The following is a 57,674-nucleotide window of genomic DNA, read 5'->3' on the forward strand; positions in this document are numbered from 1 at the left end:
CTGGCTGCATTCCACTTTTGATAATACATTTCTCTGCAAGTATTTCCCTTCATACGGTCTAGTTTAGGAAAACGAGAAGTTGAGAATTATATGCGAAAATTTATGCATATACTGTATAAGTATAAAAGTAGTGTGTGTGCGTGTGTTTATGTGTGTGTGTGTGTATACAATTATATGGAACGTTTGTGGGTGCTGAAATATAACTTGCTGTACCGTACACATTTAATTTTACTTTGTAGGTCTAAAATTTGTTCTAAAACAAATTTTAGACATATTTTGTTGTTGATTTTAAGCATAATCCAAGATAGGCGATAAATAAAACGTCAAATTCGTATCTGTGCAGTATGAGAAGTATATTTTAACAAAGTCTAAAAAGGCTATGAATTAAACGTAAGATTCGTATCTGGGCAGCATAAGAAGTATAATGAAAAGCGTCAATTGGACGAAATGATTTGGTCTGACCATTCGACGCATCTCGATGACGTAATGAAACAGGAGCAGAGATAGTAGCTTCATGAGAGTTAAATGACCCGGTTTGGACGTTGGTGCAAGGGTTGGAGGAGGAGGAGGAGGAGGTGGAGGAGGAGGAGGAGGAGGAGGCGGCTTGGTAGTGGTTTGTTGGAGGGGAGGACCTATTGGAGGACGGGTGGAGGATTAGTGGGTTGGTTCAACAGAGAACCGCAGGAAAGGCTGAGGAGGAACCGCCGAGGGAGAGACGAGGAGACTTCTTGACTGACTCAGTGTTGTTGGTGGACGTGGAAGGTGCAGATCATATGTGTTCCATTCTCGTGAGTTGGATATTCGACCTTTTTACTGCCATTTTCGACTGACTGAGCGTTCAGTCTACAGGTGATTGGATTTGAAAGAGTAAACTGTGCCTCTGAATCTTTATCTTACCGATACACTCTTAGAAAAAGTATTACTTGAGAATTGAAGACGTTTTATTACAAGTGGAATAAAATCGAGTGGTTTTATTCTTTTTTTTTTTATTCTAAGGTCTCGAAAAGGAAATTGTTTTTATAATAATTCTGTGAATGATGCTGATTTGATACCTACTAATTTGATAGTGATATCATCAGACTTTTTCATTTTTTAGCAAAATTCATGTTTTCAGCTCCTAGACTGATGTCCTACAAATGCCTATCTATCTATCTATCTATCTATCTATCTATCTATCTATCTATCTATCTATATATATATATATATATATATATATATATATATATATATATATATATTCTCCATTGTGAAAATCGCTGAAATTAAGATATTCTGGTATTTAATCATAACAATCTTTTTTTAAATAAAATTCAACAAGTGTTTTTCATACCATTTCAGGTTTTATTTATTTCTTTAATTCATTTATTTTCATCCATTTTTATTTGCATTTTTGTTTTTTATTATTTTATTATTATTTATTTTCTTTATTTTTTCATTTTTAATTTATATTCGTTTATTTTCACTTAATTTTTTTCTTTTAGTAAGTTTTTCCTTGAAAAGAAAATTTAACAAAAGTGTTTTTTCAACACATTTAACCTCTGTTAACTTAATATTTCTTACAAATCTGTTTACTCCAAGGACTGAAGTCCTCTCTTTGGGCTGTTTATTTGAAAAGTAAACAGCAAGGAACAAACTCCTTGTCTCCAAGGAATCAAATAAACTATCTTCTTTCTCCTGGGATTCATTTTATCTTTTTATATTCTCTTATTTTTATGAAAGCAGGAAAATAAAAACTCTTTTTTTATCTTTTTATGAAAGCATAAAAAACTTACCCATGCTTCGAAAAATTATGGGAAATTGGGAAAAAAAATTAAAATTATTTACTGTTTTTGGTGTCGTAAATTGGCTTATAGTTTCTATTAGTGTAAAAAAGACCTCTCTTTTTATAAGTATTATAGGTATTTTACCTAGAGATACTTATGCACTTATAAGTAATGAAGGCAGCGGAGCCTGTGCAATGGATCTGTTGAAGTGGACAAAGGTATTGTTGAGCCAACTCCACTTTGTGAAGTGAAGTGCAGATTTTGATTATTGTGAATGTAGGGAAAAATTACTGAAACTGTTAAAGGTTGAATATACATAGAGAAATGTTAAAATGCTTAGAAAAATAGCAATAAATATAGGATAGGTGAATCAGAATGATTTGATTAGATGGTTCAGGATTGTGGAGAAAATGGGATATATATATAATTGGTTGGTGAAACCAGAAAACTCAATAATTATATATATATATATATATATATATATATATATATATATACAATATATATATATATATATATATATATATATATATATATATATGTATATATATTATCTTCAACAAAAACATAAACTTCCCCAAAGACCTTTCCGCACATATTGGATGTCAACGGTATTCTCTCTCTCTCTCTCTCTCTCTCTCTCTCTCTCTCTCTCTCTCTCTCTCTCACGGACGCGCAGTCTGAAGATATTAATTCCATTATAAGTTCTCTGAACCTTTTAATTCATTTCTCTCTCTCTCTCTCTCTCTCTCTCTCTCTCTCTCTCTCTCTCTCTCTCGTAGGTAAGTGATCGTGTGATCATCTTTCTATTAAACCCATCGAAGAAGCCACAGGAGAGAGAGAGAGAGAGAGAGAGAGAGAGAGAAAAGAGAGAGAGAGAGAGCAAGAGAGAGAGACTTAGCTTGATAAGAAGCATCTTAGCAGACGACTATTTTGGGTACGACCCGTCGTAAATATGCACAGAGAGAGAGAGAGAGAGAGAGAGAGAGAGAGAGAGAGAGAGGGAAAGAGGGTCGTATTTCGGGAGTGTGACCACGGAGCGTGCAGATGAGATGGTGCAATAGCTGACGCTGTTTCCTTGTAAAGGCTTTTGTTTGTCATATTACATTGTCACGTGTTTTGAGAGAGAGAGTGTGTGTGAGAGAGAGAGATGAACTGAACGGTTTATAGAGGGCTTATAATGGAGTTATTATTTTCAGATTGTGTGTGTGTGTGTGAGAGAGAGAGAGAGAGAGAGAGAGAGAGAGAGAGAGAGAGAGAGAGAGAGAGGTGAATTGAAAGGTTTATATAGAGCTTATAATGGAATTATTATTCTCAGATCGTGCGAGAGAGAGAGAGAGAGAGAGAGAGAGAGAGATGAATTAACATGTTTAGAGAGCTTTTAATCGAATATATGCTTTCAGACTGCTTGTGTGTGCGTGTGTAGGCTATGTGTGTGTGTGAGAGAGAGAGAGAGAGAGAGAGAGAGAGAGAGAGAGAGAGAGAGAGAGATGAATTTAGATTAACTTATTGATTTATCAAAATGACTTTTTTAAAAATGTATGATAACTTTCTAACCTCAAAACATCTTTCCCCCAATGGCGCCGAACAGACCTGTCGAGTGGTCGACTCCGCTTCCGGAGGGAGGAAGGATTCCCGGGGCCTTCCAAGTCTTGAGCGGATTCCTACGACGGCCTAAATTTGCCTAAACGCTTTGTTTATAAGTTCTATACTTTTGGTATATTAGCGCTGAAGGTTTTGGAAAAGAGCCTGTGCATCAGTCGCGTCCACTTTTTTGACAACCGTTGTTGGTCTAGCAGAGTGGAGCATCTTTTGCATAGTACTATTGCACCGGTGCGAAATATGTTGCGATTATTAAGAAAATTATTGAAAATAGACCGATTTCAAATGCATACATCTTGAATTTCATCTATTGCTACTGCCACGATGCGAAATATGTCTAGATTATTAAGAAAATGGTTAAAAGTAGACCGATTCCAAATGCATACATCTTAAATTACAGTTTTAATTTACTCTGCTATCGTTCATTTCTTCGTATTCAACAAAAAAAAAACTACATAAAGCCTAATAACCGGGGAGAGAGAGAGAGAGAGAGAGAGAGAGAGAGAGAGAGAGAGAGAGAGAATGGGATAACGAAATTCAACTAAGCCTATATCTCTGTAGATTGGCGCACCGGTTTCAGGAACTCATGGTGAGCTTTCGTAAAATAAATGAGGATCGAGTAGTAGCTACAAGTATATCGACGGTGTGGTACATTAAAGGTCTTGAATTATTCCTTTTTAAAGGCCAACGAAGCCCGTGGTCACCTCCAAACGAGGTCACAGTGGTCCATTACCGCAGGATTTACGATTTTAGAAGGACGGTAATGATGCATTTCAAATCTGCACAGTGGAGGAAAAACGGGTTCCCAGTGGCGGCAACGAGAGGTTCTCTCTCTCTCTCTCTCTCTTTCTCTCTCTCTCTCTCTCTCTCTCTCTCTCTCTCTCTCTCTCTCTCTCTCTCTCTCGCTGCTTAGACTATTATCATAGATTTATAATGATTTTTTTAAAGCCTAATTTCACTTCAAAAGGTGTAGCTGACTTTATTTTTTTTTTTTTATTCATAACTGACGCCCGTTCAGTGCTAGACTCATGTTTCCCCTCATAAGAACAACATAATATATAATTTCGTTTGTGTAATGTGTGTATATATATATATATATATATATATATATATATATATATATATATATATATATATATATATATATATATATATATATATATATATATATATATATATATATATATATATATATATATATATATATATATATATATATATATAAAACAAGAGATTTTTATCACGAAGCTTTTCAATGATTCTCTGTAAGCTCTTCTTCTCTCCCAACTGATGTAAGATATCTCTTTTTAGAAAAGGATGTTTCCTATCTTTATGGATATATGTTCAAGCATTTTTTTGTATTATTTATTTATTCAAGCTCTGTTTTCTTTACTGTAGAATCTGCACAGCATTGCTTTTTAAATATAAAAACTTGTTATCTCTTTTCATGCTTGTAATGGGTGATGGTCACTGTTGACTTTCAAATTCTATTTGTTTAACTTTTCAGGACTGGCGTTGCCTGCTGCCATCCTTTCCGAGTGAGGGAATATCGTATTTATTTTATATACATTGTCGTTAAACGTTCGTATCTTTTTCTGCTCGTCTCATCGAACGATCACTATGACGATCTAGTCGTTCTCCTTTTTAAAAGATTATAACCGCAAACGCCATGGAGTGACATCTAGACCTATGTAGTATGTGATTGCCATCTAGACCTATATATATGTCAGGCCAATATCCATACGTTCTTACAAGTTTGTGAGATCGATAGATCGGCTTTTATTTGTCTGCACGTGCTCATTATATTAGCCCATCTCGATATGTCCTCTCGACGTCGAGGCCTTTTCAGAAGGTCGAAGAAGCCGCCGAGCTGTCGCTCATCATGCTCCTCCCACTCGTGATAACCTAATCCGTACACATCGAAAGCGTCATTGAAAGACAAGAGTCTTTTATGCCCGCATGAAAGAGCTATTTGGGTTACCTGACGTTGAGGAAAAAAAAAAGAGTCGGAGAGAGAGAGAGAGAGAGAGAGAGAGAGAGAGAGAGAGAGAGAGAGAGAGAGAGTTTGTTTGTGTGTGCGTCTAGGTATTGGTGGGGGTAATATGGCGCGTGTTTACACCTTCCGCCTGGCGACGTGTTGAAAGGGTTGGAAGGGAAATGCGAAGTTTATACGACATTTAGACTGTGTATTTATTTGGTTTCAACTTTATCTATTTATTTTCTTTTTTGCGAAATACTGAGTTTAACGGATGTTTCTCTTGGCGAGGCCAAACAAGCGCTCAGAAATAGACTTATCAACGAGGTATGATTTTCATGTGCTTGAGACTTCCTTTTGTAAGCTGATCTGAAAGTGATTTTTTTTATTTGCTTGTTAACAATCCTTCGTCATTTGTACTTGTTACCTTTATATACTCTCTCTCTCTCTCTCTCTCTCTCTCTCTCTCTCTCTCTCTCAAGGTATAAATACAGTTTGAGAGTCATGACATGGAAATACGTGAGTGTTATCTGCCGTAACTGACACTCGGTGTCGAATTCGCCTCAGCGAATCACTCCTGATTCTACTTATTTCATTTAACGCTCAATTCTTTTAGTACGATTGGAATGCCCATTCTGATCTGTCGCCTATAAGCTGGTTTTGGGGGCTACGCAATCTACCGTAGACAGAAATTCAATTACGAAGCGTTAGTACCATGTCAAAAATTTACTTCGTGCACATAGAGAGCGAAGATAATGATGGATGTTTGAATATTTTTTGGAGAACAGGACAAGTCGAAGTTGTTCTTTTCTCCTATTATTGCCAGATCTTATGCCTTTGTCATGTCTCTCTCTCTCTCTCTCTCTCTCTCTCTCTCTCTCTCTCTCTCTCTCTCTCTCTCTCTCTCTCTCTCTCTCTCCTGGAAGCACGGAGGCTATAGACTGAAATGGCTATTTCATGTGTACTAAATGTTGCGTAGCTTACTGGAGTTCAGATTTCACAGCTGAACGTAGCTCGTGTCACTTTGACTGCCTTTCTCGTTTTAATATACGTCATTATTTAAACTATATAAGGTTTTATTTGATTTAAACTATAAGTTTTTTTCTAAAAAATTCATAGCTAAGCAAGCAACTGCCGCCATTCTGAGTCAGTCGAATGCATCCTTAGTCCCAACACTCTCTGGTTCAGCTGAGTACAGTGGCATCAAGCCCCTTGCAATTGAGCATCCGGATTCCATCCACTCAAGTCAGTGGGTTCGTCTTGTCTTCTGAGGGCCAAGGAGGGCGTCTCTCAGTGACAACCGAATGCAAAACTTCGAGTATATATGAATTCATTATTTAGCCCAGTCCTTCTTATTACTTTTATCCTCCTAGGAGCCTCTGTGACGAGGTTGTTGAACTGTAATTCGTATCTTTTTCTTGTTTTTATTCTCCCAGGAGCTTTTGTGACGAGGATATTGAACTGTAATTCGTATTTTGAGAGCAGGTGATTTTAGTACTAGGATGGACGAAATCTGGAAAGCAGAAACATATGCTTTGTGACTGTAAATGTAAATGAGGGGTGTTTAATGCAGAATACAGAATGTAAATTCGGCAATACTCGAATCATCACGTAGGAGAAGAATTTTCCCACTTACCCTGGCACTTCACGCCAGATTATACTCCACAAGAATTTCCTTAAACTGTAATAAGAACATTTCATCGACAGATTTTCAGAGCAAGCACAAGCACACACGCTTATACATTCATATACATACACACATGTTCGTTCGCTATGCGCTGTTCACGCACTTAATCGATAGGCCTTCATTTGTGATATGCACTGCTGACAGAGCCCTGTCCATGCAGTTAATCCTTAGGCCTACATTACTCCCCGGTACCAGCCTCTTGCAACACTGGCTTCTATAGGCCTATGGTATCCAGAGTGAAAACCCATGATCTGAGGGTCCAAATTTCGTGTCTCGACTTTGTTTTATGTTAGTGTCATTTTTGATAGCGTTGATTTATATATTTATATTTAGGTGTACTAGATAAAACTGAATTTACGAATAAAACATTCATATCAACTTGTTCTACCTGATTTGTTCATTTCGCTAATCAAAGTACGTATGTTTGTGTGTATATGTGTGTGTGTATGTGCGTACCTCCAGCCAACGGCACCTCCTTTAAGATTGGTTGAGTGACCTCGGTAAAAGCCTCTTAATAATATAGACCATTTTTAGGTCCCTAGACTAATGCGTCTTATAATATGGACCCTTTTTTTTCAAGGGGGGTGGGGAAGGGAGAGGGGTTCTTGACCACGTACAAACGCTCAATTTATCAAATGGCCTCAATGATATGTCGTCAAACCCACTTTTTTTTATTTTCAATGTATCAGGAATTAAAAGATCGAATGCATTGGGTACAAGGAAGAGAAAAAAATTCCCCAGCTGATTCCATATGAAAGGAAGGCTTATATAGACCAGTCCTGGTATTCGGGTGGAATTTTAAGTTTTTAAATTCCACACCTGATTAGGGCGTCTGCTCCTCATACTTACCCAGGAGGAACCAGGGGCATTTTGGGGTACGTACGACATCCGGATGCAGAGTAGCCAATGAGAGACGGGCTTTCATTATTAGTCTCTGATTACTGTGTCTTTACGAATGGGGCATTCCGTTAATTTTTGGCATTTTTAAGGGTTTAGTGGTTGTAAATATGTATGTATGCATATGTATATATATGTGTGTGCATGTATGTACACACACACACACACATATATATATATATATAAATATATATATATATATATATATATATATATATATATATATATACATATATATACGGGTATATATTTATATAAGAATTAAAACTTAAATGTTCACAATGATAGACAATGAAGAAGAATGTCAGTATCATTTAAAAATGAAATTAAAAAAAAAAAACTATATATCGCCAACGACCATTTGCGTCTAGCCATAGCAATTACAGCAATTATGAAGTCACTTGATTATGAAACACAGCAAAAGTTCGTTTTGCAAAGAACTTATGCACTTCAGAAGTCAGACGTCAGGAAATGATGTCAATTTCTTATGAAAATCAATAAAAACAAACCCTAAACTTAGATTCATAAGCTGTGTTTAAATTCAGCGTTGGTCTAATCGACAGATATCAACATTGTACAGTCTCCTAGACTCACACAGACTCGCCGCTACGTAATTTTGCTCCAGAAACCTACTTTTTTATTTAATTCCTCTCCAATTCCAAAGAACATCGTCTCTGTACTTCATGCATGATTGACTCGGATGTGCTATTCAATTATCTGAGGAAGGACGTGATATCGATTTATTTCGGAGATGCTTATCGTCCGTCAACTCAGGAAAGCCATTTTCATTCTAGACCAATGAGGAAAAGTTACCAAGGATGTTAGTTTGTTTATTCATTTTATATTCAAGGGAAAACTCGTCAGTTTTGTGTGCCAGGCATACAAAACCGTTTTATAGTGAAACTGCGTTGGCATCTCACATATGTTTTTTATGTTACGCGAATCTAAACACGCACTTTATCGCCTAAATATTCAGGGAGCGGGCACACTAAGCCTAGGCCTAGTTATGGACAGTTTTGACTGATGGCTTTAAATAATTACGATACTTAACCATCACTTGAGTGCCTAGGGTTTTTGGAATACAATTCATAAATTTCTTTCTAACTTCGGATCATAAATGGAGAAGAAAATGAGGAGAATGAAACGAATAAAATGACCCTTTTCAGAAGTCTTGTGTGCGTAGAACAGAGAAAGACTACAACTTACAAATTCTTTCTAATTTAAGATCATAAATGGAGAATGGAGTGTGGAACAAATGAATAAACTGACCATTTTCAGAAATCTTTTGTGCGTCGGTTAGAGATCTACCACAATTAACCTCTTGCTGAAAAGTGGCAGCAGCATATAGAGGCCACTTCCATTAGACCGAACTACAGTTTATAATTCTTATTAACTCCAAATCGTAAATGGAGAACAGAATGTGGAAAATGAAACGAACAAAACGGCCCTTTTGAGAGGTCTTTTGTACGTAGGGCAGAGACGAACCACAATTAACCTCTCGCTGAAAAGTGGCAGCATGCAGCGGTCTAGGGGCCGGTTTCATTAGACCGACCCACCCGGATGCACATTCCCGATCCGTCTCCTCTGAATGATTCCACCCAGTCGTAGACCGATGAAGCCCGACCCAAAAGGGCTTCCACAGAATCCTTCAGGGCACAACGACCTTTTGGCCTCTTTGGGCTCTTGAGACTCACGGAAGTTGGGGGAAAAAAGGGTTATGTGAGAGTTCCCGGGCGTTAATGCCCTGAATATCTGCCATATAAGTGTCCTATTCTTTCTTAATCATACTGGTCTGTGCGCAGGTAGGCTCAGATCTCTTAGAAGGAGAGAGGCCCATTTTTTAACAATCTTGTATTTTTCTTTTAGAAATTAGTTCAAAATTATCTTTGACAGTTAAGGAAAGTGGAATAAGGTCCTGTATCTATACCACTGCAGTCAGGAGAGAAAATTTCTGTATCTGAGTCACTGTTCACACGTCATAATTTTTTTTTCTTTGTTAACCACAATGCCCTCTTAACTTATCGATTTCTTCGCATTTTGGAAACTCCTTTCACTACTCGGCCTAGATCCAGATCGAGAAAGGAATGAGGATATTCCATTAAAATACACTGGAATAAATTATATGGACTGGTTTTTTATTTATTCTTCTGTGATTCAGTCAGTTGTTAGATAAATGAGGAGGTTCATTATATTTTTTTTTAGTCCAATTGATGCCATATATCATCTCTGGCATGATATATCCCAAATGACAGTCTAATTACTGTTAATTTAACGCCTATATATTACCTAGACTTACACCTAGTTAGATTTTGTCATTATAATCAAGCAGTGATAAATTAGCATCATTCTTTTGCCACATGTTGTCCAATAAATATATTTTAATCTTAAATTGCTTTCGAGGAATGTACTTTGATTTAGCTGCAAAACCAACTTGTTTCTCGAGTTACTGATTTATCACGCTTATTCCTATAGGATTCAGTGATAAGGAATTATACAGAAAATAAAAATTAAAAAGTACTTTACTACAGTACCAGGGTAACTGTATGCAGGATACATCTTCATTATGGAATATATATATATATATATATATATATATATATATATATATATATATATATATATATATATATATATATATATATATATGTATGTATATATATATACTGTATACATAAATGACTGTACGCATTGATCACCTCACCTCTTCAAGAGACTGGATTAACTTTTTTATTCGTCTTTTTTGTTTGATGCTGAATTATACGGCCAAGTCTCAGACGGGAGGCTGGTGTACACGGAACCGTATAAAGTGAGAGACTCATGAGGAGGTTAGTCACCATTATGTGAGCATTTCTGCCTTCTTTTGTTTCATTGTTGGAAATGGAATATAAAACTTGAGCCTAGGCCTAGTGCTGGGACCTTTGATGAGTTATTCAGTGCTGAAAGGAAAATTGAAAGTGAAAAGGCTTTATTAAAGGTGTAACAGGATGAAAAAAAACTCGCAATTACACTATGAAATAATACTTAGGAGAGGGTTGAGGAAATAAGATGGAAGAAAGAGAATGTGAATGGAGGTGCAATCAAAGGAGTGAAAGGGGTTGCAACTAGGGGCCTAAGGAACGCCGCAAAGAACCCAATTGAGTAGTTTCTACAGTATACCGCGTGAGGTGCACTGACGGCACTAGTATAGCAATGTCTGGGGATTATATTAGAATAAAAAGGACTTGAATGTTGCAATACTTGGCGGTTCCCATAAGAGACAGAGAGAGAGAGGATTTTAACTGTAGAACAATATTTCTACTATCGGTTCTTAAAGGATCTGGTACACTGAAAATTTAGCTGCATCTATCATCTGCAATTGCAAACGGACCATTATCAACACCTTGGAGCAACCATAGCTTTTGGAATTGAAAATTAAAGGGACAGTTATCACCGTTATGGCTTGGCCTAGTCGCTAGGCCGATGATGTGTAATTCCAGCCAAGCGGTTGTGGGTTTCAAAGGTACACATTGAAGATAGCAGTCAGCGGCCGAGTTGACCATCAGATCATCCTCTTGGATGTAATCAATCGCCCTTCTCTCGCCCCCTTCCATCTTTTATTCCTCTCTCTCTCTCTCTCTCTCTCTCTCTCTCTCTCTCTCTCTCTCTCTCTCTCTCTCTTATTGTTGGTCTACTTCTGTGACGGGATTATTTCTCATCATGAAACCTTATATAAGTAGGTGTATAACTAGTTATTGCTTATTCATTTTCTTATGCTTACCTCTCTCTCTCTCTCTCTCTCTCTCTCTCTCTCTCTCTCTCTCTCTCTCTCTCTCTCTCTTCTTTCCTCGTCCATGGAACGAACATAGTCTAGTGAACTGGGGACATAACGACGTAGCCCTTACTCTAACATTGGAGAGAGAGAGAGAAGTATAGGAAACTGAATAGACAATAACAAGTTGTTTTCATGGTGGGAAAATAATTCCGTCTAAGACGTAGACTCACAATGACAGAGAGAGAGAGAGAGAGAGAGAGAGAGAGAGAGAGAGAGAGAGAGAGAGAGAGAGAAAATGAACAGACAACATAAACCTTCTTTCAAGACGTTTCATAATGAGAAATTATTCCTGAAAAATAATTGTGTCTGAAAAGACGCCTCACAGTTCTTATTTTTAACCGTAAGAGGAGGGGGAGATAGCCTCAGGCCCTACGAAAATTCTTCTTCCTCCTCCTCCTCCTCCTCCTCCTCCTCCTGCAGTCTGAAGAGGAGTTTATTATTACCCCCCTTCGTCAGCACAACACGGAACCCTTGAACCCTGGAGGAGTCTGGAGAACAGGTGGGGTGTCCGTATCAGCATCCTGAAGCTTATTGGTTGCACTTACGAACTTTCCTCCTTCCTTACTCTCTTTTCATTAGACTAAAGAAGAAGATCTTTATATCATCGGAATTCTCTGTCTTTCCTCTCCTTTTTTGGCGTTTTATCATCGCGGTTTTCATTTTTTTTCCTTTCTTTTTTTAATGTTAAAGCTGATTCGTCTTTGCAAAACTTTAGTGACTGTTCCTTTCCCATATGGTACTAGCTTTTGGAAAATCTTTTGCTTCTTCTTCTGTTAATTCTGATTCCTGAAAGCTTTCTCCTTTGAATAACCAACTCTATAGCTTCTTTAGTGATTAGCCTAACTCCTTTCTTTACTTTAATTTCAATGTTCTGCTTTTTTCGGGTCCTAAGATGAAAAATAAGCATCAAGGTGGCTATTCCAGTGCCCCTTCTCTTTTCAAGAGCTAGACGCATACAAGAATTGAACGACAGGTATGATTCCGCCAACCATATAGTCTAGACTTACGAGCAAGATAATTCAAGTGGAGAACATGGCGGTATTCAAATTAGTGGCCCACCTGGCGAGGAGGGAGACTAAAATTCAAGTGATCGTGAAAAAGAAACTAGTCTTTAGAAGTGTTTTTCTTTAAGGACATGATATTTTAACGGCTCCTCGAGTGCTGCTCTCGAAATGCCCCCAACATGGTCTAGTTTTGTCTCGCGGATTTGTGTTCGTTGTCCCTGCTGGAAGTTCAGTGCTGCCATCTTTCTTTTTATATATCTGGACAGAAGGGGCTATTACATATTTGCATATATACGCTCACCTATGTTATATTTGAATGTACCTACATAAGTATCTTAGTGTCTGTAGACCTACTATCACGTCCATTACTGATTATATTTCCTAACTTTGCATAATATGGACTTTCATACACAATTTCCAAGGTGTTCACGGTAGAGTATATTTAAGCTGCTCTCTCTCTCTCTCTCTCTCTCTCTCTCTCTCTCTCTCTCTCTCTCTCTCTCATTCTGGTAGACTAACTCGTAAAACGAAATGAAAGCCTGGCCGACTCTCCACTCGAATATTTATTAGGGGATCCGTTGATATCAGACTATTTATTTATCAGGGTCGGGTAGTGTCCATACGTCAATGAAGCCTTGTTGTTAACGGCAAGCAATCTTGTGCACACTGTGCTTTGAGAGCCGCTTGAGAACCGCGTTCAATCACTAGACGCATAAGGCAAGCGCCCTTGAGAGCTCTCTGAGTCTGTCTCGCCGGTGACTCTCTGGGACTCACCCTCCTTCAGGAGGGAGGAGAGAGAGAGAGGTCTAGAAATTGCTAGACCGACGGAGAGGTAGAGTCTCTGAAAAAGGAACATGGGGGAGGCCTAGGAATTGCTAGGCCGATGGAGAGGTAGTCTCTGAAGTTGTTAGACCGATGGAGAGGTAGAGTCTCTGAAACAGGAAATGGCTAGACCGATGGAGAAGTCGAGTCTCTGAAACAGGAAATTGCTAGACCGATGGAGAGGTCGAGTCTCTGAAACAGGAAATTGCTAAGCCGATGGAGAGGTGGAGTCTCTGAAAAAGGAAATTGCTAAGCCGATGGAGAGGTCGAATCTCTGAAAAAGGAAATTGCTAAGCCGATGGAGAGGTCGAATCTCTGAAAAAGGAAATTGCTAAGCCGATGGAGAGGTGGAGTCTCTGAAAAAGGAAATTGCTAGACCGATGGAGAGGTAGAGTCTCTGATAAAAGAAGTTGCTAGACCGATGGAGAGGTCGAGTCTCTGAAAAAAGGAAATTGCTAGACCGATGGAGAGGTAGAATCTCTGAAAAAAGAAATTGCTAGACCGAGGTAGTGTCCAAAAAAAGAAAAAGCAAACCTGGAAGTTTTCAGACAGATGCGTTCAAAAGAAGGTCTTTTTGTTGTTTCTGCTAAGCCATTTTCGTAGATGTCTTAAGCAGGTTATCCTGGGGAAAATTTCTATAAACAGTCTTTATCTACCACGATTCAGCAGCTAAAAGTATGAATAATTCATATAATCAGTAATGGACGTGATAGTTATTCAAGTTATTTAATTAGGAGGAAAATGTGTATATGTGTATATATATGGTTTTTTTTCTTGTTTGAATAAGATTTGCATCCTAAAATGAGTTTACACATAACCATTTTTATCCAAGACTGAGTGGCTCCACCCTTACTATACCACAATTATTGTGGTATAGTAAGGGTGGAGCCACTCAGTCTTGGATAAAAATGGTTATGTGTAAACTCATTTTAGGATGCAAATCTTATTCAAACAAGAAAAAAAACCATATATATACACATATACACATTTTCCTCCTAATTAAATAACTTGAACCTGCAAATCGAATGCAGGAAACGTCTATATCCTGCTCTGAGGCTTTTGAACCTCAAAACCTCTTGTCCACTTGAGGTTCAGTCAGGGCTTTTGATATATTGGTTTTAAGGAAGGGTTGGGACTAAGATAGTTTTTTTTTTTACTTGGGTGGGGTACCCGAAGGTGATGATCTCCCGAAGAAGGAAGGAGACGCCCTTGAGATATCTACAGGTATGGCCCATGCTTAAGGAGCAACAACTTCTGATAAGAAGTTTTCATTTTAACAATTACTGAAAGATATTACATACTCTTCATACTCTATAGCTAAATGGGTCCATGCATCTGAATGAGCCATTATTTATATTTCTACATTTAGGTAATTGTTGTATAAAATACGATACAGGAAATTATCTACATGAATTTCAACGTGACAGTTCTGGCTTTCAAGATCAAAAGCTGATATTGTTGTTTTATGCATCATAGGGGTATTTGAGAGAGAGAGAGAGAGAGAGAGAGAGAGAGAGAGAGAGAGAGAGAGAGAGAGAGACAGGCGATTGCATTCTAGACTGGAGGACAATGATGAAATATTGAACTCAGGATCAAACTTTGAAAGAAAAACGAAATTCTCTCTCTCTCTCTCTCTCTCTCTCTCTCTCTCTCTCTCTCTCTCTCTCTCTCTCTCAGAGGGACACTCGCTGATGCCAACAACAGATAATAATCGAGCATAAGAAGTTGACCAGGAAAGGGCATCGCCCAAATGTGTAAGACCTCTCTGAAGAAGCGATGGCACTCAGCTATTCAACCTCCTCTTGTTATTTAGTATTTGCCCTTAACATTGCATTCCTGGACGCCCAATGGGCACTGAGGTGCTCTCTCTCTCTCTCTCTCTCTCTCTCTCTCTCTCTCTCTCTCTCTCTCTCTCTCTCTCTCTCTCTTTCTCTCTTTCAGCCATTATTGCCAGAAAGGTGAGTTTCTGCAATTTCTCGTCTATGTCCCGTTGTTGCTAGCGAAATTGTGTGTCTGAAGGCACCTCAGAGATTCTAATTGAAGTTTTACACCCAGTCCTTTGTTCATTATGAGACAAAACTTCATTATTCATACCTATATTTTTACATTGCCATATTCACCATACTGCATCATATCCGCATAGTGTTGTTGCACTATGCTAGATGTTACACAAACATTCAACTTCCTTTTACCGACAAGCAACATCAGTGCCTAGCCTTTAATGCTAGCAAATCGATGTTTCATACTTAATTTGAATGTTGTACATTGGTTTAAAGCATATACATAATTCTGCATCTCTACAGTATAAGTATGATTTGATTTTATGATATAAATCAAGAGTGAGGCTCTATTCTGAATAACAGCTTATACTTAATTGTGCATATCCAAATTATAGGTATAATTTCATAATATAAATCGGCAACGTATATTTAATGTGAAAACTTCATAACAACCAAAGCAGTAATTAGACATTTTTTTTTCTAGTCACTGGGAAAGTCGTAAGTTATTTCCAGAATATTTTACACAATTTTCTGCCCATTCGTTCATATCAACCGCAAAAAAAGTTTCATATTTATGAATGATGTAAAAATACTATTGGCCAATTCAGTTAATGACGCCAGCAAACAAGATGGGTCGTAGTGAATGCCTAGGTGTGAGCCGTGACGTCACGGGGTAGTGAGACGGTTTCAGAGCAACAGCAGCAAAAGCCGGGCGACTTAATGTAGGGAACGTTCGACGACACCAGGACGAATTTCAAGTCGTCGTGCTATCAGAAAAGTGGACATAAAAGGAATACACACACCCTCTCTCTCTCTCTCTCTCTCTCTCTCTCTCTCTCTCTCTCTCTCTCTCTCTCTCTCTCTCTTGTAGCCATTAATCGTGAGAAGTGCTCAAAGGCTTATTGTGACGAGCTTCTTGTATGATGTATCTATTTATGTATATATTTTTTATTCATTTATCTGTTTATTTATGTATTTTATTTATTTATTTACTCATTCATTCATTTATTCATATGGTTTTAGACTCTGCTTTTCCTAGAAAGACCTTCTGCCCCGTCAGTTTTGATCTAGAATGAGCCCCTGATAAATTCAATCTGATTATTAGGTAAAATTCATATTCATTCTCGCTTTTGGACCTTATCAGAAACATATCAGTGAAAGAAATGCACTTTTATTTTACTTTATTATCATATTTTTGTCATGTAATTCACTGGGGATAGTTCAAGTTTATATAATATAAGTGTATGTATGTATGTGTGTGTATATGTATATGTATATATATATATATATATATATATATATATATATATATATATATATATATATATATATATATATATATATATATATATATATATATATATATATATATATATTCTCCATTTCCATAGTGAATTTTACTGAATGACCAAATTCATTTAATGTTGATTGAAATGTCGTATATTTGAAAACACTATATACTTTCTTGATGTCGCTAGACTCACTGATAAACCGTAGGCCTATGCGCCCACTGATATTTCATCAGTTATAAATAACCTTCGCTAGAAAGTTAATGCACATCTTTAGCGGATACTTGGGCCAATAAGAGTCAAAAACAGATACGTTTGAGCCCGTAAATATCGCTTAAGTTAATCCCCTCTCCGCGCGTGAAGTGAAATCTTCAGCCAATGGCGTCTCTTCCATTTAAGGAATGGTTAGAACCTTTCCTCTGTATCGCGTTACGGTGCATTCCTGGGGCTTTTATTAGCTTTGATGTTACACTTTAAAAGTTCATTTATATATACTTCAAACGCACAGGCTGCAAATGTACAAATATACACCCATAAAAGAGATATTACAGAGACAACTTTCTGTAACGTGAGCTAAAATCGTAGATAGTGGGATAGCGTATTTGGGGGCCTTTCGCCATCCTAAGTTCCCCGCCATAGTTTGTTGCTTTGATTAGGGCATCTGTGCCCAGTAGTCACGGCTGCAGAAATCTCCCAGGTGCCAAAATCAGTCGCCCCCACCAGCCCCCTGGGCCGTGGGTACGTCACTGATGTTCTCAAGCTGAGAAGAAGCTTGGCCTTGAAAGTAGTAGTCTCAGAATCGTCATTTCTCGCTCAAGGAGGTTCTCAAGTTACCTTCATGTTAATTTCTTTACTTACTTCGTTATATATATGTTTTTTTTTTATTGGTTGTTGATTTGTATATATTTATTTTTGTTCATCTGATTTCATTCGATCGTTTTAACTCGATACTGAATCGTGTTTGCTTCCAAAACCAGCTCAAATGATGGCGGTACATCGAGAGTGAAAGACCCGGATCTTTTTGCTTTTTTTTTTCCTCTCTTTCCATCCTATTCTGTCTTTGTTTATAATATCTATCAATTTCAATGCTGAATATTAATAATAGCTAAATTTAACCTGTATTCTTGTATATTCTCCCATCCAATTCCTCCTTTTACAAGGAAACATCAGCGTTAAATTCAAAATCATAAGCCTAATCAAATCCAGTGCTCGTTATTAGACCAATGCTTCTCGTCTTGCTGACCGTTTATGCTTGACTATTATCTGTGAAACGGATCTGCCAGTCTTCCCCCTACATAAATATAAAAAAAATCATTATATGCTATTTTGTAAATGTAGGAATCATTTTTTGTTCTGTTTAAATAGAGATTTAAATAACCATTAAACCGAGTGTTTGGGGACACGTAAAAAGAGCGCGAAAGAGCTCCCTTGGCCTGTGAAGAGGAGAATGGCCGATGACTTTTAAATGATTACGGGAAACTGACATAGTTCTTGTTGATTTGTAAAACTGTGCATAGATATGATTCGGAGGGTCTGTTGTTCATTCTTATAAGCCAGCTGATCATTTCATCATTCATGCACCTTAGTGATATATATATATATATAGGTCTAACTTGAACGCAAGCTCCCTCCATCTTTACCTGTGATGGCGTAGCCGTTAAGGTAGTTTGACATCTTGAAACTCTGGGGGAGGAATTTTAAAACCACTTCTATTTTTTTCTATTTAAACGCAGCCGATAAGTTAAGATTACCTTCTTGTTTTAGAGCGAATGATCGGCCTACATTCAGAGTGGGCCTCGATATTTTAAGCACCACCTGCCAATAACAGCAAGGAAAGATATCTGTACATGCCATCATGGCGTCAGAGACGTTGCGTATAAGTCTCCTGATGCGTAGATAATTCTATTTTTACGGTGCTGTAATGAGTAGTATCATCGCCCCCTAATGGCAAGCCTTAATATAGAGCTTCAATGAGTAATTCTGGCCGTTTATTAAACATCAAACATGATCTGGAGTTGTCTATCTACCCCACTAAGTGTCACCAAAACATAGACCCATTAACTTCTCTATTTCTTCATTCCTGTGAGCACCGAATCCGAAATTGAAAAATGAGAAACCCCTGACCATTCCACATGGGATTCGAACCTACACACGTTTAGAGTGAGCCTGTCAAAAAATCATAACACCACGAAAAAGAATATATTAATTTCTGCCCTCTTTTTTCATGTCATTTAGTTTAGTCATTTTTTCCACTTACAGAGCAATGAAGAAGTCACGCTTGAAAGTCAATTTTTGTAAATGTTCTTGTTTATATTTAATGTTTTGAATAGTTAGATGTTCACACTGACTGAACAGAATTGTCATCACCTGTTTCACATTAAAATGAACTATTCCTGACACTTATGATACTTATAATACCTAAAGATTCACATTAAAGCGTCGATACTCTAGCTAGCTGCAATAGGCCTATAGGTCTATATATCTCTCTGTTCATTATATTTCGCGATGTACTTGCTGAGATCTTTATTACACTCTAGATTACCCACTTAGCAACGAATACATGTTTATAAACAGTTCAGCTGAACACGATATCGTAATATTCACCAATGGGAGTTTTGTAAGATAAGCGCTGGCTCATTCATAATGTGACGTACACTTGACTCTTATTGCCAATATAAGAAGACAAGTGGACGACTTGATGGCCTTCAAGTCGTTATAGAGATGCGCTCTCTTTAGCCTGCTTTCATCCGCTGTGGTCAACAGCTCGTTAATCAGGTACGACAGGTTCTTGTAGGATTTTGAAAAGTGGAAGGAGATGATTCTCTTCTAAGAAAGTTTTCCTTTCTTTTGATGTTTTTTAGGTGAAAGCTCGGTGAAATCTTTGATAATGGCTACATTGCCTTAATTTAAAATAAAATACCTACATACGTGTCGTTTTTTTCAGTTTCAGAAGTTTGTTTATGCAAAATCTACGGCCTATTTCTAAGTAAAGTCTTTATCACCTCTTTTTAAGCTAGGCCTATTGTATATCTGGGCTCTGATCATAGTTATGTTTGATCTACTGTAAATGTAAATTTTAGTTTCATAAGAATACTAGACTGACTTTTATTCATGTAATTGTCATTTTTTCTGTCCAAAGGAAATCATTGAGCCTATGTGCATAATGGGAGTTTGGAGATAAAAGTAAACATGGCGTCGAAGCTGACTGGTTGACTGTTACAGTAGCACCAGCGGAAGTGCTCTGGAGTGTTCATAGTTTTATGTAACTTGGCACCTGCAGAACAGAGACGTATCTCATTATGACATGTTTATTATGTTTTGTAAGTCTATAAAATTGATAATATGAAGCCTCGTGAGAATATAAAACCTTGGGAAGCAAGGAAATATACTCTTTAAAGTATGTGTCATATTATCTTATGTTCAGACTGCACAACTTGCATATCTTTTTTAAAGGTTATACAACATACACTCTTTTCTGAATGTTACAAAGACTTCCTGTATGTCTGCTTACTCTCTCTCTCTCTCTCTCTCTCTCTCTCTCTCTCTCTCTCTCTCTCTCTCTCTCTCTCACGATGCTGTTTCACACGAAAGCAGGAATGATATGGCAGTTGACAACATGTAACAGAAGCACAAGGAATATGTAAGAAAACGAAAGAAAGTCATGCGCGCTTTCACATGCGCCCTCCCCTCAGATACGCGTGCGAGTGTGTGTATGTGTGTTGTGCGTGTGTGTATGTGTGTGTGTGTGTTTGTGTCAACAACGAAGCCTTTGTTTCCCCAATTCGCCTCGGGTTAACACCAGAAGAAAAAGCGTTGTGTTTTATTCTCTGTTTGTTGTATGCAAGTTCGGCTGCTTCTTGGGGGAGCCAGCTATCTGCACCTCGTATGAACTTTCGCGCCCATCCATGTTTTATATTTTTACAAATTCTGTTACTTCAGCTTATAATTTTTACAAATTCTGTTATGTCATTTTATATTCTCATAAATTCTGTCATATCGTTTTATATTTTCATAAATTCTGACACGACAAACGCTGAAATGTTGATAAACTGGCAAGAAACCTACATAGGTCTAGCAAAAAGCGAAGCAGAAATAAAATACACTAAGCGTCACGATATCTTCATAAATTCTGTTATATCAGCCTATATTTTTAATAAATTCTGTCATGTTATTTCATATTTTCATACAGTTTTACATGACAAATGCTGAAATGTCAAAAAAACTAGCCGATGACCTACAGTAGGCCTAAAAACGAAAAGAGAAAAACAAAAACAAATACACTAGGCGTCATGATTCTATCCTGGGACGAGAGAATGCATAAAATTCTCAGAGGATGAATGAGTCTCCTGAAAGAAACAGACAGCCAACCAGCTGGGACCATTTTAGGCTCTCATGCTAAGGAGAAACAGGGCGGATGTGAAACGGAGAGAGAGAGAGAGAGAGAGAGAGAGAGAGAGAGAGAGAGAGAGAGAGAGAGAGAGAGAAGACAGTTCTCTCTCCTTTTCATTATTACGGTGACATAGGCCATCAAAAGTGTGAAAATGGATCAAAAAACTTTTAGTTTTTTATTCTAGAATCTGTCAGTATTCACGAAGATGTAACGAATGCAGAAGTTAGCCTACATTACAGCTTAGGCCTATTCGCACGATCTACCATAACAATAACCGCATCAAACTTTGTCCCATTTACCCTCCTTTAACTTAGAACTCTTAACTTCCTCATCCATCCTAATTATCGCTTCCACGTCTGCACATGCGTAGATAAAGCACGAACATGAGGTGATGATTATTCTCTGCGCCTGTGAATGCACCAACTGTCAGAGAACCTTTCCGAGTGACGTCATCGTTTCCCACAAGGAGGTGACTTAACGTTTAACAGGATTGGGGAAGCAAGTTAATGGATTTGACAGCAATTGAAACTCGTTCGTAATTTGTTGTATGTCTGCGTTTACGAGGCAGGAACTATTATTAGTCTGAGTTTTTTGTCTGCGTGAGAGAGAGAGAGAGAGAGAGAGAGAGAGAGAGAGAGAGAGAGAGAGCTTTTTCATCTAGATGTCCCTTCTGAGTTAGACACCACCAGGTTAGCAAAAGTGACCTATAGATTTTTGTGGTTATAGAAAGCCAAACGCCACCTAAGTCGCTGCCATTTTGAATTTTGTTAGTTGAATGATATACACTAATGGAAATTATGTCAGAAAAGGTTAACACTGAACATGAGATCACTGATAAAGACCTTATATATCTTGCCTATCTTAGCCAGATTTTTTATATAATATAAGACAGATTCACACTGAACTCCAAGATTAGAAAATTACCTTGACAAAATAGGCAATTAATACTTAACAATCTATGCTTTTTGATATGGAAACAAATCTGAGAATTGTAATTTCTTACAAAGTCTGTTGTCCGTAATGTAAAAACATATAAATCCTGTACTACGTTCTTGTTTATAGTCGTAACTGAGAAAAATGCGTAGAAATATGCAGGCGTTATTTTAAAAGTTATTATCTAAAGCCAGTTTCAACCGTTAGCTAAATTATTTGTGTTCTGAATAAAAAAAAATGACTTTGGAAATGATAATAAATTTGTCCAGTGGCCATCTTTTTACTTATTATTTTTGGTGATTATTTTTTTCACAGGCCTTTTTAAGTTTTCCTCACATATACTTTATTTATTTATTTTTTTTTTACAAGTTTGGGTGATTTCTCGAGTTCTCATAAGGAATATATAGATCCATTCATATCAAACTATCTTTTATAGATGCTTTAAAATTCATAACTGTGTCTTCTGTAACTAAACATTAAAGCTATTTTTCCTTGTCAGAATGAAATAGAATTCTGTTAGCAGAATAGTTAGATGGTAGGCCTACAGTATGCACTAGACTCAAAATACTAAGCGTGCCTTTCAGGAACCACCAAAAAACCACACGTAGAAGTACTGGATCCTTATAGGATAAACCAGCAGTGCGAGTCATTCATAGCACACAATTATCTACAATCCGCATACCATTGTAAAGAGTCCTACAAGAGTCCTACTTGAGAGTCGTTTTTATTGTTATCATTGCTATCGGCCGTTATCAAAAAGGCGCTCTCTTGCAATGAAGTTCTTTCTCTCTCTCTCTGACTCTCTCTCTCTCTCTCTCTCTCTCTCTCTCTCTCTCTCTCTCTCTCTCTGTCTTTTGACCTAGCTATATATCTATCTGTTTATCTATCTACTGTCTCTCTCTCTCTCTCTCTCTCGACCTAGCTATCTCTCTCTTTCTCTCTCCCCCGACCTACCTACCTATATATCTATATAACTGTTGTCTCTCTCTCTCTCTCTCTCTCTCTCTCTCTCTCTCTCTCTCTCTCTCTCTCTCTCTCTCGACCTAGCTATCTCTCTCTCTCTCTCTCTCTCCCCCTCTCTCTCTCTCTCTCGACCTACCTACCTATCTATCTATATAAACTCTCTCTCTCTCTCTCTCTCTCTCTCTCTCTTTTGACCTAGCTATCTATCTATCCACTCTCTCTCTCTCTCCCCCTCGACCTCTCTCTCTCTTTTGACCTAGCTATCTATCTATCTATCTACTCCCTCTCCCTCTCTCTCTCTCTCTCTCTCTCTCTCTCTCTCTCTCTCTCTCTCTCTCTCTCTCTCTCTCCCTGACTGCGAGGTACGTCATCGCCAGCTAATATTATCCCTCACGCTTCTGCCTTCCTTAGTTCATAAACACTCTGTGGCCCTTCATATTGTTTATACCCCCGCCTGGGTATAACCTTCGGCTCCTCCGAGGACTCTTCACACTCCATACTCACTGGGCATCGTTGCCCATCTCGGGTGCGAAGTCTAATTAGGAAACGGGATCCTCTCTTTCTCTCTCTCTCTCTCTCTCTCTGGGAGGACTATGTAATTGTTTATAGGGTATGATGAGTATCTTCTCTCTCTCTCTCTCTCTCTCTCTCTCTCTCTCTCTCTCTCTTTCTCTCTCTCTCTCTCAAGACTATGTAATTGCTTACAGGGTACGGTGAGTATCTTAGGTCTAGTGAGAATCTCTCTCTCTCTCTCTCTCTCTCTCTCTCTCTCTCTCTCTCTCTCTCTCTCGGAAGACTATGTAATTGCTTACAGGGCATGGTGAGTGTCTTAGGTCTAGTGAGAATCTCTCTCTCTCTCTCTCTCTCTCTTTCTCTCATATACCTAATCATTCAATGTGCCTGACATAAGTAACTGGTAAAAAGTAATCAGCAGATTCTAAATATATACATATACACAAGTAGATTCTAAATATACATTGCAAGGTAATTACTGCGGAATTCTATTTATGTGAATGTTATTACATTTTTGCAAAGTCTAATTAGGAAACGGGATCCTCTCTTTCTCTCTCTCTCTCTCTCTCTCTCTCTCTCTCTCTCTCTCTCTCTGGGAGGACTATGTAATTGTTTATAGGGTATGATGAGTATCCCCCCTCTCTCTCTCTCTCTCTCTCTCTCTCTCTCTCTCTCTCTCTCTCTCTCTCTCTCTCTCTCTCTCTCTCTCAAGACTATGTAATTGCTTACAGGGTACGGTGAGTATCTTAGGTCTAGTGAGAATCTCGCTCTCTCTCTCTCTCTCTCTCTCTCTCTCTCTCTCGGAAGACTATGTAATTGCTTACAGGGCATGGTGAGTGTCTTAGGTCTAGTGAGAATCTCTCTCTCTCTCTCTCTCTCTCTCTCTCTCTCTCTCTCTCTCTCTCTCTCTCTCTCTCTCATATACCTAATCATTCAATGTGCCTGACATAAGTAACTGGTAAAAAGTAATCAGCAGATTCTAAATATATACATATACACAAGTAGATTCTAAATATACATTGCAAGGTAATTACTGCGGAATTCTATTTATGTGAATGTTATTACATTTTTGCAAATCATTACTCTTTCTTTAATTCCAGAATTACCACTGAGTGTTTACTGTAATTTTGAAAAGCTAAGTTTTATCTCTACAAGACCCACACTTGTGCCAGCAACTGGAAGGTCACGTGACTCGGATGATATACACGTGTGTGTGCAGAGTTCCGTGGACGCGACAATTCTCGTTTACAAGTGAAACAAATTAGTTCTGGTTTTGTGCTAACCTACAAAATCCTATAACAGACTCAAGGAAGAAGAGGAAAGGCCATGAAAGTGAAAAGAGAAGAAGGTTTAAGACACTGAAACGCAAAATGATTCTCAACAGAACGTGAAAGTGAGTCTAGAGATTTAGCGATTACAGAAACCGAACTAGACTTAACAGATCTTTTTATAGGAATAACTATGAAACCGAATGAAAGCTTATACACAGACAATACAGGCTAATAACTATGAGTCATAAACAGCCACTAGGATACTGCTAGGATACTGAATTCCTGAAGTAGGATTCCAACATGGGAATTTCAAGAGGCACGGTGCTCCGGGGGGCTTTGGCCGTCAGCCTCCTGAGTGCCGTTGGCGGGAGAATCATCTGTTATAACGGAGGACACTGTATCTACAACTTGTGCATCTGTACGGGTGGATTTTACGGTGTACAGTGTCAGTATGGTGAGTAACTTGCTAAAAATGTATCCTTTACTTATTTTCCTGATTTTTTTTAAGTAAATCAAATGTCTGAATCTTTGTATCTCTTCTCTAGAGGAAAATCAGTTATTGATTTCCTCCAAAGACTGATTTTATTCAAATTGCTGACAGTATGCAAGTATTTATTACCTTGAAATTCTAATTCTTTACTTCCTCTTAGAATTAAAATAGCTACTTTTATTGTCGTTTATAGTAAAAGAAGATTTTGTTGTTGACTGATCTTATATTAACCATTTTACGTCTAGTCGTATCACTGAGGTAACCAGACTTGTAAAAGTTATACTTCGATTCGACTGTCTTCTGTCTTTCCTGCTAGCAATCCTTCGGCTTGATTTTACACTGAAATTCTTCTTCTTCACGATAAAAACAAATACAAGGAAGACAAGAGAAGGGCATGGAGATAGGAGTTGAGGTTGTACCTCAAAAATAAGCAGCTTAAACGGTTTGTGTGTCTTGTGTCGGGAAAAAGTAGAGCGCAGGTTTCCGGCGCAACTTGACATTTTCCGAGCGAGTCTGGCATTCGTTAAAAGAGCAAATCCCAAATTTTTAGGAGGGTATACCGTACCCCTCTTATTAGAGGACCCAGGGACTTGGGTTTACGAGAGAAAGCTTCACGGAAAAGCATAGACAATGTTTGTACAAAACGGGAACACGTGGACTGAAAGATTACTGAAAGAAAAAGCACAAACTGGCTGGCTGACACCAAACACCGGCTTAACTGCTGCCGTCACGGGGATATGTGACACTAGGCCGAACGTAAATGCACAATGCATGTATTTACGTTTTGGCTTTAGAGGGAGACTGGCTTGGCATGTTTTGGTCATCTACTTAGGTCTAGTTATCAAGTAAAGCAATCTAGCACTGAATTCAAGTTGTCATTGTCACCTAGATAATGGTAGGAGAAAAGAGAAATGGGACTGTCCGCCTAAAGTCTAGAAAGACACTGACTCGGCTTATTTTGGTCATTGTAGCCCACAGGTCACAAAGTAGGAAGGTGTTGTGCCCCATTAATTATTGAATAAGGAATTCAGTACTAAATTGATGTTGTCATTGTCATCTACATAATGGAACTAAAGAAAAAGATAGATTGTCCACCTACGTCTAGGTTGTAGGACTATGGATTGTGCACTACGCACGCGCAGCAATCTGTATAACGGTTCATGTTGTCGTTATAACCCTTCATTAATGCATTTCTAATTACGCGCCTGTCTCATCTGCGCGTTATCTTCGATCTGATTCTAATATTTCATAATATTTCGTTGGTATTTTGCGCGTTAGTCATTTCAGAAGTAAAGGAATTGTTTTATAAAATCTCTTTCAAAGAATTGGCGATAGAGTCTTCACTTCAAATTCATAAGACCAGGGGTTGGTTTTCTTGTTTATTATCCAAAGCTCTTTGTTTATTATTGGTTTTTCTTTGAAATCTATTAATTCGGGATTATTTAGCCAGCTGCGCGCTTGAAACAGAAGACAGAAAGAAGGAGATTCTTAAAGGCCTAGACCTATCCCGTTGGGGGTTGGGTGCCATCAGTGTACCTCACGCCCTGCATTGTAAGCATTACTTGATGTTCCTTGCAGCGTCCCTTCGGCCCCCAGCTGCAACCCCTTGCATTCCTTTCCTTGCACCTCCGTTCATATTCTCTTTCGCCCATCTGACTTTCCCCGACCCTCTCCTAACTAATATAGCATTAGGCCTAGGTCAGCATTGTATAAATTACGTTTCCATTGCAGATCAGAATGAGTGCTCAGTGAACAACGGGGGATGCAGCCACGAATGTAGGAACACCTTCGGATCTTTCATTTGTTGCTGCCCACCTGGGTACAAGTTGATGCCCGACAAACTCACTTGCAAAGGTCAGTCACTTCATAATTTAGTTATTTCATTCATAATCTACTTCACCTTTCCCTATTTTATCCTAATTATGTGATCTAGCTTTAATCGTTGACTTCATCTTTGAATAGTTTCATATCATATCACAAATGCTTCTTATGTCCTTTGGCCTTGCAAGTGACCTTGATATAAATGCAAAATGCTTCATTCAAGCTCTGGGTCTCAGACAGGTTTCTCTTGTGAATATGGCTATCAGAAAGTTGTTTATAGATATTTTAGGTGAAAAGGCAAAATTAAATTCATTGTTTCTTTGGTGACTATCAAAACCTCAGCAGAGAAAAGTACAGGACCTGTTCTGTAACTGAAAAACATGATAAATCAATAGCACCCCAGCAGAGAAAAGTACTGGACCTGTTCTGTAATTGAAAAACATGATAAATCAATAGCACCTGAGCAGAGTATACTACAGGACCTGTTCTGAAACTGATAGAACATAACAAACAAATACCACCTTTGCAGGGAAGACTACAGGACCTATTCTGTAACTGAAAAACATGATAAATCAATACCACCTTAACAAAGAAGATTACAGGACCTGCTCTGTAATTGAAGAACATGACATATCAAAAGCACCCTAGCAGAGTATACTACAGGACCTGCTCTGTAACTGAAAATCAGAACACATCAATAGCAAAATATACTTCATAAAAGATGAACAACAATGAAACAACTCGACCTGATAATGGAATGCTGAAGAATCTACATATACTGTATATTATATCTATTTTTCCATCAGACGTGGACGAATGCGAGAATCACAACGGTGGCTGTTCGCATCACTGCATCAACACAGAAGGTTCCTACGAGTGCAGATGTGACACAGAGCAGCGCCTTCTGCCCGATAATAGGACGTGCATAGGTTAGTTTAGCCTCGAGATTTTTGCTGTACTTTCTGTGATCTCTCTCTCTCTCTCTCTCTCTCTCTCTCTCTCTCTCTCTCTCTCTCTCTCTCTCTCTCTCTCTCTCTCTCTCTCTCTGTATTTCCCATCACCTTCTGTTACTTCTTTCGAATGAACACCATAACATTCTTTGGAAGCTTGAATTTCAAGTCAGTAGTCCCTGTGGTGGGCTTGTTCTGTATGAAAAGGGTTCTTCATCTTCTGAATAATAATAATAATAATAATAATAATAATAATAATAATAATAATAATAATAATAATAATAATAATAATAATAATAAAAGCTTGAATTTCAAGTCAGTGGTCCCTGTGGTAGGCTTGTTACATAGGAATGGGGCTCTTCACTTTCTAAATAATAATAATAATAATAATAATAATAATAATAATAATAATAATAATAATAATAATAATAGTAGTAGTAGTAGTAGTAGTAGTAGTAGTAGTAGTGATAATAATCCTACTATTCGACTCCTTTCCTTGTAGTAATTACCTCAGGTTTCAGGTCGAGTGCCGCACGCCAGGTCAAAATGCCAAACCAGGAACGGAGGATGCCAGCAAGTCTGCACCGAGTCAGGCCACCGTGTCACGTGTTCGTGTAGACCTGGGTATGGTATAATTTCGACCTTTTATTTTTGTGGTTTTCTTAATTTTGATTCAGTGGAGTTATAAAACATATTATAACCCATCCTCTGAACTTGTTTAGGGGACACCATTCATCGAAAATAGCCTTCATCAGTGAATATTACGAATGACTACGTGTGCCAGATGGTTGCAGTGGCGTACTGAGTAAACTTTGCTAGATTTCTGCCATTTTTTGCATCTAAAAGACCTCTATGTTGCATTTCAGCCATTTTTGATGTTAAAAGACTACTTCTGTGCATTGCATTTGCGTTCATAAGGTGTTGAATAAAGACCTCTTTCCAGCATTTGCGTTCATAAGGTGTTAAATAAAGACCTCTCTCCAGCACTTGCGTTCATGAGGTTGTTCAATTCTGATCTGACAGTTTTCAGTTAGCCCCAGACAAGAAGAGCTGCGTCGCCGAGGAGAATCCCTGCGAAGTGGACAACGGTGGATGCCACGACAAGTGCGAGGTCGTCGAAGGGCGTGTCAGGTGCTCCTGCAGAAGTGGCTACACACTCGCCGAGGATAAGTCTACTTGTGAGGACGTCGACGAGTGCCGGAGTCCTAACGTCTGCGCTCGAGAGTGCCACAACACTTGGGGTTCCTACGAGTGCCGGTGTCCTGCAGGATACGACCTCGGAGCCGATGGGAGGTCCTGTTCTCGTAAGTGCTTCGTATTTTGTTGACCCTAGATCAGTTCGGGGAAAGGTTCATCCCTCCTCCGTAGGGGAGTAGTGTTTTCAGTGTACCTCACGCCGTGCACTGTAGGCATTACTTAATGAGGTTCTTTCAAAGAAAGGTTCATCCCTTCTCCGTAGGGGAGTAGTGTCTTCAGTGTACCCCATGCCGTGCACTGTAGGCATTACTTAATGAGGTTCTTTCAAAGAAAGGTTCGTCCCTCCTTCGTAGGGGAGTAGTGCCGTCAGTGAACCTGACGTAGTGAGCTGTAGGCATTACTTAATGAGGTTCTCTGCGGCGTGCCTTCCTCAGGCTCCTAGATGCAACTCCTTCCATTCCTTTTATCATACCTCCATTCATATTCTCTTTCTTCCATCTTACTTTTATCAAACCTCTCCTGCGAGATTTTCCTCCTGTTACACTAACCTTTTACTCTCAATTTTCCTTTCCGCTTTGCATGACCTCGTAGGTCCCAGCGCTTTTCCTGCAGCCTAAGTTGTATATTCTATTCCATTCCATTTATCCATGACGCATTAAGTCCCCAACCAGCTATTGCAAAATACCCACTGACCTAATTTCAGTGTCATTCAGCAGAAAAGGTCATAAAAGGTGAGGAAAATATCAAGATGACATTCAAAGGCATCATTTGGCCTATCTAGGCAGCGCACATTGTTCTGAACTTTCGATTCATCTCGAGGAGCTTCACTTTATGAAATTAATAAACAGCCTATTTTGAAACAGTTCGTTTAGCTTGATAAACAATTGATAATATGCGCGAGGAGTCTCCATGTTTTCAGGTGATCTCGAGAGGGCGCCATTAAGACATCTCAATAAACATCTCATTAATTATTGTTTTAAATTTTAGCATTTGTTTTCAGGGAAGGGTCAAGACATCTCAATAAACGTCTCAATAAATGAAGCATTAAATCTATAGCATTTGTTTTTAGGGAAGGGTCAGGTTTTAAAAGTGATTCAAGTCTCAAAAACTGATTGGTCATGATCACACGATTGTCAACGGGTGGCCTTTTTAGGACTGAATGGAATGGAACATAAAATTTAGGCCAAAGACCAAGCGCTGGTGCCTATGAGGAAGTCATTCAGCGCTGAAAGTGAAACTGAGAATAAGATGGTTTAACAGGTGTAACAGGTGGAAAGCCTCGCAGTTGCACTGTGAAACATTGTTAAGAGAGAGCTGAGTAAAGTAAGATGGAAGAAAGAGAATGTGAACGAAAGTACAGTAAAAAGAATGAAAGGGGCTGCAGCTAGGGGCCGAAGGGACGCCGCAAAGAACCTTACTTAGCCATGCCTATACAGTGAGGTGCACCGAGGCATTTCAAAACCTTTAGGAATGACCCCCAAAGTGTTGTCAAGGACGACCTGAGTCTAACAGACTTTTTCTTTCTGACTACAGCCATAGAAGTGAACACCCCCGACTCTTGCTCAGTCAACAATGGAGGGTGCCAGCACATTTGCAACCACGGTCCTACGGGTCCCATTTGCAGCTGCCATGTCGGTTATCGCCTCAGGGAAGATGGCAGGTCATGTGAGGTAAGGCCAGAAAGTAATCTTCTGTCAGGTCACAACAGATACCCACGATGACCTCAGGACACTGAGCCATTGCACAGTAGGCCTTACCCCCTTTAGATTTGTAAGATTAAGAATGTTACCATCTTTTCCTGTTAGTTAAACACAAATAATCATGGTGACCCAGGTAATTTAGAAGTTGTACAGTAGGACTCATCTATCTCCTTTTAGATTTAAAACCTCATCAGATTGCTACAGAAATGTTTTCCCTGGAAACCACTGCATTACCTTATTTGTAGCTTTCTAACCTTAATTATTCATCATGTGATAGTTTGACAGCATAGAATTAAAGAAGAAAAAGTAAAAAAAGTGAATCCGATTTACTTCAGGACACAAACGAGTGCCAGGAAAGAACTCACAGGTGCCAACAAGACTGTGTCAACACTGATTCAGGCTACGCGTGCGCTTGTAACCCTGGGTTTACTCTCAGTTCAGACGGATTCTCTTGCTCAGGTAAGAAATTTCTGTGTCTCCCTCTTTTCCAGTTCAGCTAATCCACTTGATTAGATTTCTTTTAGTTCTTTCCATTATGTGGATGTCGTCTGTTCAGTTGCAATTGACTGGAAGGCAGAATTCAGCTAACTGGCACTTTCCAAAGCTGAATTAATGGATGCCCCACAGATGATAAAAGTCATCACACTGTAATATGGTACAAAATCTTGACAGTTAACGGCTCAGCGTCATTTCCACATAGATTCATCTCTTCTTCTCATTTTCAGATTTTAAACTGCTTTCGTTTTCAGTAATGATCTTTCATGGCAATGATTCAGTAACAAAAGAATCTCTGTCCCTCCTCAGACATCGACGAGTGTCGCACTGGGATCTGTGAACACTTCTGCCAGAACGTGCAGGGGTCGTATATCTGCTCCTGTCGACGGGGATACGTTCTCGAGGATAATACGCGATGCCGTGGTAAGGATTCTTTAGGAGAGCTCTATAATGCACTGCTGACTTTTAGTCCCTTTTTGTAGGTTCCTGAAGAGCATACTTAGCCCCTGTCATCAGGTTCCAGAAGAGCATACTTAGTCCCTGTCAGTAGGTTCCTGAAGAGCATACTGTGGTCCCTTTCAGTAGGTTTCTGAAGAGTATACTGTGGTCCCCTTCAGTAGGTTCCTGAAGAGCATACTGTGGTCCCTTTCAGTAGGTTCCTGAAGAGCATATTGTGGTCCCTCTCAGTAGGTTCCTGAAGTGCACACTGTGGTCCCTTTCAGTAGGTTCCTGAAGAGCATATTGTGGTCCCTCTCAGTAGGTTCCTGAAGTGCATACTGTGGTCCCTTTCAGTAGGTTCCTGAAGAACATACTAAGTCCCTGTCAGCAGGACCCTGAATAATTAGAAGAACTACCAGAGGCTCTCATAGTGATGGCAGACTACTCATTTTACCTTACAAATTGCAATTTTTGGTTTAGAATAAAACATAAAAACTGCTTATAATATATTCCAAGAGGGAAAAATAACATTGCACATATATTCTGGCAAGACAAAGGAAAACTGCTAATCAATTTCCAGCCAACCCTTTTCCAGACCATCCATTTCAAAATAGTTAACTATGTTCACAAAAGCTATTATTCATGTGAATCTATAAATGTCTTTTGAATTTTATTAGTATTTATTTGTAATAATAAAGAACTCCTCGACCACCCACAGCTGTCAGCACTGACTACTTCGTCCCAGGACGCATCCCGGGTGGATTTCGACCATCGACTCCTAGGCCTACCATCAGTCGAGTGGAAGACGACCTCATGGTCATTGAGAACGACCTGTCCGTCTTGGAAAATGACTTAGGCCGAATTGGACCTGGATGGAGGACAGATAAAGGGAAGAAATGGGAGGAAGAAGAAGAAGAACAGAGGAGATACTGGGGTGAGGACAGTCACACAGGGCCTAAAGTAGGTACAAGGTATGATGTGGACAGGAATCTCCAGATTGACGAAAGAAGAAGATGGGAGAATACTTATGGTGGGGGAGGAAGGACAGACAGTGACAGAGAAGCCGAAGGAAGAGGCCGTTCCTGGCCAGGAAGAGGAGGAGGAGCAGGAGAGGGAGGAAGAGGAAGAGGAGGAGGAGCAGGAGAGGGAGGAAGAGGAAGAGGAGGAGGAGGAGGAGGAGGAAGGGGAGAAAGTGGAGGTACAGATGAACACTGGACGGTTGAGGAAAACAGACACCAGGTAGTAGAGGAGAATGAATATTGGGGAGGAGGGGGGAGAGGAAGAAAACAGGGAGAGGATAGAGTAGAAGGGCGAGGAAGAGGAGGGGGAGAAGGAGGAAGAGGAGAAGGAGAAGGAGGAAGAGGAGGAGGAGAAGGCGGAAGAGGAGGAGGAAGAACAGATGAAGACCGAATTAGAGGTGCAGGAGAAGACAGAGGGAGAGACTGGGGTGGAAAACATGACAGAAAAGGCACAGGAAAAGGCAGAGGAGATGACAGGAGGGTATTTGGTGGTGGAGAAGAGAGAGAACGAGAAAGAGACAGAGAGAGAGGAAGAGAGAGGGAGAGACCAGGCACCTATGGTGAAACAGTTGATGAAATCTACACTGAAGTGAATGAAAACGACATTCAGTATCCGGACCGATTCAACACCACCTTTAAGAGAGTTGATGAAAAAACCTTCTGGAAAGAGAGAGAAGACAGGTTCCCTTACCCTGGGTATGGAGGGTATGACGAAGATGCAGGCTCGGGTGATAGGACCATCCCACCCGGAGGCGGACACAAAAGACCAGTGATTTCTCAAGAAGAGAATATTTGGGAAACCAGAGAAGAGGAGATTTACCCTGGTATTGGCTCCACGCCAACTGTCTGGGAAGAAGAGAATCGTTGGGAAGGCAGCGGGACTGGGGGCTTTTACCCATCACCCACACGACCATCTGGAGAGGGTACCGGCAGGGACACTGGTAGGGGCAGAGGGGTCTATTTCCCAACACCCACACAACCATCTGGAGAGGGTACCGGCAGGGACACTGGTAGGGGCAGAGGGGTCTATTTCCCAACACCCACACGACCATCTGGAGAAGGTACCGGCAGGGACACTGGTGGAGGCAGAGGGACTGGGGTCTATTTCCCAACACCCGCACGACCATCTGGAGAAGGTGGCAGGGACACTGGTGGAGGCAGAGGGACTGGGGTCTATTTCCCAACACCCACACGACCATCCAGGGAAGGTACCGGCAGGGAAATAGGAGGTGGAAGGAAGGTTGGTACAACAAAGACGCCTGGCAGACCTCACGCAGGTGCAGGTGAGGATGACCAGTGGGGAACTCGTGGAAGGTCTCCTTACCCGACACCTAGAATCCCGGGGGGAAGAGAAGATGATAGAGTAACGACGAAAGAGGAGGAGACCACGTGGAGAATCAAGGAAGACAGACACTGGACAAAAGAAGGGGATAAGCGATGGAGATGGGACGAAGAAGAGACTACCAAAGTTCTGGAGGAGGATCAGAAGAATCTGGTCACTACCCCAGAGCACTCTAATGTCAGTACAGGGCATACCAGTAAGTACTATGAGATACATGCTTCTAGTGCGAATTTCTTAACCTGACATTTGATACAAACTGGATCTGGATTTTGTAAATGTTAAGACAATAACTTTCTACCATACCTACATAGGATGCCCGCATGGATATGTTGGAGAAAGTTGCACAATTCGATGTGAGGATTGTCTTGGTAGTTGCAGTGATGATGGATGTGTGTGCCCACCAGGAAGGACGGGCCAGTTTTGCCAAGAAACATGCCCGCCGGGTTTCTACGGTGAAAACTGTAACAAGGTGAGAATCTTTCACAGCACTGCCACTTCTAGTTCTTGCTTCTGGAATTGAGAAAGACCAACGGAATATAATTAAGTCTTTTGCTAACTGATTCCAAAGCTATGCCAGTTTCAGTCTTTCTGGCCTTATACTAATGACACGAGCAGCGGCCATAAACTTGTATTATTTACAAAAGATTAGAAGTGATGAATTAGTGAAATGTTTCAGATAGTTACCAATCTTCTGCTTCACTTGCCTTGATGCATCTAAGAGGAAGCAAGACCCAGATCAGGGGAAGGAAAGAATTGCAAGTGTTTCCTCACTCCCCCTGTTATCACTGCCAAATGCTTTCCCAGCCTCCTATGCAAATGACCCAGTTTTCCACAATAGGCCATGTACTTGTTTATATTTTTCCTGTTAACTTTACAGATATGCTTATGCGAAAATGGCGGGACTTGTGACGCAGCCACGGGGAATTGTTCTTGTCCGCCAGGTGTCTCTGGAGTTTACTGTGAAAATGGCTGCCCTGCTGGTAAGCTTTTATTGATGTGAATAAATAATTGTCTTGCCATTCAAAGAGGAAAAAAATCTTATTTCTTGTCATGACTCTGACTTGAAATCACAGTAACTTCCTTCTCAACTCCCGCAGGATTTTACGGCATCACCTGCCGGAAGAAGTGTCCCTTCAAGTGTCCCTCGATGCGTTGCAACAGACACTTCGGGTTCTGCGAGTGCAACGCCGGTCGATACGGCCAGCTGTGCAACTTGCCATGCCCCGAAATGACCTGGGGCATGAACTGTCGCCACCAGTGCCAATGCGAGCAGAAAACGACAGTGCGGTGCATCCCTGAGGTACGGTGACCTTGGCGTGCTGGAATGGAATGGAGTATATAAGATTTAGGCAAAAGGCCGAGCGCTGGGACCTTTGATGAGGGAAGTTGAGAATAAAAATGTTTTATTTAAAGATGTAACGGGAGGAAAATCTCGCAGTTGTAATATATATTTATATGTTGTTATGAGAGGGTGGGAAGCAGGATGGAAGATAGAGCTTATGAACTGAGGTACGCCAAAGAAATGAAAGGGGTTGCAGCTAAGGACCTAAGGGATGCTGCCAAGAACCTTCAAGTAATTAAGTAATGTATCTTTTGAGGTATGGTGACCTTGGCAAATTCACATTATTCTCCTCCCAGTATAGATAGATAGATAGATAGATAGATAGACAGACAGATATTATTTTCATCATAATATATATATATATATATATATATATATATATATATATATATATATATATATATATATATATATATATATATATATATATATATATATATATATATATATATATATATACAGGGGCTCTGAAGGTCATAAATTCGATTCTCAATGAAAGTTAAAATCTTCTCTTTTTTTCGTCACGAGAATTTTGTTACAGAACTTTCTAAATTTATTTAATCATTTATCTAAATCTATATAATCATAATTCATCTAAATTTATTTGGTTATTTGCCTAAATTTATTCATACTTATAAAGTTAACGTTGGTCTAAATTTACCTAAATTTATATAGATATCTAAATTTATGTTATCATTTATCTAGATTATATAGATTTCTAAATTCATGACCATTTATCTCAGTTTATCTAAGTTTAAGAAGAAGATATTTGAATTATATGAATTCCTTTCCCGCTCACACTCCCGTCCACCAAAATAATAATAATAATAATAATAATAATAATAATAATAATAATAATAATAATAATAATTTCTGTCAACAGAGGAAAGGTATTAATTCCTCTTAGTATTCCACAGAACGGAACGTGTGATTGTATTCCCGGATACCACGGCGACGACTGTTCCATGGAATGCCCCAGGGGTACTTGGGGGTACGGCTGTAAGGAGACGTGCCAGTGCGAGGAAGGAGCGACGTGCCACTCTACCAATGGCACGTGCACGCACGACTGCCCTCCGGGTTTCACGGGACCTGACTGTAGCGCTGGTACGCATGCGCAGAACCATTCTTTTGTTTTTTTTTTAATTAACCATATGTCTTTTGAATAAATTTGGTTTAAAGTAGATAGGCTATAGCGTTTTATTTCAGGAAGCTTCCATATCTTTTAAACCAAACATCGTAGCGTTATTTGGTTCCTAGAAGACTCAAACTTTGACAAAATCTTGGTTTTCCATTGGTTTCATGTGACATTTGACAAGCAGATTCCATTGCCATTAATGTATGACTTTTCATATTAGGTACTGTCTCGAAATCCAAGACAAATAATTGTATTCTCTCTCTCTCTCTCTCTCTCTCTCTCTCTCTCTCTCTCTCTCTCTCTCTCTCTCTCTCTCTCTTTTAACATTTACTTTATCCCTAAGTCGAAAACTTCAAGAACCCAGTGTTCAAGACAAAGACAATTGTTTAATTCCATCTACATTTTCCTTGGACAATCAATCACTGACACTGTGTAATAGTTCATTCTTCATTTTCACGTTTTATGTGAGCATTTTTACTTTTGCTTTTAACAGTTTGTGAGACAGGCAATTTTATTCTGCTTTTTACAGTTTGTGAGACAGGCAATTTTACTTGTGCTTTTTACAGTTTGTGAGACAGGCAATTTTGCTTTTTACAGTTTGTGAGACAGGCAATTTTACTTGTGCTTTTTACAGTTTGTGAGAAGGCAATTTTACTTTTGATTTTTACAGTTTGTGAGACAGACACTTTTACTTTTGCTTTTTACAGCCTGTGAGAAGGCAATTTTACTTTTGCTTTTTACAGTTTGTGAGACAGACAATTTTACTTTTGCTTTTTGCAGTTTGTGAGACAGGAACTTACGGCATAGGCTGCAAGGAAAAGTGTCGCTGTGGCCTGCAGCCCTGTGACGCAGTGACTGGATCATGCCACTGTCCACCTGGCACTCATGGACCGAACTGTGTTGACCGTCAGTAGCTTTCATAACTCTGTTGATTATGTTTTATTTCACCATATTTAGTTGCAAGTTTTATTTTGGTCCTGTTTCCTAAGATCGTTTGATTTATTTCTGAGTTATGATCACTTTTCTGTCTGGGGGGCCTCTGTGTCAAAAACTTGAAAATATTTTATTTCATCATTTTTAGTTGCAAGTCTCATTTTGGTCTTATTTTTCATAAATATTATTTGATCAATGTCTGAATTATGATCACTCCTCTGTCAAAAATGTGTAAACTATTTCATTTCACCATATTTCTTCCCAGATATCCTTTGTCTGAGTTATGGTCGCCTTTCTGTGTAAGGGGTCTCTATGTCAAAAAAAGTAAAAATATTTCATTTTACTACATTTAGTTTCAAGCCTCATTTACAAGTCATATTTCTTCCTAATATTGTTTGATTTATTTCTGAATCACATCACCCCATTATCCAAGGGGTCTTTATGTAAAAAACGTGAAAAATATTTCATTTTACTATATTCAGTTGCAACTCTTATTGTAGTCACATTTCTTCCTAAATCATGATCATTTCTATCTAAGAGGCCTCTATACCAAAAAGAATTCAGGAAATTTATCAACAGTAACGTATTACTAGGTTGTGAGGAGGGCTCTTGGGGAGAAAGCTGTCGAGAAAAGTGCCAGTGTCCAGGGAATGCAACTTGCGACAGAATCACTGGCAAGTGCCGCTGTCCCTCAGGGTACATGGTGAGTGCCCATTATATTTGTAGGTTGTAAGTGAATTGTGTGTGGAGATTATCATATAAACAAGTGCCAGAGAAGACGATACTGACAACTGAGTCCAAGAGAAGCTACTGTTCTCTTCACTGAATAATGTGATATGGAGATATGGAAAAAATTTTACCAATACTGAACAATATGATGCATTCAGATGGAAGTTCCATAGTTATTCTAAATAAGTTTTCAATCCTTTCTGAAGAGAGAAATGTGAGAGATGTTAATCTGGTCACTGTAAACTACTCCAAATTATATAAGAATTCAAGTCGTAGATTGGATACTCACTCTGAAAGGCAATAAACTAAAGGTCATATATTCATTCCTGATAACATATGGAAATGTTGTTGCTGCGTGGTACCCACAACTTAAAACATTACTGAATGTCTGTTTGTTTACTTGATACTGTAGCTTTTTATTCAGTCTCTAATCTTAAAGACTGCTCAAGTATTTTTCTGTACTAATCTGAAACCGACCGATACCGTTTATTCCTAGGGTGCAGATTGCCAAAAGGGCTGTGGTCCGGGTAGATGGGGTACTGACTGTCGGCGCCTTTGTAGATGCCTCAACGGAGCTTCTTGCAACCCGATAACTGGGAGGTATGCACACACACACACATGCACATGCAAATAAACACACACACACAATCGTATATATAGACAACATAACTAATAATTTCTTACGTTTCAGTAATATTCCCAAAGTCATAAATGGCGCTGCCGATAATTTGTCGTTATTGATTAAAAAAATTAATAAGTTCTGGAACAGGAATTTATAGTGATATATGATATTTTCCAGATGAATACTTCTAAAAAACCACTTCATTGTAGATAAATAAAGCTAGCGACTTATAAAGATAGAGACGTACGAAGCTATAGCGACTTATAAAGATAATGACGTATAAAGCTAGTGACTTATAAAGACAATGGCTTATAAAGATAGCGACGTATAAAGCTAGAGACTTATAAAGATAGTGACGTATAAAGCTAGTGATTTATAAAGCTAGTGACGTATAAACCTAGCGACTTATAAAACAAGTGACGTATAAAGCTGGTGATTTATAAAGATAGCGACTTATAAAACAAGTGACGTATAAAGCTAGTGATTTATAAAGCTAGTGACCTCAAAATCTAGCGACGTGACTTTCAAACCTAGCGACTTATAAAGCTATTGACTTATAAAACTAGCAACTTATAAAGCTACATAAAGCCACTGACTTACATCAAAACAGGTGTGAATGCAAAGCAGGGTACACGGGGGAGCACTGTGGTCAGCTATGCCCCCCAGGGAGACACGGGCCGGATTGCGTCAACGTCTGCGACTGCCCCGACGGAGGTCACTGCCACAGGGTCACGGGCAAGTGCCAATGCCCACCGGGACTGGGAGGACCCAACTGTAACGAGCGTGAGTCGAGAAAGAGTGATTTGATTTTAATGCATGCACAAGGTTTGTTTGGCTAGCTCGCCTTCTCATCATTGCCGAACTGACAAAGAAGTTTAACTACATATATATACTTGTTTACTGGGAAAGGTTTCGTTTTTAACATTGATTTAACATTGGTAACTTAGAGTAAGACGAAAGATTAACGAAAGAAACTGATAGAGAAAATCGGTATATACTCATTTTCATTGTTGTTCTAAACCTTGCTTAGTTTAGGAGCTCGTGTTATTTTTGTTGTTGTTCTGTGCATACAATTCATAGGAGCTCGTGTTTTTTTTTTGTTGTTGTTGTTGTTCTATGCACACAATCCATTACAACTGAAGATTCTAAATGGAGACTTCCCCCCCATTCCTTTTACATGACAAACACAACGATTCACAAACAAATCAAGTTTGTTGTCCTAAATCAGAATTCCATTTCATGACGTGTTGATCTGATAACAACATTCTCTGCAATACCAACCACATCTCATCAATACTACTACTCCTCCCTTTGTCTAACCACAAACTAGCTTGCCCAGAGGGTACTTACGGTCCAGGATGCTTTATGAAATGCAGCTGTGCTAACGCTGCCAATTGCGACGCCACATCCGGTGCATGCGTGTGTCAGCCAGGTATGCTTTCTTTATCTTTTACCTGTTGAGAAATCGAGATTTCTAGAGTATGAATTTGATGTCAGACACTAGACTAAAACAGACAAAATAAAAGCACGCTTCTTTCTTTTACCTGTTGAGAAATCTGACATTTCTAGATTTAGGAGTTTGATGTGAGACACTAGACTAAAAAAAAAAAAAAAAAAAAAAAAAGCACGTTGCGCAGTCCAACTTTTCGGGTGTCATTCAAGGCTGGCATGGAACGCTTTGCGACCGCCCCTGTACTGCGGGCTTTTGGGGGAAGGATTGCCTCCGAAGGTGTGACTGTGACGAAGGGGCAGTTTGCAATCCCATCACTGGGGATTGCATCTGCACGCCCGGCAAAGATAGGAAGTATTGTTCCAAAGGTGAGTGGAGAGTTCTGTGAGTTGTTCCTAGCGGCCCTCGGGAATTTAAAAGTAGATAAATAAATAAATCCTATTTTCATTCGCGAAATTCATCTCTTGCGCTCTGCAGAGTGGTATTGTCTTCAAGTTATAGGGAAAAGATGTCACCTTATTAACACGAAAATAAGCATTCTTCGGCCCCTTGGGAAGTTAAAAATAAACAAATAAGTAAAAATTATGTTTATTCGCGAAATTAATCTCTTTTAAAACAAATATAGATAGATAAAAAACCCTAGTTTTATTCGCGAAATTCATCTCTTTTCAAACAAATACAAATAGATAAAAAAAACTAATTTTATTCGCGAAATCATCTCTTTTAAAACAAATACAAATAGACAAAAAACTAATTTTATTCGCGAAATTCATCCCTTTTAAAGCAAATATAAAATCATCTCTTTTTCACTCTGCAAAGTGCCGTTGTCTTCAAGTTATAAAAAAAGATATCACTTGTATAAATATGAAAATAAGCTCCCTTGTGTCCCTCGAAAACTTATTCAAACAAAAAATAAATAAATAAAAAACTAGCGTTATTCTTCAAGCTATAAAAAAAAAGATATCACTTATAAATAAAAAAAACTAGTTTTATTCTTCAAGTTATAAGAAAAAAAAATACCACTCACACTAAGGCTAAAATCAGCCGCCACAGTAACACTGTAACACCACAAAATCTCTATCACCTATAGTCTGTCCGCCGGACCGCTGGGGCATCGATTGCGAAAACACTTGCCTCTGCCTCAATGCGGGCACCTGCAACAGAGAGACGGGTGCATGCGAGTGCGCGCCTGGCTACACGGGTCCCAGATGCCATGAGAGATGCCCGCCCGGAACCTACGGCGCTAACTGCTTGTATAATTGCATGTGCCTGAACGCCGGGACCTGCCAGCACGAGACGGGGGCGTGCGTCTGCCCGTCTGGTTTCATGGGCGTCTTCTGTGAAGAAGGTAGCTATTTTTGCCCGTGGAGGTTTCAGGGGTAATCTTTGTGGAAGTATCTATAAGGTCAAGCGATCTTTGTGGCCGTATCTATAAGGTCAGGCAATCTTTGTGCCCGTATCTGTAAGGTCAAGCAATCTCTGTGGCCGTATCTATAAGCTCAGTCAATCTTTGTGCCCGTATCTATATGTTCAAGCAACCTTTGTGCTCATGTCTGTACGTTCTAAACAAGTTCATTTCGAGGTGCACTGATGAATGGAAAGACTCTCAAAGAGAGATATAGACAGATGTAAATGCGACGGCCTCACGAATATATTCATCCCCCATGTTTAGTACCAGCCCCTTGGAGACGAAAGCAAAATTACAAACGAGAGAATGCTAAATTTCTCATTATCTAAGCAAATCTCTCAGATTATCTCACTTCTATGGTATTATTTACAACATTTTCAATATTGTTCAGTCAAGTAATTATATTAGTAAATAATATCTTCGTGAGACCGTAAAATTTCAGACTCACATCGGGACTGAACAACGCCGATCTTTCAAACGGGAGAGTCCAGTGCGGATGAATAGCTAACGCCCTGGTCTCTCACTTGAAAGATAAGCGGGAGAATTCGGTCCCGCTGTGAGGCGGAAACTTACCGAGATATATATTGGATTTTCAAGATTGATTAATTATAATTTTATTCTTTTTTCAAAGGTTGTGGAGACGGGAAATTCGGACCAAGCTGCATTTTGGATTGTAAATGCGAGAATGGTGGGAGTTGCGACGCGGTAACAGGATCCTGCGATTGTGCCCCTGGGTGGGAAGGAGAGAATTGCGAGAAGCCTTGCCCCCAGGGTATGTTTACGAATGCTTTTACAGGTTTTCCGGTGAATTCTCACAGTCTTCCAGTGTCGATCGTATCTAATTCTAACAAGGTGATTCTGATAAGGTATCTAATTCTGATAAGGTAATCCTGATAAGAAATCTGATTCTGATAAGGTATCTGATTCTAACAAGGTGATTCTGATAAGGTGATTCTAATAAGATATCTGATTCTGATAACGTATATGATTCTGATAAGGAATCTAAATCTACTCAGATATCTGATTCTAACAAGGTGATTCTGGTAAGGAATCTGATTCTAACAAGATGATTCTAATAAGGAATCTGATTCTAACAGGGTGATTCTGATTAAGGTGATTATGATAAGGTATCTGATTCTGATAAGGTGATTCTAATAAGGAATCTGATTCTAACAGGGTGATTCTGATTAAGGTGATTATGATAAGGTATCTGATCCTGATAAGGTGATTCTCATAAGATATCTGATTCTGATAACGCATCTGATTCTGGTAAGGAATCTGATTCTACTAAGGAATCTGAATCTAACAAGGTGATCCTGATAAGGACTCTGATTCCAACAAGGTGATTCTGACAGGGTACCTGTCAATTACAGGTTTCTGGGGAGAAGAGTGCAAAGAAGCCTGCAGTTGCGTCAACGGAGGAATCTGCGACGCAGTGACGGGAGAATGCCAGTGTCCAGACGGCTTCACAGGAGAGCAGTGCCAATACAGTGAGTGCCACAGACACATGTTATCAAGCAGACTGAACGGAATGGCACTGTACTTGTAACGTAGGAAGCTGGGGTTGTGGAGCTTTTCCTAGTCTGACGAATAGCTTTTATCCCTGAGTACCTTCTGTAGTCTGACAGCTGTAGGGTGTAGATAGATTTGAGTACCCTTTGTAGTCTGACATCTTCAGGCTACTGTAGATAACTAGATAGTTCAACCTGATGCTTTGGTATGCCTATTTAGGGGTCCTTTGATTGGCTTTTTTTCCTCATGGGGGATATATGTAAAACTTCCTTTCTCACAATCCTTCCAGTCTGCCCTCGTGGATACTATGGCCAAGATTGCAGCGAGTACTGTAAGTGTGAGAGTGGTCAGCCTTGTGACCACGTTACTGGTGCTTGTTCGTGCCCCCCAGGCCGTCGGGGGCACCAGTGTCATCTGTGTAAGTACTTGACTCAATGTCCTCCCCTTCGGAGATATGATCTTGATACCCAAATGCCTATGGCAGTACGTAAGCAAGCCAGATTTAAACAGTCTGCCTCTATTCACAATTGTTTTGAAAAGCACTGACCCATTCAAATGTTTATATATAAGTACGTGAGTAATATTTAGAAGTCCTATTTCCTCAAACAGATTGCGAGGAAGGATTCTGGGGCAAAGGTTGTAGGATGAGATGCGAATGCGAAGGAGCCTCGGTTTGTGATCCTGAAACAGGCGACTGTATCTGCCCTGCTGGGTTCCGTGGGCGTAAATGCAGACGGCAGTGCCCGCCTGGGTATTACGGGGTCGGCTGTAAACAGGTGAGAAAAACGAAGATGGGCGGGGAAATAACGATGCCCACTTCAAACAACCATAAAACTCTGAAACAGTTCTTCTTGTATTTTAATAGTTTACTTATATTTTCATCTATTTACTTATTACTTTGTTAATTTATTTTCTTCTTTTTTGGTAATTGATCTCTTCTTTTTGTATTTCCTTTTGCCTCTTGTTACTTATTTCTAATGAACACCATAATATTCTTTGGAAGCTTCTTGAATTTCAAGTCAACGGCCCCTGTGGTGGGCTTGTTCCATATGAATAGGGTTCATCTTCTGAATAATAATAATAATAATAATAATAATAATAATAATAATAATAATAATAATAATAATAATAATAATAATAATAATAATAATAATAATAATGATAATAATAATAATAATAATATACTTTCACGTGAAAACATTGGCTCTGAAAGATAACTCTTCATCACCAAATTATGCCCTGGGAATTAACTCACAATTCTGCTTGCTTTTCACGACGAATCTTCACAGAAGTGCCAATGTTCCAATAACGAAAAATGCGATCCGGTGACCGGGCAGTGCCACTGTCAGCCGGGCACTTATGGACCAACCTGTTCTCTCACCTGTCCCACTGGTACATTTGATGAGCATTGCAACCAGGTAAGCAAGAAAGTTTTCCCTCAATGCAGCGACAGATTTGCTCTCTGGGAAATTCGCTGATTGGCAGACACTGAGTTATTGATAATGATGTTAGTTAGGAGAACTCTCTGGCAAATTCACTGGCTGGTAGAGAAGGTCCACTTGAAACTGGGTCTTGATACTGTGTAGTTTTCCTTTCTATGGCCCTTCCTAGACATAATATTATAGTTTTCCTTTTTTATATCTTTTCCTAGACGTGCGAGTGTCTCCACGGCGGCGTCTGCAGCAGATCAGGAGAGTGCAACTGTCCCGCAGGATACACAGGACCCAAATGCGAGAATCCTTGTTCGCCCAACACGTGGGGACTGCGTTGCGCAAATAGGTGCGAGTGTAAGAACGACGCCATTTGTCACCCAGGTTGGTGCTGCCATCTATGTTTTGCTCTCTGAATCAGATTCTGAGAGGAGATGCTTAGGAGTTTAAAGGGTTAAACGCATTACTAAATATCTTTATTGTTCTGTTCTCAGGCTGAAAGATACGGAATGTTAAAAGTTTATATTATATATATTATTTGGGCGTGACAAGAAATTTCTATATTTTGTAAAAGAAACATTTTGAACAGTTCTGTATGTTGGAGAGTGACTGGTCTCATGTACAAACAGGGCCAGGACAGGTATGTATCAACAGTGTGGTATGTTGTTTATCATTTCTATGGATGGGATGACCTTCCCTGACCTTGTTTATTAGACTGACCTTGTACATTAGCCTTGAAATAGGCCTAGAGATAAAAATCTAACATTGATTTTCCTCATTTTTTCCTCCTTCTCAAGCAAATGGCGTGTGCCAGTGCGGACTTGGTTGGACCGGTCCAAACTGTGACCAGCCCTGCGAGGCGAACCGTTACGGTCCGGACTGCAAGTATGACTGCGACTGCCACCTGAACGGGACCTGTGACCGGTTCACCGGTTGTTGCGAGTGCGGACCGGGTCGCTATGGAAGATACTGCGAATTCGGTTAGCTGTTTAGGCCTATTTTTTTTATTTTGCCACAACTATATTGGAAGATAGTGCTGCTTAGGCCTATTTTTTGATGTTATCATTACTAAGTGGAAAGATACTGGCATTCTGTGGTCTTTAGTAACCACAATATCCTCTTAATTCCTCGATTTCTTCACATTTTTGGAAACTTGTCATCCACTACTAAGCCTAAACCCAGGTGAAGAAAGAAATGAAGATTATCCAATTGTTTATAATAAATTCAGTTTATAAGAAAACTTTATATACTCTTTTATCCTTCCAGCTTGCCCTCCTGGGTTTTACGGGAACTACTGTAGCAGCATTTGCCAGTGTGAAAATGAGGCCTCTTGCGATGCCCAGACCGGTGAATGCCACTGTGCCCCAGGATTTACTGGGGAAGATTGTTCCATCAGCTGCCCACCTGGTTAGTCTCTTTTGTGTAACTTGATGTTGTCTTTTCTGATTCACATCATGAGAAATGTTCCTAGTTCTTAATCACTTTTTTCTACACATCATAAGGAATGTTTGTACTTCTTAATCACTCTTCTTCTTCACATCATGAGAAATGTTCGTAGTTCTTAATCACTTTTTTTCTTCACATCATAAGGAATGTCTGTAGTTCTTAATGACTGTTCTTCTTCACATCATGAGAAATTGTAGTTCTTAATGACTTTTTTTCTTCTCATCATAAGAAGTGTTTATAGTTCTTAATCACTCTTCTTCTTCACATCCTGAGAAATGTTTGTAGTTCTAAATCACTTTTCTGCTTCACATCATGAGAAGTGTTTGTAGTATTAATCACTTTTCACCTTCACATCATAATAAATGTTTGTAGTTCTGTAAGTTCTTGGAGTTACTGAAGAAATAACACTGAACCTGCTGTGAGCTTAACCACCTCAGATGAGAAAGTCTAAAAATTTCACTTGCTTTAATAGCTTGCTCACATATTACAGCTCTTTCATGTCACTCACCTAACATTCCATCTATTATATACTGTACTAATTTGCATACAAGTCTTCTGTAATTTACCATTTCAGAAAATACAAAAAAATTTATATATATCTTTAGACATTGAACCAGAATCATGGATGACATATTTACTTCCAGTGTAATCGAGTTTTAACCCCAAATAATCTTTGTATAGCATCATAAAGGAAGGCTTGATGGAAGTAGCTATTTTTGGAAAAAAAAATGCTATTTTTCAGGAACCTACGGGAAGGATTGCCAAGAAGAGTGCGAATGCGACCCTTACCCCTGTCGCAAAGACACTGGCGAGTGCTTGTGCCCTGCTGGTTTCACGGGACCAAATTGCACCTCTGGTAACTAATGTTGTCCTTTTACAAAGTATCTCAAAATTCTATTTTACCTCTGATGTAAATTTAGCTGACAGCCAAACTTCCGCTGTATTCATTAAAAACCTAAATTATTAGCTATGAGTTTTTAGTTAACAATCAGAGAGTAATATTAATGTTTTCTCTTTACAAAGAATCTCAGGTCAGGTAGTTTACCTCTGAGATGATTTTGCTGACTCTTAAACTTAAGTAATATTGATTTAAAACCTCAAATACTAGCTATGATATTTTAGTTAGTAATCAGAGAATAACATCAAATAATAATTCACCTTGTTAAGGAGGGAAGGAGATTAGTGTCCGAAAGAAAAAAGTCACAGATTCAAGATCATTTGAATTTTTCCTGAATGCGCAAACCTACAGTCTTTTATTTTGGATTCACCTTCAGCCTGTAATGAATAAAACGGGATTCTTACAACTCTGCATTGCCACATCATCACATAATTTTTATTTTAAAAAAATCACCAAAGCATCAAAATTTGCAAATTCTCGAAAGATAATTTGCATTTTTCGTAGATATACACATTCCTTAAGTTTGATTTTATATGGATAGCCTTGCTGGGTGATATATCAAATTGGAATATAAAATTTAGGCTTAGGCCTACCTCTAGGACCTTTGATAAGGCCACTCAGCGCTGAAACGGAAATTGGGAGTAAAAAAGTTTTACTGAAGGTGTAACAGGAGGAAAACCTCAAAGCAGTTGCATTATGAAACAATTATTAGGAGAGGGTTGAGGAAAGTAATATGGAAGAAAGAGCATATAAACGGAGGCATTGCAAAAGGAATGAAAGGGGTTGCAGCTAGGGTCCTAAGGGACGCCGCAAAGAACCTTAAGTAATGCCTACAGAGCACCTTTGATGGGAGATGGTTCTGTCGTTAAAGCTTGGAAACAAGGTACTTAAAACGTTGGGAAACTGTGGGTAGGTCTACCCTTCAGAAGACTTTGCTAGGATCTTACAGAAGCAACTGAAAAGCTGAAATTGATTCCCATATTACTGACCAAAAGTAGGCCTACATTATATGTATTACATTGCAGCGTGTAGCCAAGGGAGATATGGTCCAGATTGCAAAGAAATTTGTCGGTGCCATAATGGAGGAAGCTGTAACCCAGCAAATGGGCATTGTACTTGTGCCCCAGGATGGCTGGGGCCTACGTGTGAGGAGAAAGATGGTGAGTATATGTACAGCAGTCTCACTTCCTAACGAAACAATAACTTTGTATTTCAGTTGGAGCCATGGGATTGGAATGTTAAACTTAGGCCTAGGCCTAGCGCTGGGGCTTATGAGTTCATTCAACGCTGAAAGGGAAACTGAGAGTAGAAAGGTTTTATTAAAGGTGTAACAGGAAAACCTTGTTAGGAGAGGGTTAAGGAAAGTAAGACGAAAGAAAGATATTATGAGCGGAGGTACAGTAAAAGGAATGAAAGGGGTTGTAGCTAGGGTCCTAAGGGACGCTGCAAAGAACCTCAATTAACGCTTACAGCGCACATTGCGAGGTGCACTGACAGCACTACCTTCCGAAGGGGACATAATTCTGTTGCCGCAGATATAGCACAGTTAAATCATTCAGTCGTAAGTAACTGTAAACCAAGATGAAATTCTAAATTATTATTTTAGATTTTTATTTTTGTTTTATTCCATGGATACCTTATCGTTCTGTTGGTCCCTTATTACTATTTCTTAATTATTTTTTGTGTCTCCATAATCAGAAATTATTCCACAGTAATCTCTACAGTATTCTTTAGATTTTATATAATTCCAGACTGGCGCCACATTTCAATTTCCAATGTTTTTCGGAACGAGTGAAGACGATAAATCGAGATCCCTTCCTCAAAACTACTTTTTTTGTCATCTATTCTTTCCCTGTCATTACAAAATTTTTGCACTGGTTCCATATTTCGTAGGAATTTGTATAGCCTTATTTTTCAGAGAGACCTCGTTATTTATTTATTTATTTTTTTTTTTTTTAGTTTTTTTAAAAACATGTTTAAACTAAAACTACTTCTCTGTAAAACAAGGACATTCGTTTGGATTCCATTTTTATCAACGTTTTTTAATGCTGCGAGCAAGAAAACGTAACTTAAAAATAACATTTACGCGTACAATGCATCACGACCTGTAACGGAATTGATAAAGTAAAAGCCTCTATGTGAATTAAAACAATAAATCTTGAGAGTATCTCATCGCACAAACATTACGCTGTCGAGATAAACTTGTTTGAAAGTGTTTATTGTCAACTTCTTCTTTCGACAGCTTTCACGACGCATCCTGACCACAGAGACAGGGCTGACATTCCCGTGGAGGAGAGCTGAGCAGAGCAATATATTGTAAAAAGTTGCACACGAATGATTCAAGAAAACGCACAATGAAGCATATAATGTGGTCTGCGATCGTCAGTGTCACTAGATCAGTATGTGGAGAGGAAAAAAAAATGGTTCGGCATTAGGCCGATGCTGTTAGCTTTGAACAGTGAATTTTCCAATAGATTTGAATGACACTCGAGTGGTATTACGTGTGTTAAACAGGATGAAGAGGGAGATATGAACTATGATTCTCTCTGCCGTGATATTCAACAAATAACAGTTGCATAATAGTGAAAAAATGCAAAGAGAAATGTGATGTTATGCAGTCAGGAAGTTCACCGAGTGACCGGAACTCTGCTAAGATAGGCCTATGACTACAACACACTCGTGAGTGAGTTTGTGCATCATTGTTGTGACAATACATAACAAATGTCTACAACCATAGCTCCTTACAACTACCATTTATATTGCTGAGGCCAAGAAGATATATCATCGCCATATTCTATTAGTTAAAAACATTTGAATGGTAATTATTGTGAAAACAATACCAGTGTTAGCACGTCACTGCCAGTTCCTTGAGAATGCCTTTTATTCTCACTTCAGTACTTACTTTGTGATGGTTCACAGACTCATAGAAAATAGAGGGATTACTCTTACCGGGATTACTTCTTAAATCATTTCTTGATCGATGCTGTATCAAAAAAAGAATGGTTACGAAGACAGATCCCGTATAAGTGCGTCTGAAGATACAGTTTACTTAAATAAGTAGGTTTTTTTATCTACTTTTTGTCCAGAGGATTCGCTAAGTTTAGACTAAATTAACTTATTCGCATTTCCTTTACGCAAAGTTTTGTTAATATCCTTTAACTTTCTCTATTCAACTTTAACACTAAGAGAAAGATTATAAGTCAGCAACAATAATAATTGTGGGATACCTTTATGCAGTACATAGTAAAAGATTGGAATACTGAAACTTGGAAACAATAGCATATATCAGAAGTATATTTTGTTACGACCGTTGGTTGTTAAAAAAATATATATATATTTATAGGACTAATATATCAAATGTGTTCACAGAAAAATATATATAGATATATTTTGATGATAAATGTACTAAGAATCGGGTATGAGAAGAGCTGTAGATTTCAAGTCTAGCATTTTGTGATTATCGAGATGTCTGCCAAGTGGATGATTTTACGTATAATTTCAGAGATAGAAAGCTTTTACTGAATTTCTTCATGTTCTGTTTACGAATTTTATAATCCGTATTAAAGAACATTTAGAAGACTACGTTACTACTGCATAAAATCGTGGGTGTTTTAACTTCGCCGATTCATTCGTCCCAAACGAAACTGTGAATCATACAATCAACTTAATTTATGTATAACGGTTTTTGTTATAGATTTTTTCCTATATTTATTGCGTAGATTCTAGCCTAAGGCATCCTACACACGAAGGATATTCTACTGTACAGCTGCAGGCAATCGAGAACATTTCCTTGAGACAGATATACCGTTGGAAAATGTGGTATGCACCAATCAACGCTTACAAAAAAAAAATGTTTGCAGAGAAAATTGCTTCTTCTAAGATGGCCACGACTAGTGGGCCGCTGCCTTATAAACTATTGAACTGCTCTTTTTGTGTGTAACCAAACCATAGTTGTGTATACTGAAATCAAATACTTTTTTGTTTTAAGCTTTCAAACGAAAATTAACTTATGAATAAAACCACAAAACTGTTTAGTCGTATTAATTAACATTAGCTTGCAAGAAGGAACTTGGCGTTCCGATAAAGTCTGAACAAATATTTTAAAACCAAACCAGTTGCATCACTAACTTGCCCAGGACCTAAGGAGCTCGCCGAGATCCTCATGGCTGCCTAGGCAAGGGGAAAGGATGAGAGTGATGTCTTCCTTCATTAGAAGGATCCTGTAAATATGTAGGCCTAGCCTTCAGGTCCAGTCCTCAACTTAAAGGCGGAGGCTCTACAGTAATGCTGCGTTTCCATCACTCAACATTTTCATTTCATTTTTTTAATCATACCTCTCTCTCTCTCTCTCTCTCTCTCTCTCTCTCATGAACGTATGAAAGTGAAGTGTCATCGGTCGAAAGAGAGAAAATTACAAACTCCTGATTGAGTCTAGTTACAAGTAACGTCTTTTGGCGAGCTTCCCCTGGTTACCATTAGTCTAAAGACTTTTCCCCCCGCTTTCTTCGGGCATGGACCTATATATTCTGTTGACCCTTCCAAATCCCTTATCAATCTTTCATACGAATAAACAGGCTCCATATAATGAGCAAATTTCCCACTGATTGACACCACACATTAACTGATCTCTAGACCTATCATAGCTTAAAAATAAGTTGTAAAGCAACCCCTAAGTTAAATTCTCAGATCAGTAGTAGTTAGGCTTTTTACATTTGTGCGCTACTACTCTCGTCGGCTGCCGAGGAGCAAGAGCCCGTGCCAGTACAAGACTGGCTTAAGCTAGATAATGCTACAACTATCTACATCACGCAAAACTTCGCCACTTTATAACTATTGTCGTCTATGGTTTGATACCGCATTTACTAGACGCATTGCACATCTTACTTTAGTTCTCTAAGCCACATCTTAAGTCAAACAAAATTTTTTATGGGCCTGTTTTACTGATTGCTCTTCCTTTCCTTTGCTCCAATTTCCTAATGGTCTCCTATTCGTAAAACTAAGTTAAGCAAGTTAATCCTTCACATATTACAAGTGCTTTGTACTCCCACACCTTTGGACGACTCTCACCTTTCCTTACAAATACCCCACAATCCTACTTTCTATTGAATCTAAAGCTTGAATGTTCCTCCTTACATAGCCGCCTACTTAACACTTTCATTTTTTAAGCATATTATTAGCAGGTCTTACTTGCCACTTTCATCTTTATTAGGCAGTGCGTGATTTCTTTCCTCGAAGCTTTGAGGCGTTTCTTTCCTGGTTTACAAAAGCTCGCCTATTTAAATACACCATTGGCCTAAGGACGAGCCGTGCTACTTGCTATTCACTGTATGCCTCAAATTTTTCAAAGTAATTCGTACCATTCTGGTTCACAACTGCTGTTCACTATTTTTCAAGTTAGCAATGCTATTGCTTTCAAATCTTTTTCAAGTTAACAATATTATGGTAACATTGCATTTAAGTCTATCAAACTTTTTTTTAAATCCACAACCATTATTAGACCAATACCCTCAGATTAGTTTGGTATACTTAACTTTTAATGTAAGAATGGTTATTACTACTTTGCGGGATTCCGCATTTTACTTTAATTAGCCATGTTATCACTTCCAACACTACATTGTAGCATTACAGTCCATTCGCCTAACTGGAGGCACATTTTAATTTTCCAGGTAAGAACTTGGAATCTCCAAGTCACCCACTTCCAGGGAAGGGAATTTAAATACATCGACCAAACAAAACACATGAAACAAACGTCAGAATTAAAAGGCTTGCGACAGAAAATCTACAAGACATTTCCTCTTTATTCTGGGTCAGAATATAAAATTGCCTTCAATACTACAGGCTTCTTTTGAAGACCTTCAGTTTACTCAGAAAATATACAAAATTTTCAACCATCTAGCACCTTTAGGGTGTATGTCGGTGACCAGTGATATCCACTTAGGAGTCTACAAAATCTTGCAAAGCCGTCAAACTGCCCACCTTAACTGGAATCCAAATTTTTCTCCCAGTAGCTGATCATTCCTGTAAACATAAAACACCAGCAGAAACTTCCTCCTTGGAAAATCAAAGTTTCAAAAATCTACAACAAATTACTGCTTTTATACAAGAATATAACTAGCATTTAATATAGTGATCCCTTCCCCTCAAACACCATTTTTAAATTTTTTTGTTCCAGAAAAATTAATAGTTACAAAACAGTAAGCATCAGGATGAGGACATAGGTATGGTGGACGTGAAGTAAAGAATTTACAACAAGCAATAAAATTCCTACAGCGGTTCAAGTATACGCAATGAAGTTTTGCCAGTGATTCAATGTAACCAATTAAATTTTCCCCAATTCAATATAAGCAATAGAAAGTGAATAAATATATAATTCCTCCAACGATTCAATATTAGCTAAAATGATTTATCCAGTGATTCAATATTTGCAATAAAATTCCTCAAATGATTCAACCTAGGCACCACTAATCCTGCAACGATTCAATATAAGCTAAAATTATTTATCCAGTTATTCAATATTTGCAATAAAATTCCTCAAATGATTCAACCTAGGCACCAATAATCCTGCAACGATTCAATATAAGCTAAAATGATTTATCCAGTGATTCAATATTTGCAATAAAATCCTTCAAATGATTCAATCTAGGCACGAATAACCCTGCAACGATTCAATACAAGCTAAAATGATTTATCCAGTGATTGAATATTAGCAATAAAATTCCTCAAATGATTCAACCTAAGCAACAATAAACCTTCAATGATTCGACCTTAGCACAAGATTTCTCCACTCATCCTATATATTAGCAATAAAATCCCACACAAAAGTCTGACCTCCTTTGAACCTGGAAAGCAAAAACAGTGACCCCATAGACCTGCATAGTAGGACCCGAAGGCATACTATGACAGGTCGTATGGGGGTGACCCCACCCCCTCAGGGGGCACAGCCCCTGCAGGGGTGGGGGTGAGTTAAGACTTAAAACGAGAAGACTAAGACTACTAAAGACCAAACTAAAAAGACAGTAAGACCAGAAACACTAGATACCAGGATACAAGGAGTTAAACTGTAGACCAGAAATAACGTTAAGAAGACCAGAAATAACGTTAACTGAAGATTAGAATCTACAAAATTAATGAATTTACAGACCAGAAAAAAGACCAAATTATCTAGATATGTAACTCTAGAAAAGCCAAGAACTAAACTACCAGAAAAAGGTACTGCTTTAAACTATAGACCAGAAACTAGTACTGACAAAGACCACACTGATAATCCAGAGAAAGAATTCACACAAAAGCATAAAGTAAAAGACCAAAGTGACAACCAACGAAAGACTATAAACTTAAAAATTTAGCCTAAGACACCCCGAAAACTGGAAGAAACTTCAATAGGTCTAAGAAAATAAGTCATTAAATAGGCTACTCACCAGCAAAAGAAACCTTTCTGGCGTCAGTAAATAGCCAACAACGCGTCACTTAGTCCACAGTACTGTGCACGGAATCCATATCCGTACTCACTGAGCAGACGACACCTGGAATTCAATCAAGTTTTAGTATTTAGTATTTCACATGCAATAAGATTCCTGTACTAGATTTAAACCTTAAGGCAAAGCAAAGCTATCAGATTTAACGATGAAAAGCTCAAATCAGTTTAAATACTGAATTTAAAGTAAACAGCTGTAAAGAAAATACTTCAAATTTATATTGCTTGCTAACAAACCCATTGAGTTATCTATTTGGTCACTCGCCATTAACTTCAAGAAACCACATTGATTTCTAAGTTAAAGCTGGCAGATTACCAAGAGATAATCTGACAACCACAAAAGCAATAAAATATTTACCTTCCAAACACCATTCCCTTTCTCTGACAATCAGCTACCATGAGCCACCATGACGCTGAATGGGAATTAACACGAAGGTTCCATAGCGGGGATTTCCACTCAAACACCGATCGTTACTTCGCAAGATAATCAAATTAATGACGCACCAATAAAATTGTCCTTATATAGATGAACACTAGATCTTGACGCGATGAACCCATAACAAAGTACACTACAAAAATAAAACAAATGTCATCATGTACTCCTTGGAGTAAAGGTGTCTTGTGTGGTTTCGTTTCGGGCCAAGGACCGCACTGACAAGGAAATTAAATTTACCATCTTGCGCCGCTGACGAGTGGTTTTTCAAGGATGCTGAAGTGGCTCAGTGAAACGAAAGTGTACTTCATTCTTTTTGTCATTTTTTTTATTCGTTTTGCTTTCTAAGAATATGAGAAATGTGTAGGATAAGACACGGTGTAGACGTTAAATGTACTTTTTGACATTATCCTTACGTTATGTTTTATGCCAATGCTTACATACTTGAAAATGACAAGCGGTTCGAATATAGTTTGCATTTATATAAAAATCGTAAAAAAATAAGGGAAACTTCAGAATAAGGAAAGTTGCTTTTTCTTTAAATATTTCATAAGGCCATTGCTTGTTATTCAGAAGCTCCACATTAAGATATTTATCATTAGCTTATAAAGTAACAGTTACGAATCTGAATTTTATCATTTTTATAAGAGACCTTAGAAGCCATATGTAAGGGGCAATGAGTTAAGAGAAAATCTGAGAAGATTAGAAGATAGTGAATTCTATTAATTACACATTATAAAATCCTAGTTGATTGAAATATTGTCTCTTACTGAGTTCGATGACGTCACATTCAGCACTGTCGAAGATGGCACTTATTTCAGTAATAATTGATCTGACGTTTATTTATTTTGCCATTTCCATCGTTTGTCAATTCGGACACCTTACCACTGTTACCGAGGGCCGTGTGGTCATTTCTGTCTGAAAAATATTAATCTTTTTCATCGAATATCTGAGTTTTATGCTGTTTATCATCCCGGATGATGCCTTCTCCTTGTATACCAGATTATGCGCAGCCTCAATGTCTAGGTCTACTCCGTTCGCCTTGTATAGCAGAATTCAATGCAGACTCGAGGTCTAGGCCTACTCTGTTCCCTTTGTATAGCAGAATTAAATGCAGTCTCGAGGCCTACTTGTGATGTAGGGATGGTTTACCACCATCAGGTATTTCACAAAATAAACCTCTGGCTTCGTAGGCGCATGTGTCGTTATTTCAGTCTCTCTAACCTAAACCTTCAAAAGGAGGAGGTCCTTCTTTGTCAGTAAATTGCCAAATACCATTAATACAGCTCAATGAGTAAATTACCAAATATTCTCTCGCTCTCTCTAGTTAGATCCACATCCCGGAAAGCCGGTAACCGAACCAAATTTTTAAAACGTTCTTGGTAAAAGCAACTTCGGGTAGCGGCACGTTCTTCGAAAACATTGCTTACATTTATTCAGTTAATGCAGTTGATTAATCATTAATCCAGTATGTCACTCCAGCTGATGAATGCCAAGACAAATAATGACATCTCATTATCCTCAGTGAAACTTCTTCGGCAAATAGTGAAGTTTAAAGTTCGCGTGAAAAGATTGGTCAGCTCTTTTACGGGATTGATATGACAATCTTAATGGAAACGTGAGAGACTCGTGTCATATTTGAGCTGGGATTATCTTTAATAAAAACATATTTTATAACATATCGCGGTTATCCTTAAGCAGATTCTAGACCTATAGACTCAGTCAACACAGGGGAACCAAATTGAAGTCGAGCTTAAGATCTTCAAATTAAATCGCGGAAAAGGATATAAAAACTGATGAAACATTCATCCTAGGTTTCATAGAAAGATTAATACGTTAAATAATACCTTTCACATCGTAAATCAGTCTTGCGCGGAGAGTATATTTATATTCAGACAGCCACCAAATACTTTTGCATTTTGAGTAGACCAGTGTAAGTTATGTACCTACTTATGCTTTTCATCTAAAAACATTTTTGCATTGGCACGAACTATTCATTAGGCTCATCCACTCTCTCTCTCTCTCTCTCATAACAACTGGTGTCATGGCAATTTTTTCCCTTTAATGATTTTTCTCAAATAACTAAACATTCTTTAGAATGATTGCTCAAGATATCTGGCGTCGCGATTACTAGGGCCACAGGCGCCGTGTCTTGTCAGCTGGGGCCACAAGAAACTTAACCCCAGGGGAGATTGGGATGGGGTTGTTTACAGGGGGAGGGGATTTAATGGGTGTATGAACCCAATTAGGTTTTACGTCTCGGCTTGAAATTACGTACCTGTTGGTTGGTTGACACTGGTGGATTGCAGTTGTGGTGAAGGTCATTGGACTAGCAAACTCGTTTTAAGAGACTTTGAGTCTTCTTCAAAGAGAGAAAAAGGCCTTATGGTATTATAACGAGAGAATTTTTCTTGTAAATCAAAGAATAAAAAAAAAAAGTCAATCATTTTAAGTATAAAATCATGTAAAATATGAGTCTTTCGAAGACCA

The 57,674-nt window shown here is 38.7% G+C and overlaps 1 protein-coding gene and 1 long non-coding RNA gene across 7 annotated transcripts; one reads left to right on the plus strand and one right to left on the minus strand.

Annotated features, from left to right (window-relative positions):
* Positions 1-648: 648 nt before the first annotated feature.
* Positions 649-51,307, plus strand: LOC136846761 (multiple epidermal growth factor-like domains protein 6). 6 transcript variants are annotated; one of them, XM_067117969.1, is made up of 32 exons: positions 649-788; positions 24,750-25,374; positions 27,142-27,264; positions 28,038-28,160; positions 28,703-28,805; positions 29,205-29,485; positions 30,912-31,048; positions 31,414-31,537; positions 31,883-31,996; positions 32,730-34,568; positions 34,684-34,841; positions 35,250-35,352; positions 35,470-35,672; positions 36,632-36,818; positions 37,630-37,755; positions 38,376-38,485; positions 39,008-39,111; positions 39,744-39,916; positions 40,464-40,565; positions 40,796-40,951; positions 41,674-41,931; positions 42,623-42,763; positions 43,365-43,481; positions 43,793-43,921; positions 44,113-44,279; positions 44,793-44,921; positions 45,155-45,317; positions 45,731-45,913; positions 46,200-46,340; positions 47,122-47,235; positions 48,303-48,437; positions 49,520-51,307. In XM_067117969.1, exons 2-32 carry the CDS (start codon positions 25,221-25,223, stop codon positions 49,576-49,578), a joined length of 6,156 nt encoding a protein of 2,051 aa, XP_066974070.1. In that variant the 5' UTR covers positions 649-788; positions 24,750-25,220; the 3' UTR covers positions 49,579-51,307. The 6 variants fall into 6 exon arrangements, with proteins under 6 accessions (XP_066974070.1, XP_066974073.1, XP_066974074.1 ...); XM_067117970.1 differs by having other exon boundaries at positions 721-849; XM_067117972.1 differs by lacking the exon at positions 43,793-43,921.
* A 1,755-nt stretch (positions 51,308-53,062) lies between these two features.
* On the minus strand, positions 53,063-55,246 carry LOC136846763 (uncharacterized). Its single transcript, XR_010855534.1, has 3 exons — positions 55,110-55,246; positions 54,696-54,800; positions 53,063-53,295 (listed from the first exon to the last, which is right to left on the minus strand). It is a non-coding gene; the product is annotated as an uncharacterized lncRNA (long non-coding RNA).
* Positions 55,247-57,674: the final 2,428 nt, after the last annotated feature.

This window comes from Macrobrachium rosenbergii, chromosome 15 (genome assembly GCF_040412425.1).
Source record: "Macrobrachium rosenbergii isolate ZJJX-2024 chromosome 15, ASM4041242v1, whole genome shotgun sequence".
NCBI classification, from domain to species: Eukaryota; Metazoa; Arthropoda; class Malacostraca; order Decapoda; family Palaemonidae; genus Macrobrachium; species Macrobrachium rosenbergii.

Coding starts and splice junctions, on each gene's coding strand:
- LOC136846761 (XM_067117969.1), top strand. CDS start 25,221: ATGGGAATTTCAAGAGGCACGGTGCTCCGGGGGGCTTTGGCCGTCAGC. Junction 35,353..35,469: donor TGAAAATGGCTGCCCTGCTG/GTAAGCTTTTAT, acceptor CAACTCCCGCAG/GATTTTACGGCATCACCTGC. Junction 47,236..48,302: donor GGGACCAAATTGCACCTCTG/GTAACTAATGTT, acceptor ATTACATTGCAG/CGTGTAGCCAAGGGAGATAT.